The 72,089-nt window shown below is 32.3% G+C and overlaps 7 protein-coding genes and 1 non-coding gene across 11 annotated transcripts; 5 read left to right on the top strand and 3 right to left on the bottom strand.

The window, feature by feature from the left end:
* Nucleotides 1-626: 626 nt before the first annotated feature.
* On the bottom strand, nt 627-2,399 carry LOC124838110 (cytochrome P450 76A2-like). Its single transcript, XM_047313628.2, has 2 exons — nt 1,461-2,399; nt 627-1,371 (listed from the first exon to the last, which is right to left on the bottom strand). The coding sequence occupies exons 1-2, from the start codon at nt 2,367-2,369 to the stop codon at nt 733-735; spliced, it is 1,548 nt and encodes a 515-aa protein (XP_047169584.2). The 5' UTR covers nt 2,370-2,399; the 3' UTR covers nt 627-732.
* A 9,195-nt stretch (nt 2,400-11,594) lies between these two features.
* LOC148198060 (cytochrome P450 76A2-like) lies at nt 11,595-13,493 on the bottom strand. The gene is made up of 2 exons (XM_088115410.1): nt 12,530-13,493; nt 11,595-12,445 (listed from the first exon to the last, which is right to left on the bottom strand). Exons 1-2 carry the CDS (start codon nt 13,454-13,456, stop codon nt 11,807-11,809), a joined length of 1,566 nt encoding a protein of 521 aa, XP_087971536.1. The 5' UTR covers nt 13,457-13,493; the 3' UTR covers nt 11,595-11,806.
* Nucleotides 13,494-29,087: 15,594 nt separating this feature from the next.
* On the top strand, nt 29,088-30,649 carry LOC148198059 (putative homeobox-leucine zipper protein ATHB-51). The gene is made up of 3 exons (XM_088114923.1): nt 29,088-29,178; nt 29,705-30,027; nt 30,425-30,649. The coding sequence occupies exons 1-3, from the start codon at nt 29,091-29,093 to the stop codon at nt 30,647-30,649; spliced, it is 636 nt and encodes a 211-aa protein (XP_087971049.1). The 5' UTR covers nt 29,088-29,090.
* Nucleotides 30,650-37,386: 6,737 nt separating this feature from the next.
* Nucleotides 37,387-39,815, top strand: LOC124843902 (leucine-rich repeat receptor-like protein kinase PXC1). Its single transcript, XM_088115018.1, has 2 exons — nt 37,387-38,867; nt 38,943-39,815. Exons 1-2 carry the CDS (start codon nt 37,502-37,504, stop codon nt 39,623-39,625), a joined length of 2,049 nt encoding a protein of 682 aa, XP_087971144.1. The 5' UTR covers nt 37,387-37,501; the 3' UTR covers nt 39,626-39,815.
* A 2,682-nt stretch (nt 39,816-42,497) lies between these two features.
* LOC124843912 (pyruvate kinase 1, cytosolic-like) lies at nt 42,498-51,249 on the top strand. 3 transcript variants are annotated; one of them, XR_015786530.1, is made up of 18 exons: nt 42,498-42,718; nt 42,836-42,932; nt 43,054-43,151; nt 43,433-43,588; nt 44,167-44,244; nt 44,494-44,625; nt 44,745-44,825; nt 44,951-45,022; nt 45,135-45,224; nt 46,326-46,470; nt 47,444-47,532; nt 48,629-48,724; nt 49,067-49,134; nt 49,327-49,426; nt 49,999-50,043; nt 50,186-50,235; nt 50,389-50,448; nt 50,815-50,896. XR_015786530.1 is itself a non-coding variant. In XM_047320751.2 (17 exons), the coding sequence occupies exons 1-17, from the start codon at nt 42,650-42,652 to the stop codon at nt 50,965-50,967; spliced, it is 1,629 nt and encodes a 542-aa protein (XP_047176707.1). In that variant the 5' UTR covers nt 42,501-42,649; the 3' UTR covers nt 50,968-51,249. The 3 variants fall into 3 exon arrangements, 2 of the variants coding, with proteins under 2 accessions (XP_047176707.1, XP_047176716.1); XM_047320751.2 differs by lacking the exon at nt 50,186-50,235 and having other exon boundaries at nt 42,501-42,718; nt 50,815-51,249; XM_047320760.2 differs by lacking the exons at nt 49,999-50,043; nt 50,186-50,235 and having other exon boundaries at nt 42,502-42,718; nt 50,815-51,249.
* Nucleotides 51,250-52,020: 771 nt separating this feature from the next.
* On the top strand, nt 52,021-52,093 carry TRNAR-UCU (transfer RNA arginine (anticodon UCU)). The gene has a single exon. It is a non-coding gene; the product is annotated as a tRNA-Arg (tRNA).
* A 95-nt stretch (nt 52,094-52,188) lies between these two features.
* LOC124828297 (sequence-specific DNA binding transcription factor) lies at nt 52,189-54,205 on the bottom strand. Its single transcript, XM_047301555.2, has one exon. The coding sequence runs from the start codon at nt 53,793-53,795 to the stop codon at nt 52,449-52,451; it is 1,347 nt and encodes a 448-aa protein (XP_047157511.1). The 5' UTR covers nt 53,796-54,205; the 3' UTR covers nt 52,189-52,448.
* A 5,117-nt stretch (nt 54,206-59,322) lies between these two features.
* Nucleotides 59,323-65,737, top strand: LOC124828298 (F-box protein PP2-A15-like). Of its 2 annotated transcripts, XM_047301556.2 has the most exons (4): nt 59,323-59,478; nt 59,580-59,922; nt 60,003-60,121; nt 64,770-65,737. In XM_047301556.2, exons 2-4 carry the CDS (start codon nt 59,617-59,619, stop codon nt 65,230-65,232), a joined length of 888 nt encoding a protein of 295 aa, XP_047157512.2. In that variant the 5' UTR covers nt 59,323-59,478; nt 59,580-59,616; the 3' UTR covers nt 65,233-65,737. The 2 variants fall into 2 exon arrangements, with proteins under 2 accessions (XP_047157512.2, XP_047157513.2); XM_047301557.2 differs by lacking the exon at nt 59,323-59,478 and having other exon boundaries at nt 59,485-59,922.
* Nucleotides 65,738-72,089: the final 6,352 nt, after the last annotated feature.

Genomic DNA, 72,089 nt, shown 5'->3' with positions numbered 1-72,089 from the left:
GTAAACGGGATATAACGATCGCTTGATCTGGAGAGTGAACGATCGTTCAGGAACAGTTGTATGACAGCTCGTTATTTTATCCTTTAGTGATCGCTTTGATTACCTGTCGATCGATTCAGATATCTTAAAAATACAAATAGTTTTCTTTATTTAAATATGTAAAATATTTTTTATTTTTATCTAAATATTCTTGATTCTAGTATGAGATTTAATAATTATGTTTTTATTTTTTTAATTTTTTTCAAATTGGTAATTCGACCCACTCACTCTTTATTTAAGTATGAGTTCATCAATGAACTCAAGTAATAATAATGTCTTTAGTTTTTAATTTTCTCAAATTAATCGGTCAATCCACTCATTCTCTATTTGAGTATAAATATTCACTAACGAATTTAAAAAGATTAGGGAGAACAAACAATTTAATCGATAAATTGAAGATAGAAAGAAAACAAAAATAACAATAACATAATTAATCGATGGAAAAAAATTAAATGACAAATTATTTAAACAAAAATGAAAAAACATTTTAAACACATGAAATAAAGTTGTAATAAATTTTAATTTAAAATACACACATCTATAAGGATCATATTACTACAACCTCGTTTAACGAGTAAAGGAAAATCTTATGATAAGAATGACAAAATAAAAATTATGAATAGAATACGGTGCAAGTACAATTATTGTTACAGTGCGAAAAAGTAATTATATTTTGTATTTATTATGTATTAATTAATCATTAATGATGGAAGAGGAAGAGGAAATTAATTTAGGCACAGCAAGCAAAGGTTGAAGCTTTCGCATGGTGATACCGAGCCTTTCCCTGGTATCCAAGGTGGAGGGTGTGACATGACTCGGAAGTTTCCAGTCAAATTCGTGAAGCAACGATCCCAACACAAGATGAAGAATTCTGTGCGCTAGGGGCAAACCTGCACACATTCTTCGTCCACTTCCAAAAGGAATCAACCCAAAATTAGTTCCCTTGTAATCAAGGTTCTTGCAATCATCGACAAACCGTTGGGGTTTGAACTCAAGGGGTTGCTCCCAGACACTGGGGTCTCTCCCTATTGCCCAGGCATTCACCAAAACCTGGGTGTCTTTCGGAATGTCGTATCCCATGAACTTTGTGTTCTTCGTAGCCTTCCGAGGAACAAGCAACGGAATGGGAGGGTGCAATCGAAGTGTTTCCTTAATCACGGCTTGTAGGTAAGGAAGGTTGTCTATGTCACTCTCTTCAACTTTTCTTCCACGCCCGACCACCCGATCAAGCTCGCTTTTCACCTTCTCCAGCCACTCCGGGTGGCGCAGAAGCTCCATCATCGTCCATTCAATTGTGCTGCTTGTTGTTTCTGACCCAGCCAAGAATATTTCCTGTCCATCGTTTAATAACACTGGTTTGGTTACTACCACCATGTATACATATATAAAATGCTGAAATAAAATTTTTGTATATTTTGTACCAAAATGAAAATGTTGAGGTCTTTGTCTGAAATGTTGAGTGCTTCTTCACTGTTGCTGCTTTGAAAGTCAATCAACACATCCAAGAAGTCCCTTGTTTTTTCATCGGAGTTCTTCTCGTCCAAACGCTTTTTCACGAACTTCGACGCGATTTCCAGAGCTTTGCCCATGTCTCGATCCATCTTCCTCCTCAAACCTTGCGGGTCCAGCCGCCTCAACCACGGGAACATGTCGGCGACGTTAGCGTGTCCTGACCACTCCATCAAACCCATCATCGCAGTGAAAAACTCCGACCCGTCTTCCGAGTCAGGGTCGAACAGGTCCCGCGACAGCATCAGGTTCCCTAAGAGATTGAACGACATCAGGAACACGAACCGCGCCACGTGGACTCCGCCACCCTCTTCCAACTTCTCAGCCTCTTTGCTCAACCATGTTATCATGTTGTTTACGCACTTCCGCCGCACTGGAGCGGTTTCGTTTATGCGTTTCGCCACCAGCATGTCCACGGTGACGAGGCGCCGCATGAGGCGCCAGTAAGGGCCGTAAGGGGCTAAGGCTAGGGAGGATTTGTTGTAGTTGTGGACGCGCATGGTTTCGGTTATGTTGCGGTCTGCGAAGGCGTGGTCGTGATGCTTGAAGAACACGGTGGCGGCGTCGGCTGAGAGAATAGCCATGGTGTTCATGGCTCCGATTTGGAGCCACACGACGGGGCCGTGTTTGGCCCTTAGTTCGGTGAGGGTGCGGTGAGGCCTGTCTCCGAGCTGAAACATGTTTCCGAATATGGGCCATCCCGGTGGTCCCGGCGGAAGACGGCGGTTTCTGGCTGCGGTTTTGCGACGGAGGAGGAAGATAAACAGAACAGACAGGAGTAGGAGAAGAAAGAGTGAAAAATATTCTGAAGTCAACGCCATGCTTTCTGGGAACCAATTTGTCTAATGGAAGTTCTCTGTTTCCCGTCTCTACTTCTCATATATATATATATATATATATATATATATATATATATATATATATATATATATATATATATATATATATATTTTGTGGATCCCAATGTCATAAGGAAGAGAGTAACACCAGGAGCAATGTAATATGACATATATTTATTGATAAACATTATAAAGATAAAATGATTTTTCTATAAAAAGAAAAACAAAAAATAAAGTAGGTAGTATGAAATGAATATAGAAAATTTATGTGTGTTATCCTTTCTCTAACAATAAATCTGGAAGTTGCAATTTGAAAGGATAACGAGAGCTGTTTAAAATTGATAGGGTACGAAAGGAAAAAAGATTGCATTGAAATGGAAGAGCGGGAAGGGTAAATTTTCTGACTTGGGTATAATGGTAGAGCCTTTGTACCTAACAGTATCATAAAAAATAGAAAAAATAAATTAAAAAAAATGTTATTCTATATTAACATGTGTATGTTAGGATATGTTAGCAACCCAAACAATCACCAAGGATAATGAGCTATCATATGACTATTTCCGAACGATCGTCCACTCACTAGAAAGAGCGATCGTTATATCATATTCACCAAATCATCTTGTAGCGGTCGCCTATTGATTAAACTCAGTCAAAGGTAAAGGTCAACAAATGTTCGGTCAACCACTACAAAGAGTGGTTGATTAAACCCAGTCAAAGGTAGCGATCGTTATATCATAGATCGTCTTGTAGCGATGGTCTGTTGATTAAACCTCCCGGAACCAACTAACCCAATATCAAGTACGACCAAGCGGTTGTATTTTTCAAGCAGTTAAGTTCTCCAACCAACCGGATTTTCAGGTAAATGATTTTATCTTACTGCTAGGTTAAATATGAAAAACCAGAAAGAAGTTTTTCTGAAGATCAAAAGAGGAGAGAAATAGATATTTCTTCTATTATTAAACTGAAAGGGTTCTACGATTTTCCTTTTCTGACTTGAGCGTCGGAGTGCCTTTGCAGGTACCCACTCCATTCTCCCTGACGAGTCCCAAATAGAAAGAAGACGTGAAGATAATTGCATTATTGGAAGGAGAGGACGTGACTCATCGGATTCGCATCTCGGCTTCCACTACTATACCGAAACAACATGTTTACTTTTTCTTTTTCATAAGACATCAAAATCACATTATACTAGTTTAAAATAATTTATCTAATATTTTAAACTCAATATATAACTTTCCAATTGTGAAATTAGCAAACAAAGCCATTCACTCATTAAAAAATAAATTAATTTATAAAATTGAGTATTTTTATTTAAATTTAGTTGAATATGTTTACTTTATCTAAATATTTAAGTTATTTTTAATTTTTTAAGCACTCTGTTCCTTAATATTACTATCAACTAGACCGAGACGCATGCGTACGCATGTTTTTTTTGTTTTTTTCAATTTCCTTTTTTTTAAATAATAGGGTTATTTTTATTTTTATATAAATAAATTTAATATATTTGTATTTAATTATTATAATTATATTTTTATAATTATTATATTAATAACAATTATATATTTAATAATAGTAATTACTGCTGTTATTATTATAATAATTATTATTATTATAATTATAATGATATTAAGTAATAATAATGCTAATACTAATACTAAAATTACAAATACTAAAACTACTGTTACTGATACTAATATTAATTCAAATAATAATATTAATACTAATACTAATAACACTAATATTAATAATAATAATAACAACAATACCAATAATAATAATTATAATACTTATAATAATAATAATATCAATACTGATGATATTAATAATAATGGTATTAATAATCATAACAATAATTATAATACCATGCTAATGAATATCCTAACAATAATAATAATAATAATAACAATAATGCTGATATTACTAATTAATAATAAAAAAAATAATGAATATATTAATAATGTTAAGCTCAATGTTGATTCTAATATTAACCATAATAATAATAAAAGTAATAATAACAGTAAAAATAATAAAAATAATAATAATAATAATAATAATGTTAATAATGGCAATATTGTTGATAATAGTAATACTAATAATTTAAAAATAATTCTTCTACTACTAATAATAGTAATAATTCTAATTATGATAGTAATACTAATAATAATAATACTATAACTAATAATAATACTTATAATAATAACACTAATAATAATAATATTACTAAATAACAGCAATGATAACAAAGTTAACCAGAATAATTAAAAATTATATATTAATAATAATAAAACTAATAAAAATTATAAATTACATATTATGAAAAGAGTAGAAATCCATTTAGTAAAAAAGTTGGTACAATAACCTTTTTCTGGAAAAAACAATAATCACTACAAAAATAATATATTTTAGCAGGGGATAGTTTGCGGCCGTTTTGTTTCGAACTAGGCGGATTTTTGAAGCGTCCAGGTAAGTTATTGAAGCCCCATTTACAACATTGTTGATTGAAACCTCAAGTGCTCATTAATATTTTAGTTTGGGTTTCCAGTTAGTTCTTTGTGATTAAGCATTTTAGGAGGAGGAGAAGGATTTTTGGCAATGACGTGGTTATATATATATATATATATATATATATATATATATATATATATATATATATATATATATATATATATATATATTACCTCTACTAATTTATTTTCACCATAGTCACTAATGTTATAATTTATCAACCATGAATCACTATACTTTTTTTTGTTTGCTTCTCCTCCAAAACCTAGGTTAGTAATAAATTAAAATTCCAAATGTAGTGCAAAAAATTAGAAGTTGCCTGGTTTAAAACTTTCTTTTTATCTCAAAAGTGCAAAAAAAGACAATTAGTCTTGATTGAGAAGTTTAACTCACTATCTTTAATATTTTGTTCGTTTCTAATATTTTTTGCTCGGACTCAAATATGAAATCTAAATAAAAATATTAAAGCACAGTTCTTCATATAACATTACAATATTAATGACTAATTTGGAACTTTGATTTCTGAATAATATGTTCTTAGATAAAAGATTGTATGTGTGCTAAGGGACACCGGAACAAATAAGCTTTGACTTTATGAAACTATTTATAAGACCATTAAAATAACTTTTGTACAAAATTCAAATTTACAGCTTGGATTATTCAGTTCCAAAAATCTACTAGTAAAACAGTTAGTGAAATTTAATACTGGTATGTGAGAAAACTGCATCCTACAAGTCTTACAATATATACAACTAATATTGTCCACTCTAACCAACAACGTTGACCTCATAGGTGGAGAGACAATCTAATCTGGTTTTTGTAGACATAATTTGCAACCATTTTGTCATCACTTTATAAGCTAAAATCTTGTCATTCCAAAAAGGCTAGTATGCATAGTTGAGTCAGTGATTTACTGCAAAATATACAGGACATCAGAAACAACCTAAACTCAAATTATCTACAAGAAAAGTAGAGAGTAAAGTCCAACATGAAAAATTGAAACACAATAAATATTATGTTTTGTTCGAGTTGTCTTAATGCCCATTTGAGCGACTTTATAGCAAATTCAAAATCTATCACCAAAAGTATGAATCATTGAAATATAAAAGGATTGCTTACCCTGTGGTAGCCGTTCTCATTATACATGGCAATACCACAAGACCCCGAAGCAGATTTCCAAAATTGATGTCCATTTAAAATACCTTTCAACTTTGACTAGCTACAGTTTTATGACAGATTCTAGTTTCCAATGAACAACTATTTAGTTTTTAACTATACACTAATTTGGATATCAAATTTAGTCTTTTAGAGAAAATCATGTATAATTTATATATTTTAACATAAATGAGATTGTACACTGTTAGAGCTTATTACTGGGATATTCCAGAAAAGATTGATTTATAATTTTCTTGTTGAGATTATGGTAGAACTGATTACTTCTTACTTGCAAGAGCAGAGTTACAGTTACAGTTACAGTTTATTATGCTAGTTAACTACACATATGCATATAGACGGATAAATTTTATGGTTGATATTTGATTCACTTTCCAAAATGTTCAGCATTATTATTTGCTTCTGCATCACATGGCAGTTGTTTCAATTTTTTTGATGCTTCGCTAAAATTTGCAGCATGTGTTGGACCATAGCAAACCTTATGAACGTTCAGCTATAATCAAAGAATTAACTGGGCAAATAGTGCAAATGAGCCAGCAGAAGTTTGCCTCTAATGTTATAGAAAAGTCTCTAGAGGGAGAAAAATTGATGTGATTAATATGTATGAATTATAGTGCAGTTTGCCCACCCTGTCTGTAATGATCGAGTAGTGTAATCAAATAGGTTTTGTAGATTTATGTTGAGAATAAATGGAGAAGTTTGATTCTTAATACAAGGCTTATGCTTTATGATTAATACGTATGAACAATTATATAAATCAATAATATAATTTATTTTATATAATGATATTCAATTTTAGTTTATAATATTTGATTGTCTATTTTGTTATTAAAATCAATTTTATCACAATCAATAAAAGAAAATTAATTTATATAGGCAGTCTGAGTGGAATATTTGCTAATTCAACTGGCTTTGCAAAAATTCTGCCAATCCCAACGGTTTTGTTAAAACTCCTATTAATTCCGACGGTTTTGATCGTCGGTAATTATTTGCCGACGCAGTTTTTTCCAGGTTTTTGTAATCTCGAAAATTATATTTTTCGGAGGTTAAAACTCCGGTAACATAAAAAATAATCCCTACTAAAATTGTTTATTTTTGTAGTGATATAATGCTAATACTAATAATAATCCTGATAATAATAATAATAATTATAATATCTATAATAATACTACTGCAAATAAAATACTAACAATAACAATACAAATACTAAAACTACTAATACAACTATTATTAATACTAATATACTACTAATAACACTGATACTATATATTAATAATAATAGTACTAATAAAAATTATAAATTACATATTATGCAAAGAGTAGAAATCCATTTAGTAAAAAAGTTGGTACAATAACCCTTTTTTTTTCTGGAAAAAGAACATTAATGCTAATACTAATAATAATACTGATCCTGATAATAATAATAATTATAATACCTATAATAATACTACTGCAAATAAAACAATAACAATAATAATAATACAAATACTAAAACTACTAATACAACTATTATTAATACTAATACTTATATTAATACTAATAACACTAATACTAATAATATTTACAACACTACCACTAAATAAGAAAAACAATAACAATAATAATACCAATACTGACACAGATAATAATTATAATAACACCTATACCAATAATAATACTAATAATAACAATAATACTACAAATAATAATAATATTAATGCGAATAATAATAATACTAATATTAATAACATTAATGCTAATAATAATAATAATAATAATGATATTGGTAATTTTACTTAATAATAATTGTGATAATAATAATAATTCTATTAATAATAATAATGCTAAATAATAAAACCACAAATAATAATAATAACAATAATAATTAAAAACTATAAATTAGTAATAATATAATAATAATAATTAATATTTATACATTTTGAAAAGAGTAGGAATGCAAAATTAAAAAAGTACAATAAGTTTTCTTTTAATATGAAAAAACAACATTAATACCAATATTATTAATAATAATAATAATACAAATAGTAATACTAATAATACTAATAATAATAATGTTATTGTTATTATTAATATTATTATATTTATTATAATACAATTATTATTGCTATATGTTATTATTTTTTGGATTAAATATGTTTTTGTCATTAAATTATCATGATTTTTTTTGTTTTAGTTTTCAATTACCTTTTAAATACTTTTTTTGAAATTGAAAGTTAGCTTGTTTTAACTGAAACTTAAATTAGGATCCTTAAAAGTTATTTACTTTAATTGAAATTAAGAAAATTGTGATTAGAATTCGTTACTTCAATATTTGCATTCTTTATTTCAATTTTTACGGTTCTGTACCTAATTTATTAACAAAATTGTGATTAGGTTCTTTACTTTAATCTTTGCTATTACTTTAATCAAATTAACAAAATCATGACTAGGATTTTTGGTATGGTTGCGGTGTTTTGTGTACTTACTGTGAAAGACGTCATATAAAGTGTGCATATCAGAAGGGATCCTATGTGCTTTTGGTTCTATTTTCTTAAGTGATTGAACATGAAATGCCAGTTTTAGGTGCTGGAACGAATGGTTTGGAGTTACTAATATACGTAGGGCAGTGGCTTCAAAAGCCAATCTTGAATTATAACTGCCTTCATGGTTGCTCTGATGTTAGATGGTACGAAACTGGCGAGGAGATGGAAAACTTCTACTTTTGTATGAGTACATAATGCATTATCTTTCTTTACGTGTAATTGATTCTGAAATTTTTGAGATGTTTGACTCTCAATGTTAAGTTGTAATGATCAATGCATAGTTAAAATCCCTTGCAGCAAGTTTATCGTCAGAGAATATAGGTGGAAGCTGATTTCCTCTGTTTGTAAACTTTGCAGAGCCAAGCATGATATTAAAGTTTTTCTAATCAAAGTTATCAAATTATATTAAATTTCTTTTCCTTAACCGTCATTTTCTTTTCTCAACTACTTTTCCTAATAAAGTTTCTAATGAGGCAATACTTAATCAATAAGAATGTACTTTGTTTTTCCTTCGCTGGATTTTTATTCCAGGGGCTTTTAAAATTAAGGGAAGTGCTCAAAATATCATTATTTTGTAAATGTTTCATCTATTACATTTGAGTTCAAAGCAAATATAAACAATCTAGCACTTGAATAAATCACAAGTTTTATATGTACATAATCATTTCTTTTATTTACTTTTAGGAGAAAGTTGTTCGATACAAACAAAGTTTCACATCGGAAAAAATAAAAGATGAACATGAATTTATATACACATAAGATACCTCAATTAGTAAGAGATCTTTTTAAATGGTATCAAATTCCTTTTATGTGAATTAGTGTAAAACTTCAGTCATTCTTCTCCACTTAATTTAGATGTCTATTTTAACAATTTTTCTTTGAAAGAAATAGTTTATTGATGTAGTTTTTTCTCATATTCATATTTAGTAATTGCGATGATCTTGGTAGTTAGGGAATATATGGAAAATGTTGTCGTGAGAACCTTAAAGTGATTACATTAAAGAAAATTTGTGAACAAATTTGAAGGGGTTCATCAAGAAAAATTTGTGCAAAACGCAGCTATCTAATTATTTGGTTATTCCTTCCAACTTAATAAGAATTCTGTTTGGACAATTTTTGTTTGAGAAAATGAGTATGTTTAAGGACAGTATCGCTCGACTAAAATTTTGAATATTTCATTTTCCATATCAGCACAACAAAAATACAATAATACATCAATAAAAAGAATGACATCTGACTGTATCAAAATATTATTAAAAAAATTGTTTTAACATATCATTTATCTCTCTCACACACACATATAAAGTTGTTAAAACGGGTCATCCAATCGATTACGGGTTGGTCACTTAGTGAGTCAATCCGACCCAGCTTATTTATTAGTGAGTTAGAAAAATTCGAACCTAACCCGACCCATCACGGGTTGGTAGGTAAACAGCTAGTTCACTTAATTACAATTTTTTTTAAATAAAAAAATTACAAATTTTCTATAATTTAAATCTAAACAAATTTCACTCCTAAGGGTGTTTAATTAATTTTGAAAATAAGAAACTTAAATAATTTTTTCAAGCAAAAACAAAATAATAAATATTTTTTTATAAAATTAAAATTAAATTTTAATAAAATAAAATTAGGTAGGTAGGTTGGTGGGCCAACCCAGTTCACCACGGGTTCAACCCGCATGAACCGGGTTTAAATGAGCCGAGTTGAAATTTGACCCACATTAAAAAAAAATACAAGGGTGTTGCTCCCTCCCCTCAAGTGCTCTTGCACCTCCCCACTATTTTTCTTATTCCAAAAATACTCTACACCTCCCCACTATTTTCTTTTATTCCAAAAATACCTTACACCACCCCACTATATTCAACCATTTTTCTCTTTCTCTCTCCACATTAGTGGAGCATTCACATGGCTCAGATTTAAACTTTGTGATATATTGCAAAATTTTATTTACACTTTTCCTTAAATAAGTTTGATTCAATCTTATTTTCACTGTTCAATATTTTTTTTTCTTCAAATTACTTAATAAATGGTAAAATTTTGTTCTAAACTTTTAGAAAAATGTTTATATATATGTGTGTTTTTTTTTACATTTAATATCTATAATTTTTAACATTATATTATGTTTTAACTTACCGACATGACTCATAATTTGAATAAAGTATTTAATTTATTAGATAAATAATATAAAAGTATTATTAAATATTTAAAATATAAAAGAAAATTTATTTGTTAAAGATTTGGAATTTATTTAGTTCTTTCGTCACTATAAAGTTAGTATATAATAATAATAATAATAATATATTATTTACTATTAATATTATTATGTTTATTATTTTGTATTTGCATCTAACTTTTAAATTTATAAAATAGAAATGGTAGAAGCGCTAATATTAAAGTTTCTTCTGAATTTTATATGAGAGAGAAAGAGAAAGATTGTTGAGGATAGTGGAGAGATGTAGGATATTTTTGGAATAAAAGAAAATAGTGGGGAGGTGTAAAGTATTTTTGGAATAAAAGAAAATAGTGAGAAGGTGCAGAAGCCATTGGGATGGTGGAAAGAGCAACACCCTTTCTTCAAACCGGTTTGGCCCGCGAATTATGATCATTTTGACAGCTCTACACACCTACATAGAAAAAAAAGGGACTAAGTAACAATGATGATTTTATTTTTCAATTTTTTTCAAATTTTGTAGTCAACTCATTCGTTATCTTTCGTTTCAAGTTAATTAACGAACTTAAATACATTAAAGAAGGAATGAACAATTTAATGAATTAGTTAAAGAAGAAAAACGAAAAATAACAATCACATATTTAATTGATTATAAACATTAAACGGTAAAATATTTAAATAACAATAAAAACCATTTAAATCACTTAAATGGAATAAAATTTTAATTTGAAATACACAAACTTATGAGATGCTAACACTCTAATAAATTAAAAGTAAATCTTACTTAAATGAGTAAAAGAAAATCTTTCGATAACAATGACAAAATATAAAAAATTATCAATGGGGTAATAAAAAGGTAGAATTATATTCCCACTGCAAAAACACTAATTATATTTGTATTTATTCTTGGAATTGCAGTCACACATCTTCTAAACTTAAACATTTCAATTACACATCAACCATGGTGTTGGAAAAGAAATGTTTAGTACTACATGACCTGAGATATGTTTTATTTCGAAATAAAGAGAACAATAGATATTTCTTATGTATTAATCATTAACGATGGAAGGGGAAGGGGGAATTAATTTAGGCACAGCAAGCAAGGGTTGAAGCTTTCGCATGGTGACACCGAGCCTGTCCCTCATATCCACGGTGGAGGGCGTTACATGATTCTGAAGTTTCCAGTCGAATCGGTGAAGCAACGATCCCAACACAAGATGAAGAATTCTATGCGCTAGGGGCACACCCGCACACATTCTTCGTCCACCTCCAAAAGGAATCAACTCAAAATGATGTCCCTTGTAATCGATGTTCTTGCAATCTTCCACAAAGCGTTGGGGCTTGAAATCAAAGGGTTGCTCCCAAACATCAGGGTCTCTCCCTATGGCCCAAGCATTCACCAAAACTTGGGTGTCTTTGGGAATGTCGTATCCCATGAACTCTGTGTCCTTGATGGCCTTCCGAGGGACAAGCATCGGAATGGGAGGGTGCAATCTAAGTGTTTCCTTAATCACGGCTTGTAGGTAGGGTAGGTTGTCTATGTCACTCTCTTCAACTTCTCTTTCGCGTCCAACCACTTGATCAAGTTCGCTTTTCAACTTCTCAAGACACTCTGGGTTGCGCAGAAGCTGCGTCATCGCCCATTCAATTGTGCTGCTCGTTGTTTCTGACCCAGCCAAGAATAATTCCTGTACATCGTTTAATAACACTGGTTACTATCACCATGTACACATATATAAAATGTTGAAGTAAAAATTTTGTATATTTTGTACCAAAATGAAAATGTTGAGGTCTTTGTCTGATATGTTGAGTACTTCTTCATTGTTGCTGTTTTGAAATTCAATCCATACACCCAAGAAGTCCCTTGTCATTTTATCAGAGTGCTGCTCTTCCAGACGCTGTTTCACGAACTTCGACGCGATTTCCAGAGCTTTGCCCATCTCTCGATCCACCTTCCTCTTCAAACCTTGCGGGTCTAGCCACCTCAGCCAGGGGAACATGTCAGCCACGTTAGCTTGTCCTGTCCACTCCATCATACCGATCATAGCAGCGAAAAACTCCGACCCGTCTTCCGATTCAGGGTCGAATAAGTCCCGCGACAACATCAGGTTCCCTAAGAGGTTGAACGACATCAGGAACACGAACCGCGCCACGTGGACTCCGCCACCCTCTTCCAACTTCTCAGCCTCTTTGCTCAACCATGTTATCATGTCGTTTACGCACTTCCGCCGCACTGGAGCGGTTTCGTTTAAGCGTTTCGCCACCAGCATGTCCACGGTGACGAGGCGCCGCATGAGGCGCCAGTAGGGGCCGTATGGGGCTAAGGCCAAGGAGGATTTGTCGTAGTTGTGGACTCGCATGGTTTCGGTTATGGTGCGGTCTGCGAATGCGTGGTCGTGATTCTTGAAGAACACGGTGGCAGCATTGGCTGAGAGAATAGTCATGGTGTTAATGGCGCCGATTTGGAGCCACACGACGGGGCCGTGTTTGGCCCTTAGTTTGGCGAGGGTGCGGTGAGGCATGTCTCCAAGCTGAAACATGTTTCCGAATATGGGCCATCCCGGTGGTCCTGGCGGAAGACGGCGATTACTGGTTGCGGTTTTGCGGCGGAGGAGAAAGAGAAATAGAATAGACAGGAGTAAGAGGAGAAAGAGTGAAGGATATTCAGAAGTCAAAGCCATGATTTTTTGGGGAACCATTTTGTTTAATGGCTTGTTTGACGATATCTTTATTGTCTGTCCCTCTCATATATATAACTGAACACGATTTGTATAATGATTTGAGCTCTGTCTTTGACAGCTATCAGTGTAACCAAAACCAAAGACCTCATAGAAATGTGTGAAAACCTTATAGAAAAGTGTGAAAACCTTATAGAAAAGTATGAAAACCTTATAGAAAAGCGTGAAAAAAGTATTTTGATTGTAATTTTGAGCCGGAGTAATTCTCCTACACCTACCTACTGAATTTTTCCTCCACCTCCAAATTTATTACATTGTACTTCTGAGTAATACTGCACAATTTACAAAAAATAATTAAAGAATCTTTTAATAAGATTACTTTTCAAAAATTGAAAGTCGAACCCTACACCTCCAAAATTCATCCAATTTCCCCCACCTCACTTCCTCTCTTGCTCTCTCCCTCTCTTGCTCTCTGGCGGCGGCTCTGTTTCCCTCTTCTTCTCTCGTTGCTCCTTGTCTTCCTTCCTATGTTGCCGCACCTCTTTCTCTTGCTCTCTTGTTGTATCTTTCTGTATCTCAACCGCGCTCTATACTAAGGTTGATGGTTCATATGTGTTTTTCCATTGATAATAAAAGGACAATCTTATTCCAGTAAAATCATAACCAGGTTAAAGGTAGCCAGCGTTTGAATTTCGGTTAACAGTGTTTCAAAATGCGGTTAGAACGGTGTTTCACTGTTCTAACCTGAAATATACTCTTTAACCTTGCTTGCTGTGATGAAGAATTGATCCGACCACCACTCAACCACCGGACCACCAACTCAAGACCACAGCAACACACCAGGAGATCACAAAGTGAATGAACCTGAACCGGGGGTGGTGGGGTGCAAAGTATATTAAACTATATTTTATATTTAACGTGGGCGGTTGGACAGAATTAAAGGATATAATAGAAAATTTGGAGGTCCAGGAGAATTACTCTTTTTAACCGTCATCAAAAAAATAAAATAATATATATATATATATATATATATATATATATATTTATGCAATAACAATAGGATGACTACATACGGTTTCCATTCAAATTATAAAAAGTAAAAGAGAGTGGTATTGAATTTGTATGTTAAATAACTCTTTTTCATATACAACATGACTTTAATATCATAATTTTTTACTTCTATTTTAGTTTATCTTTATTCTCTTTTATTTTTTATCTTAAAATACAAAAATTTGTTAAGACAAATATTGTTTCAACATTAGGTGTAAAGAAAAAAATCGTTTAAATACTGTATGAAGACAAAAAAATTGTGTGTTAGAAATCATCTAAGCAAATTAACACATTGTCTAAACATTACCTTTTAAAGACAAAAATCATCTGAATACTATGTGTGAAGACAAAAAAAAACCGTTAAATGTTAGTGTTAAGGTCATCCGAGCAGACATAATTTTGAACTTTAATAAATTGTTTAAACATGTATAATACTAAAAGATTAGATTCTCCAACGCTTTATTACATGTACGTTAAAGTACTTTTTTTATTATTGTGTTTTGTTCTTTTTTTAGTGTGCATCGTATTAATACATTACCTAAATTCAGAACCAAAAGAATGTTTAAATTCAGAACCAAAAGAATGTTTAGATGCAAGAAGATATTCTAAAAATATTTTTTTTATTCTTTTTGTCAATATCTTTCGTATACAACAGTTGTTTTTGCAAAATGCAACATAGCTTCTAACCTAATACAAAACATTACATCTCTACTAAAACGTCAAAAGCTTTAAGTAACAAATCTTTTGAAAATAAACATATATAAAGAGAACTGCACGAAGAATAGAAATAAAAAAAATTATATATGCATACTCTCTTATTGCTATTTTTTTAAAGCTTACATCATATAAAGATAGTTTTTTTGTAAAAAAAAAATTCTTTACAAGTTTTTGGAATTTCTTTGTATTGATTTCGAATACTTCGTAAAGAGTTACATTTTTTGTTCTTGTAATCTATAAAATCATTGTTGTTTTTGTTCAAAAGTGAAGTAAATAGTTTGTACGATTAACTCAATGAAATTAGACTATCTAATCAATTAGACTAATTTATATCGGAACCCGGTTGCATAAAGGGATACACTCCCGCTGGTAGATGTTCGCCCTAGAACACCCAGGTGCATCGAACAAAGGGACACACTCCCGCCGGTAGATGTTCGCCCAAGAACACCCGGTTGCATAAAGGGATACACTCCCGCTGGTAGATGTTCGCCCTAGAACACCCAGGTGCATCGAACAAAGGGACACACTCCCGCTGGTAGATGTTCGCCCTAGAACACCCAGACCATCAAACCTAGGGGACCATCCCCATAGCCTAGCTTATGTTCACCCAAGAACATCGTTCGGCTTCAACGCTCGACATTCAATTGTCAACGAACGTCCACTCAGTCAGTCGTTCGGCTTCAACGCTCGACATTCAATTGTCAACGAGCGTCCACTCAGTCAGTCATTCGGCCTCAACGCTCGACATTCAATTGTCAACGAGCGTCCACTCAGTCAGTCATTCGGCCTCAACGCTCGACATTCAATTGTCAACGAGCGTCCACTCAGTCAGTCGTTCGGCCTCAACGCTCGACATTCAATTGTCAACGAACGTCCACTCAGTCAGTCGTTCGGCTTCAACGCTCGACATTCAATTGTCAACGAGCGTCCACTCAGTCAGTCATTCGGCCTCAACGCTCGACATTCAATTGTCAACGAGCGTCCACTCAGTCAGTCATTCGGCCTCAACGCTCGACATTCAATTGTCAACGAGCGTCCACTCAGTCAGTCATTCGGCCTCAACGCTCGACATTCAATTGTCAACGAGCGTCCACTCAGTCAGTCATTCGGCCTCAACGCTCGACATTCAATTGTCAACGAGCGTCCACTCAGTCAGTCATTCGGCCTCAACGCTCGACATTCAATTGTCAACGAGCGTCCACTCAGTCAGTCGTTCGGCTTCAACGCTCGACATTCAATTGTCAACGAGCGTCCACTCAGTCAGTCGTTCAGCTCCAACGCTCGACATTCAATTGTCAACGAGCGTCCACTCAGTCAGTGGTTCAGCCTCAACGCTCAACATTCAATTGTCAACGAGCGTCCTCATGATCGGCCTCGCATGCCACTCGGCCTCTACCGCTCGGTCATACGTATCCTCACGTTCGGCCTCACTTGCTCCAGCTTTTTGCCGTTTGACTTTGCCTCCTTTTGGTCCATCAAATTCAACCACTCGGTCACGTTCAATCCACACATGAGCAATAACCAGGAACACGCTCTCTAAATTACAGCAAAGACAGCCTCCCTCAAACTCATAAGTCCTATAGTTACCACGTCCATAAAACAGAACGGTTAACTCGGACTTGGGGGGCATGTTATGTAGTAAGGATATTTATGTAATAACATAAATATCTTAGATATTTGTCAAAGCCACTAACCACATTTTTAGGTAAGGTGGTTATTTTTATTTTGCTTATAAATACAGTGACAGGACCAAAGTCCAGGTACGTTCTCTTTATGCTCTAGAGATCCTGAATAATATTTCAGAGCAGTATCATAATCATTCTCCTGAGAGCTTCAGCTCCATAATTCATATCTGACTTGAGCGTCGGAGTATCTTTGCAGGTACCTCCCCTCCTTCGGCGAGTATGAAGAACAACAATTGAAGATCAGCAAGCAACCCAGACAGCCAAGAACAGTAAAGACACGCAGGAAAATGTACACCGAAACAGTTTCATAAAGAGATCTCTATTTTATTATGATAGATCAATGTTATTTTACCTGAACATCAATAGTATATTTATAGGGCTTATGGCAGTTAAACACATTGATTAATCATTACAACAATATATTTTTAAGCAATCAAACCCAGTAATCAATTATTAATATCATATATTTGTAAAGCGTAAGGCAATCTCACCCGTTATTACATGTTAATATACCTGCTAACTGCCCATAAATGACCGTTAACTCCGACCGGTATATTTCATATAGTACATAAGTCCCCTAAGTTCAAGCAAGCTCTTTATTGAAAGAGGTGTGCAAGGATTATTACCAGCTTAAGAGAGGTTGCTTACGTTGTATTTAGGGAGTCTATTTTATTTTTGATGGTTTTTAAGTCTTCATTCCTCTCTACACCGAGCGGCAGACTCTAGGAGTTCTCTTTGGAACTTTTTTCTAGGTTGAGTAATAGACGCTAGGAGTTCTTTTGAAACTTTTTCCTAGGTTGAGTAGTGGACGCTAGGAGTTCTCGTTGAAATTTTCCTAGGTTGAGCTGTGGATGCTAGGAGTTCTCTTTGAAACTTCTTCCTAGGTTGAACCGTGGATGCTAGGAGTTCTCTTTCGAACTTTTTTCTAGGTTGAGTAGTGGACGCTAGAAGTTCTCTTTGGAACTTTTTCCTAGATTGAGTCGTGGACGCTAGGAGTTCTCTTTGAAATTTTATCCAATGTTGAGTAGTAGACGTTAGGAGTTCTTCTTGAAACTTTTTCTTGTACAAGATATTTTCACTCACAAAAATGTGTTAAACAAAATAAAGTAAACGCTATTTTATAATTTATGTTTATAACGAAAAGTAATTGGAACTTGACAAGGCTGAACGAAGGCGATCCAACTAACCGAGCGGGAAAGGACTGAACCTTTGTGTGCAGGATGTTTTTATCCACCAAAATATGCGTTAAATAAAATATTCAATATTCTATTTTTATAATGAGAAGCCATTAAAACCTGATAAGGTTGTACATTAGTGGTCCAATTGACCAAGCCGTAAGAAAGTGAACCTTCTGTGCAAGAATTTTTACTCACAAAAATATGTGTTAAATAAAATATTCATTATTTTAATTTTATAATGAGAAACCATTAGAACCCGACAAAGTTGAACGTTAGTGCCCAATTGACCAAGCGATAAAGGACTGAATCTTCCTGTGAAGGATATTTTTACTCACAAAAATATGCATTAAATAAAATATTAAATATTTTATTTTTATAATGAGAAGCCATTAGAACTTGATAAGGTTGAATGTTGGTGGTTCAACCGATCAAGCGGTAAGGGATTGAACCTTCCTGTGCAGTATATTGTTACTCACAAAAATATGCGTTAATAAAATATTCAATATTTTATTTTTATATTGAGAAACTATTACAACCTCATAAGGTTGGTGGTCCAACTGACTAAGCGGGAAGGGATTGAACCTTCTTGTACTTTTACTCACAAACATATGTGTTAAATAAATATTCAATATTTTATTTTTATAATGAGAGGCCATTAGAACCTGACAAGGCTGAACATAGGTAGTCCAACTGACTGAGCGGGAAGGGACTGAACCTTCCTGGTATTGTTCCGAAGTATTGATGTCGAGATCGAGCGCACGTCTGGTTCCTCATGGTTTCATGGGGATGTCGCTCGGCCTCATGGTGGACGTCAAATGTGTCGATTGAATTAGTCCGAGGGTCGGTCGTCCTTCCTTGCTATGCTCTCTTTCGATCATCTAATCCTCTTCGAGAATGCAATCTGTTACCAATAAGGAGTATTGGTAAATCTTGAAGAAATTTGTTTTGATGATGCTACAAGAAGTTTTAGTTGAAGAAGATATTAGAATTAGTTAAAAGCAAGTTGTAGAAATTAAATGTAGTAGGAAATTCTTGTAAACCTTGTAAAACTTGCATTTTTAACCTGCAATAATCGATTATGATTAAGCAATAATCGATTATCACAAGTCATACTTGAATAATCGATTATCACTTCATATAATCGATTATCACATTTTTGAAAACCTGTAACGGACTTGAATAATCGATTATCACTTACAATAATCGATTATTCATGGCAGTTGGGAGCTGTCCTTTGGCATTCAGTGTACTTGGCTATATATTTTGATTTGGAGAAATCAGAAGGTAACGTTGTTGAACAGAAGCTCTTGCAGAATACTGTTTGTCAGAGGAAGTTCTCAGAAGCTATAGTTCAAGTTCCCTTGCTTGGTCTCGTGAACAGGAGAGGCTCGCGTGTCGTGTGTCGATAGTCGGAGCAAGCTCTTTTCGAGTTAGCAAGGTGCTCTGCCTGGTCTCGTGAATAGGAGAAGCTCGTGTTTCGTTTGTCGATAGTCGGAGCGGTTCTCTTCGAGTTGGCAGAGTGTTCTTCGAGTTGAACTAAGGTTATTATCTTAAAAATTATTATCTCTTGTGACGATTTTAATATAATTAAATTTAAATGAAAGTTGTTATCACTTGTAATTTGAATTAAAGTTATCACGACTTGTAACGACTTCAGTTAATCGATATTTTATTATGGAATCGAATTGGAGCCTTTTCCAGCGAGATTTATGTGAACATTCTGTTCCACCCGTTACCATACCATTATTGGAGCACCCATTTATTATATTCTCATGCTCGAGATATCTATACCCCGACGTGAAAGGGGTGCGTTGAAAGTCTCACGTCGACTAGAGATAAGACCAAATTATAATATATAAGTGTGGTGCAAACCTCACTATACAAACTGATTTTGTAGGGTTGAGTTAGTCTTAAAGTCTACTTCTTAACATGGTATAAAAGCTATGGTTAGAGTCTATCCTAGCGTGATCTATGTGGGCATTCTGTTTCACCCGTTGTTGGGCCACTATCAAACCACCAATTAATTCTACTCTCACTCTCGAGATGTTTATACCTTGGCGTGAAGGGAGTGTGTTGGAAGTCTCACGTCGACTAGAGATAAAACCAAATTATAATATATAAGTCGGGTGCAAACCTCATCATACAAAATCAAAGTTTTGTGGGGTTGAGTTAGACTTAAAGCCCACTTCTTAATAAATTTAAATTTAAAATTCACAAACCTATGAGATATTAAACTCTATAAATTAAAAGAAATTTTTACTTAAAAGAGTAAAAGTAACTAATTTTAGTAATTGATTTAATAATCTATAAATGTAACACATTAGGATGAAGAAATTGAAAATTTTAGCACATTTCACTCTCTTATTAACTCACATTAAAAGTTCAAACAATACATTATCTCACTTAACTAAAAAACAAACCAACTTTGTTATGTGCCAAATTACAATGTCGACCTAAGAACATCTATTTTTCTTAGACTTGGCATCACAACAATCTTTTTATACATTACTCAAGATATTGCATTATAGTAGATTGCACAAGATATTAATCGCGTACGATCTATTTTTTACACGTGGCACCACAACAATCTTTTCATACATTACTCAAGATATTGCATTATAATAGATTACACGATAAATTAATTGCTTATGTAACTATTTTCTAGATTATATACATTACTAATTTATATATTATTAATTATAAATTATTAATTATATTAATAGTAATAATAATTCCAACTAATAATTAATAATTTAAACATAAACTTAACTATTACTGAATTTTAATAACAATATGATAAATTAGAAATAATATAATAAATTGTAATAATAGTTTCAATTTAATTTTAATAAAATAAATATGAATTAAGATATAAAGATGTTTAGTGAAAAATTAATTTATTTTCGTAATAAATTTAATTTTATATATTTAGTCTAAATCTTTAAATGTAATAAATTAGAAAACCAAAATTGAAATTTTTGACACATGTTCCTTCCTCGTTAATTTACATTTCAAAAAATACATTGTTTCGATAGGAATTTGTGTAGGACCGAGAAACGTATCTTTATGAAGTAATATTCTTACTTTCCAATGCTTGAGTTGCGTGTACCGCTCAGGTGGACTCTTGATGTCGTTCGGTTGTACTCTTAATGAGGGGATGTATCTGCAAAAAGCACTCTAACGCTCAAGTTATGAACGGTTTAATGAACTGTTTATTACAATTGAATATTTGAGTTTCGTAGAGTGTGAGTTGAATGTAAGTGAAACATACCTGACTTTCGGCCTTGACCTTATATTTATAAGTGTCTCATTGATCATAAACCAACACAGATCCAATAAAATAAAAACAAACTTGTCTTTAGTTTATGATAAATTAGTTTATGATAAATAGCTTATCAATGTCTTTAATCAATTATCAATATTTTTAATTAAATATTTTTAATTATTTTATCGTCGACTGGACTATTGGTCAATAATAAGTTAAATATTGGCTCAATTATAAACCAACATTTGTTATAACTGTTGTAGCGAACAACTTTAAGAAGATGAACCGAACTGTAAGTATTATATACCAAACATACAATATCTTATTTAACTAAAAGAAAATCAACCTCTTTAGATGTCGGTCTACGCTTTCGATACGTCAGTCTACAATTTTCATGTGAACATTTAATTTTCTTACACATGCATGCACCACAACAACCCTTTTTTACATTACACAAAATATCACATTACAATAGATTACTTGAGATATTAATTGCTTACAGAAATATTTTATAGATTTTATACATTATTTACTTATATATTATTAATTATCAATTTATACTAATAATAATTCCAACTAATATTAAAAATTTAAGCAGAAACTTAATTATTATTGAATTTCAATTAATAATACAGTGAAATAATATAATAAATTATAATATTAATTTTAATAAAAATAAAAATGATATGAGATATTAAGATGTTTAATAACGTAAGTAATTTTAGTAATTGATACAAATTGTAAATTTTTTACACATGACACTCTTTCATATAAAATTTTCAAAAAAAGAAAAACATCTTCTCACTTAATATAATCAACTTCTTTTATATATATTATGAAATTTATTTTTGTTATTAGATATTAAATTTTATTATAAAACAAAAGGTAACAAAATTAAAAAACATGCATTGAACTGGTTTCCATAAACGACATCCACGTATTTGTGATCTGTTCCTTCTGTCTGAACATAATACTGTACCGTAATAAAATATTACAAAATAATTAAAAACTCTCCAAGAGTCATGTGATATGATAGTGGTGGATGGATGCAATTAATTTTCAAATTAAAAGTAATTGAAATCTTAATGGAACTAAAAGACATAGGATGAAAGTGATCCAGGTCAGAGATATATTTTAATTACAAGAAAAAATAAAATAAAAAGTTTCCAAAAATATGAAAAATGTAGAGTATTGGATCCACTTTTCAATAAAACTATATATACCGATTAACAATAAACATAAACTTACAAAAAGAGAGTAGGCGAATAAAAGAAATAATCTAAGACGTAATTTTTCGTCAGATTGTGTTGACAGTAATTTTTTAGGCCGTGTTCTTTTGGGTAGATTTAGGAGAGATGATTTGGGAGAGATGACTTGAATGGATTTGAGTGGATTTGAGGGTAATTTTTTAGTTGTTTTTTGAGTGGATTTATGGGTAATTGAGAGTGGATTTGGAAGTAAAGTTTGTGAGAATTAGTGTAAGATTTGATTGATGTGATAGATTTTAAAAATTAGTTTAATTGGTAGAAATTAAAGATTACCAAAATGCCCCTAGTTATAAAAGAAATATAAAATGTTATATTTAATTGTAAAAATGTTTATAAAGAAAAAAAATTATGAATAATTTATAAAATTAATGTTTAAAAATTATAAAAATTAAATAATCAACTTATTTTTAATAAATTAGAAAATATAATATACCTAATTTTATTAAGATGTACATCTTTTTAAATTATAACATTAAAATAATTATAAAAAAACTGAAAAATATATATTGCGTAACCGGTTACGCGTTCGCCAGCCATCCCTGTGCCAAAGTTAATAACGTGCACTCGCATGACCTTTGATCGTGCATCTCCCTGGATATTATGGAAATGGCTTAGGGCAAATGTGTAAATATGGTAACAATTTGCTCAAATCATCTCAGTAATGCGAAGATCGATCAAACCGTGTCATCCCGCAAATCCATTCTTTTCCGTCTTCGACAATCGCTACAAACGAACACGTTCGCTTTTTCCATCGTTGCTCGCAAATCACTGTAAACAGTGAATTCCCTTCAACCGAAAACACCCTTAGAGAATTTCATTAGTTGGAAGAAAAAGAAATTTGAGAACTTTTGACACGTGGGTTGCTTGTTAATCAATTATCAACCAAATTGTCTGGGAGAATATTAATTCATTTAAAACTTATATTAATAATTTATTTCGCCAAGCTCTCGATCCATTTTTTACAAAAATATTATTTCTCGAAAATTTAAATCAGCACAAACATGTTTTGTTTGGAAAACCCCTCTGACCTGTATAATTAAAACAATATCATAACTTACTTTTATAAGAATAAAATGATTATAAAAATATAAAACTTTTATAAAAAAGATAAGAAAAAAGATAACGTGGAATGAGTGTAAAAAATTTATATATCAAAAGAATATTTTTCATATAATTAGGAGAACCTTTTCTTCATGCAATCCAAGTTTTTTCTTGGGTTCCATAAATTTTTTAAATATTTTTAATGAGATAAATAGGTAAATGATAAGTTACCTCCTCCTCCTTTTTCTCTCTCCTTATTTATTCTTTCACCAAGCCTCACCCCTCTTTCTTTCGACTCCACAACACTCCTCACACTATCTTCTCCACCCCTTTTTCCTTTATTTCGAGCTGGACATTTGATCCTGTACTTCTAAGTTTTCATCATGTACTATAAGTTACCAAAAATATCTTACTGCCTTCCCTTTTATATACTCTGTATCTTTAAAGTGACGTGGGTTATAAGTTCGAGAGGTACTAGTGTTGTTTACTTATGGAGAGCTTCTCCAGAAGAAAGGTGGGGTTGGTGGGGATTTTTATAAAGTTGACCGCACGAGTAGGGGCATGAAAACATTATTGTAAGGTTCGCACTTTAAATCAGATTTCAGTAAAAACCTAATTGAATTTCGAAATCTGATGAAAAGTTTAAAAAAATTTAAAATTCGGATAAAAAAAATATTTAATAGATTTTAAAATTCGTTGAAAATTTAGTTAGATTTCAAATTTGGTTGAGTACTTTTATTACCAGGTATAATAACTACTTTTTCAAAATTTGGAAGTGCATAGTAAAATCCTTGGAGGTTCAGGGTGAAACGCCCTTTTGAGTTTCCTCACCCCATACTCCTTATGCATCTGGTCCACTTCCTTCATTCGAGCAACATTCTTCATTCTCTTCCTAAGTAATTTTCAATTTTCTTTTACTTTTGTTTAAATTCATAATCTTTGAATAATTAGGAATAAAGGAATTTTAAATCCAAGTGTAGATGATGATTAATTTTGTTTAATGCTAAAACGAAATTCGTAATAGGTCAGCTCACAATAGCTTTGAATTTTCATGTTTTCATTTGGTCGGTACAACTGAGAGTATGTGCAAATAGAAAACAATGTTTTAGGTTTTTCATTTTTTTATGTTTTCATTTTGCAAAGTATGAAAAAACAAACAGAATAAATTTACAAAAAACAGAAAAAAACCTTTTCTACTCTAAATACATATATAATAATAGGAAAACGGTTAACCTGAGTGAAAGTTAGGGCTATTTTAAGATTTGCACATTCAAAAAGAATTTCAACTTCAAGTTATGGGTTTTGATACTTGTTTGCAGGTATGTTTCTGGGCATAGTTTATGGATATGAAATGTTATCAGAAACATCAATTTTTACTTAAATAAAAAACATATTTTAGACAACGGTTGTACTAAAAATTGAGGCAAAAAATGATTTATTACCTTGATTATAGATCCAATTGAGACCACAGTAATTCAAATTTCATTATCTGTTGGTAATTCCTTACGTTTATATTATAATCGATTACCACATATATGCGTCCCTACACAATTTTAACACTTTATAATTGATTATAAATGAATGTAATTGATTATCGGGATAGAAAATATATGAAGGTGTACACTACTTCACTTGTGCACAACTGCTTGATATCGTGTGTGTACTGTACGACTTATCCATATAATTAAAAAGAAAATTGCATAACAATATCCAGAGTATTTTTGCCCACAAACTTAAAAAGAAACCCACATTCTTTAATCTTTATTATGCGAACAAAAGTTTATACACAATGTAGGTGGAGAATAGTGCAGGTTTTTAATGACTTGAAATTTTAACCCTATTCTAAGCCATTCATTTTCATGCAAACCACTCATCTTACGACACATCATTCATCCATGCAACCAAATCCTTTTCTCTAGGTTACGTGCAAATAACACAAGAGAAGGCCAACAGAAAATGCAAAATTATAAGAAGAAAAAAGGCTACATAAAATATTATGCACTTTTTGGTGTGGAGATGAGAATGAGAGATACAAAGAAGTGAAAGTGTGACAAACAAAATGATAGAAGGGACAAGACATATAAACCAAATGAAATGAAAATAAAAATATTATGGAAAATAAAAATGATGAAGAAGATGTTGCAGCACCTGTTGATAGAGTAATAAAAAGCATTCGAAGCGTGGAGATATACGAATACGCCAGTGTTTCATTATTTAGGACGTACCGTATCAGTACGTCAGAACAGAACTGATATGAAAAGTATGTAGAGTTGTTATCATGGTGCATGAATCAATAAATTAACTTAGTTCATTAGTTGGAGCATTAATCTATTCTACTACCACCTTTGTCACACACTATGGTATCTATGACCATGGGTCACTTTCACCATCTTTTGGGCACAAAGGAAAACCAGAGGCCTTCCCTCGTTTTGGAACCCTTCATCAGTTTTGTGTCCATTTATGTGCTCCCAAAATCCAAACATTTTTACATAACTCAAAATAACGACACATATAAAATAAAGTCATTGAAGTTCAAAATTCGGTTTTGAAGAGTCGAATAAATTTGGTATTATGCCCTCTTTAGATTTGGAGTGAAAATGATTATGTATGGTTTTTTTTTTAATGGGTTTATTTTGAGAGAGAGAGAAAAAAAGCTGTGCTGTGTTGAACAGTGCAGGAAACATAATTAAGGAAAGAGGGAAATGAGGTTGAATGAATAGAATGAGCCCAGGTTGTTTTATTTATCGTCCTTCACTTGCCCTTTTAATGGCGCAGTAGAGGTTATGGCATCTTCTTTGTCATCGTCGGTGTGGCAATTTCAGAACTCAATAATTTCTTTCTGCATTATTCACTGCATCAATTCATTCGTAATATCGTATTCATGCCTCATTTTGTTTATTTTAACAAGAATTTATTAAGACAAAGTATTGTTGGTTTGTCGGAATACGTGTTTTATGTCAAACTCCGCCCTTAATTTTTTCATCTCTCTAGCTAATATATTAAATTATAATCACCTAGTTCCTAATTAAGGTGTCGCAGAATTACTAAAAACCTTATTATGAATTCGTTATAAAACTACATTTTAAATATAACTAACTTTAATGTTAGCTTTCCTTATCTATGCAGTCTATTATACTGAGATCAGTGTTTTGACCAACTAATTGTATATAAAATATTTTCACCAATACTTAATACTGGGACACTCTACATTAACAGAGGGAGTTGACATATCTGATTCATAATGTAAGTATTATAAGGTTATTATGAAAGTGAGTTTGACAAAGAGACTCAATAATTTAAGAAATATTTAAATAATGAGTACATTGAAGAGGAAAAATGACTCAATGAAATAATGTATTTGATTACAGACACCGTCTATATGCATTAAATGCTTTTTAGTTTAATCTTCATTTTTTTCTATCTATTATATATATATATATATATATATATATATATATATATATATATATATATATATATATAATATTATATCTTGTGAATAATCTTGTTTGATAAAAATGATATTTTTTCATTGTTCTTGTATATTCTTGATATCATAACAATTGGCACCCTAAGCAAGAGTGTTATACAAGAAACATGTGGATAGAAAACTTATATTTTGAAAGAGAGTTCCTAATGTTTAATAGAGTTATAGATTGTGACAAATTAATTGAAAGTTACCTAAAGATAAATAATATATAAATAGAAAGATTCACAAATACATTATATTAGAAGTGACATTATATCTCATATAAGTTAACTGATCTTCTTATAGACTAAAATAACTCAACATTGGTAGTGTGTTGAGATTTAAAAGTTTTCATTTTTTGGTATAACTAAATTAAAGAATAAATAAATTCTACAATATGGGTCTGACAAGGGTAATAGAAATCGATCTGGTCTTGATATCACTTTTTGAAATCAAACCCAATCTAACATAATACTTGTTTAGATCACAACTTAGAAAGTTCATTGTCCTTTAATGATAAGTCATTTTGAAAGTCGACTAGTCAATAAAATTTTTGATCAGTGAGATAGTTGGCATAGTTAAAATCATCAAAGTAATTAACACAAATATGTCTAGTAATTAATTATAATTAATGTGTAAGTAGATCATAATTAGATCGATGATAAATAAAAACTCATTACCACTTGTTTAAATAAGAAACCAAATAAGATAGTTAGTTATATTAATTGTTGTATTTAATACTTGAGTGTGAGATCAATTCTAACTTAAATATCAAAATACATTTTGTAGGTGTAATATACCTATCCGAGTTAATGGTCATTTATGGACAGTTAGCAGATATATTAGCATGTATTAATGAGTTAGATTGCCTAAAATATAATGTGTTAATGGTTAATTAATGTGTTTGGTTGTCACGAGCCTTATAAATGTACGATGAGGTAAAATAATCTGAATCTATTATAATAAAGTAAAGATCTTTTTATGAAAGATCTTTTGCATATCAACAATCTATCCGAGTGAATTGCGTTTTCAGAGAAGATTGAACAATCAAAAGAGAATATAATAAGAAAGAACGACAAACTCTCAAATAAATTATAGATAATATTCGAACCATATTATATGGGAGAAATTTATTATCCTACATATCATATATAACCTCAAACTAAGTGTGGACAAGAAAACGAAGAATTAAATTATCTTGAAACCGTTGATACTCAACCAGTCATTACAAACAAAAACAAAACTTAATATTAAGATTTTAAGTAATCACGTGCTTTTATAAATAATTTTAGTATTATATTTGGACTTATATATTACATCACATGATGTATGTTATCACGTTCAAACTTAGAAGAGTTATTGTAAAAGAAATGGTATAAAAGTGATATTTTTTTGAAACGGTATCATGAAGGCTACTCAGTGGCCAACTCAACACACGGTTCCCCCTTTTCACACCTTTTCCTGACAAGCGTAGTCCCTTCCTTCATTTTCCACCTTAACACAAGACACTGTGCTCTCAAAAGGAAGGAAGAACAACCTCACACTTACAATTAACAAATATCACTCTAATTAACCTTCCTTGGGTGCGCGTACCACTCTCTATAGCCCCGGATAGCTACAACTCTATATTAAAGTTAATTAACTTTGATTTAGAAGGAGTAAGTGATGAAATAAATGCTCCGGATGTTATTTTCATAATGACATTTATTAGCTAGAAGCATTGAAAAATTAAAGATTAATTAGTTGGCACCCAAAAAGAGAAAGGAATAAACAGCCTTTTGCCTCTCATAATAACAAAAGTCAGAACGATCGCTCCACACCTCACTGCCTTAGCTAAACTTGCTACACACCTTTTTCTATCGGCCTACGTGGTCCAAGTCAATCCTCATATACAGTGAACCCATCAACCCATATATAAGAGATCGTTTGGCAGATGGAATTGAATGGAAAGAGAGATCTAGCCCTAAAGCTGTAAAAAAGATATGGATTGGCATTACACCACAAAACCATTTCTTCCTCACCCAGACACCTTAAGCTTCTTCTACAACTACAACAACAACCCTTATCCAGGTTAAACATCAACAAAATCTCAACTTGCATTTCTTTCTACTTCCTTTGCTTTACGATTTTCAAATGCAGTTAGCTTCTATATATGTCTGTCACTCAAGGGAATAGCTTCCAAGAATCAGCCCATATTTTGCAACCACCCCATTTCAATATTTCTGAGTTTTGTATTAGTAACTTGAATCCCAAGTAATTGTCCCATTTTCTTGCTTTTCTGAAGACACTTAGCATAGGAAACATTGGCAAAAGCATATATTTGAAAGCTGCACTAGTTAAGTTGGTATATTCAGCCAGGACAACCTCTAAAAGATCAATCCGACAGCCTAAATGTTTATGTTATACTTATATTTTCAAAGATACAATATTTATGTTATTTTTATCGTAAAACATGTTATAACCCTAGCTAAAATGCTTTCGTTCATGTATTAGAGACAGGACTTTGTAATACTAAGAAGTGTAAATGGTTATTACCACCAGATCTTCAAACACCTTGCTGCTTTTCCAACGTAACCCTTTTGTTGCACATGTTCAGGAGTGGAAGTGCAACAAGCGACATTGTTGGAGACAGGAGAAGGTTCTATTCCGTCAATGCACAACGGAAGCAAAGAGAAGAAGAAGCGGTTAACAAGCAACCAGTTAGAAATATTGGAGAGGAGCTTCCAGGAGGAAACAAAGTTAGACCCTGAAAAGAAGATGAAACTTTCGAGGGAGCTAGGTCTTCAGCCTCGCCAAATCGCTGTTTGGTTCCAAAATAGACGTACGAGGTGGAAAACCAAGCAGCTTGAGCACTTATACGATGCTCTCAAGCACCAATATGATGTCATCTCCAACGAAAAGCAGAAGCTTCAAGAAGAGGTACCTTCCAACTTCGCTTTCACACACTCCCACACGCATTATAAAATGTTTAGTTGCTTTTACACGTATCCCTGTGTGTCTTCATGTAACTGCAAACCATATATCATACATTCAAACATCTCTCTTCATTTCAAGTTTGAATATAGTGGCTATCTATCTCCTGCCTTGGTTTTCATCTCTAAGATTAGGGTTTGTGCCATGAAAGACACCCGGAGTGATAGAAATATGAAACTGTATATGTTATATGTTAACTGCATTACTATTTTACGTCATGCAATGTTTTTCAGACAAAAGAAGTGTATCTTGTTCAGCAAAAGTATCAAAAAATGCGTGCAAATAACATGACATAATGGTCTGCTTTTGCCTGTGAACATGAATATGCATTTGGTTGGTTCAGGTTATGAAGTTAAAGGCACTGCTAAGTAAAGAGCAAGGTTTTGGGAAGCAAAGATTGGGTGGTTATCCAGAAATATCTGGAGTAGAAACGGTAGAAAGCACTTCAGAGGGTCTGAGGGGTTCCAACAAGGGAAAGAGTAACATTGAGGGCTTTTGCTCTTTCAGCGTGGAGGATTATAACACTGTTTCAGTGCCTTTCTGCCAGTGGTCTGCTGTACCTTATTAGCTATTAATTTATCCATAATTCATGTTCCAAAAGTACGAACATTAGTATTAGTGTTGTTACGTAGAAGATGATAACCTTTGTCTGAATGACACATTAGGATCTGTGCAGACATGTCTGGTTGGAGTTATGACTCCTGGAAAACCTAATCAGGGCATGCGTAATTTAACTTGTGGTGTAGTTTCAAGAAATTAATTGACTTGCATAAAGTCTTATTATCACCTACTATACCTACTTACTTCTATGGGTACCACTTTATCTATCATACTTACCTCACCACGTAGTTTAGAGTGACGAAGTTGCTGGTCACAAATCATTATTTTTTATCTTATTTTAATATGAAAAATTAGCTGCAAATAAATAGGATTGCTTGGATATAATAAAAGTGATTAAAAGCTTATTAATCATAAATGTTAATGCGATATATCTTTTTATTGGTGTAAAAAGATTATGGACATGAACCTGAATATAATTCAATCATATACTGCAGAGCATGTATATATGTAAGTTACAATTAATGTCACTTGCATAATTGTCACTTGCAGGTTAGCAACTTAAAAGATATTTTTACTAATTTTTAAAACAATACTTTAAGAAAGAAAGAAATAAAAATATAGGTGAAACTCTTTTTTATACATAAACTAATTAAAAACGCTTTCGTATTAATTTTTTTCAGAAGAAAAATTCTTTAACTCGTTCATAAATTAGTTTTAACTAATAAGAAAATATTTCATTTCCCTTTTAGTTTCATGAAAATGTTTACGAAGATCCCATAAATTATTAATTTTTTTCAAAAGGAAAATGGTAGGAATTGAATTTTCTCCTGTAAAATGTGGTTATTATTCAAAAGTGATATTGTCTCATATATTGAAATGACCTTTGAAAGTTAACTAAAATTAAAAAAAAAATCAATTAATTGAATCTATTCTTAGAGTTATATTAACTTCTAGTAAATAATCCTCCTTAAATACTATTTTTTCAGTGATATAACTTAGTTTTTACATATTTATTATGAATGAGATATAAGTTGTTTTTAGAAAAAAATATGATACTACCTTTAATGTAAAAATTTAAAATATAATATTTGTAATTTTTTCTTAAATATCATTTAATTTTTTCATTTATACTAAATGTAAAACCCATACAAAATATTTATATGAAATAAATAATAAATGATAGTCTTATTATTATTGTTATTTTTAGTAGTAATATTTTATGGATGAAACGGGAAGAATAAAGTTAAATATTATAAAGTTGGTAATATAAGCAATGAGAGGTGGTAGTTCAAATGATAATAACTTTGGTAACAGAAGGGTCTTGAGTTCCAAATTTTTGACCGTATTTATGATGATGGAATAATTGACACTGAAGTAAAAAAAAAGTTAGAATTACAATAATCCATTATTATTTTATTCTTTAACAAACATATATCTCTTCAAGAAAAAATTGATTACTCTATATGTTAGGATAATGTAAACATTATGGATAGAATACTTGTTGGATGATAAAGGTTTACATTATAATAATTATATATATATATATATATATATATATATATATATATATATATATATATATATATATATATATTTATTTATTTATTTATTTATTTATTGTATTTTGGTTTTTTTGTATAATTAATCTTGCACAAACAAAAAATAATTTTAATATGGACAATTTTACTTCAAACTCATTTTATTGGACATTGAATTAAAAAGGTGTTATGGGACAATGCTCATATGCCAACTCATTATTATATTTAAGGAGTACTTTGAAGTTCTTCTTAATTATGAGTCTTATGTACCGGTTAAAAGATCTTCTACAATTGGTACTGAAGTTATCTATTCATTTGATTTTGTTAAAAATGCAAATAATGGACAATGTGTTCTGAAACGAAATGATCATCGACCAATTTATAATAATTGCATCTCCACCTCGACAAGATACTTCTTCTGTTATGCTAACAGGAATAATGAATGAGATATGTGATTTTCAAACATTTGTTAGGGACAAATTTGACAATATTGATGCTAAAGTTGTACATATTGAAGAATACATGGTTTATTTATGTCATCACTTTGGGCCACAAAGGCCTTCTTAAATTTAATTGTATTGTGTCTTAATTTTATGATTAGGTATTTGTGCTAACTTTTATGAGTTATTAAAGCACCTTTTATTTTAGTTGATGAATTTCTTCACTTCCATTGGTTTTATTTTGTTCTCTTTGTTTATTTAAAACTTAAATCATAATCAATTATAACTTAATTATACACTTATATACCTTATAATGTATCAGGGTACAAACCACACATCATAAATCACATTAACAACAACTACATAAACTCTCATATAGTCTTTTACCATTGGTAATCAATTACTGTATTGTTCTAATCGATTACAATGGTCTGTAATTCGAAGGATAATGATACTTTGACAACATTTTTTGACAACATTTTAACATCATCTATGTGTCATTTTGTGATTGGTCTATGTTGGTGTTTATGATTACTATTATTGATTGTGGAGTAATTTTGGACTAATCACAGAATGACACGTAGATGATGTTAAAATGTTATCAAAGTATCATTATCCGTAATTCGAATTACATGCATTGGTAATTACAATAAATATGTAATCGATTACACAATGAAGTTGTCCACCTTCCTAATGATTACAACATTACGTAATGGATTACAAATACTTAAAAACGTGTGAAGGTGCACAATTTCACCTTTTAAAATTGATAGTTGTGTGCTACATACATGACTTTTTTATTTGAAATCGTGTGGAAGTTACACAACTTACCTATAAACATAATTAATGTTTTTTTGCCTACTTTGATAATAAGACAATCATATTTATCTAAATCCATAAAAAGAAACTTACAATATTAGTATAGCTTATATATATATATATACATTTTGTTGAAAGACTAACATTAATTAAAAATAATATGAGCGAAGCTTCCTGCACCTCCAAATTTCCCACACTATCCTTCTTACCATGCATACCTATACACAGAAAAAGAGAAAGAATTTTTTAATGTTTTAAAAGCAAACCCTACACCCCTAACCCACACTCTCTGCACCTTTCCTCCAAGAAAATGTTCTCCTCCTCCTTCAATTCCAGTAAGGTGCAGAAGCTCTCTTAATTCCATCTCTTGCTCCATAGTTTATGTACTCCATTTCTCGCTCTCTCCTTCCTCCCTTTCTCGTTGCATCTCTCTGTATCTCTCTCACCATCTGAGTGATCTCTTCTCTCGCGGGCAAGGGCAGCTGTGTTCGGTGAGACTCGAGGCCTTAATCGCACTCTGAAGCACGATTAAGACCCTGCGCAATTTGAACGCCGGTAGAGATCATGAGCATTTCGAATTACGGTTGAGACATGATTCATAATACGTATCATAAGCAAGCGTAATATCACAATAAACAAACAAAAAATGAGATAAAATTAATGTACTAATAAACATGAAATGATAAGCGTGTGTAGCCAACTAAAAAAATAGTCCCGCATAGTGAAGCCACACTTAGAAGTGCAGCATCCCTAAATCGCAGTTCGAAGTGTGGTTGGGGTAAGCCGAAAATCGACTTTCGGCCTCTTGTAACCGGCGTTCCAACTGCGTCATGAATAATCGCATCTCCAACAGCGGTTTACGTGTTTACTTCAAACAATACACTAACTTGAGAAGTTTCGTTGTCTTCTTCCTCAGCACCACCAACTTTCTTCCTTCTCTACTACTGTCTACAGCACCACCGGGAACAACCACTACAACTCTGAATCTAGAAAACAATATAACAGTGAAGAAGTGAAAATTGAGAGTGAAAAGAATAACATCGAAGAGGGATGCATGAAGGGCAAGACATGATATTTAGGGTTTAAAGCATTTAGGGTTGTTGGGGGTTAGGAGGGTTGCTAGTGGTTAAAAAATCATTAAGTAATCATCAAATGTATATAAAATGGGAGGTGCAAGGAGAAACAAGGTGAGGTACAGGAAGAATCACTCAAATAATATTGTTTCACAATATATATAAATAAATGCAAATCTAACTTTATAAATTGGGTTAATAAAATTGAGTTAGTCTTAAATTTATTTTTTAAAACTATCATAAATATTTAAACTCTTATGATAAGGGATAGATAATACTTTTGCAAGAGCTAATTATGAATATAAATGAACAGTTATGAATTAGATACTTAAACAAAGGATAGGGATTAACAAAAAGAAGATTAATTTACGCAATAAAAAGGTTGATCTACGCTCCACATCCTGATTTAACTTACTATTCCATCAATTAAAAGAAAAAATAGACTTCTTTAGCAAGGTTCAATCAAACACTTCATTAGACAATTAGATATTCAGCCGAGAGAAGAGCGAAAACAAATATTCAAAAACAACTCTTCAAAAACCATGCATGGAATACACCTACTTCTATTTAATTATACTGTTTACGTATAAATTTGAAATGTCCTCTGAATATTCTGAAACTGTAACTCCCATACTAAACGGCATGCAACTTACCTTCGCAATGAACAGAGTCAAAGACAATAAAATTGCGCAACCTTTGTCTGTATAAGTTGTTGGACGCCTGTCACAAATACTATGATATTGTCGCCATGTCTTCCATCTTTGTTTACTCGCTCCTTTCAATCCATGGCCAATACCTGTATCACTAACACTTTCTTTAGAACAGGGGAAAAGACGTAGGTAGAAGATGAGAAAAAAAATAGAAGCCCAAATATTTAAGAATTAAGATAAAAATAAAATTATTTCATCAAATAAAAATAGAAAAAATTATGTTCTAAACATCCTTCAAATTTTATATGTAAATCGATAATCCTTACAATATATCTGACACAGTTTTTGGGGTCTCTATTCCCACAGTAGATGTATTCCCTGTCATATATATATATATATATATATATATGCATATGTATATGTATATGCCTGTGTAAACTACAAAATACTGTGGCCAAAATGCTAAAAGAGACCTTGCAGACTAAAATTTAAGCTTTGCCTTTTTTATCTAGAGTTAAAGTTGTTAAATTTCAGATTCTGTTATTTGCCCCATTTTCCAATGATAAACTAATAGAAAAAGTGTGTTAATTAAGAAAATGTTAAGAGTACCTTTAGTTTTGGAGCGCCAATCTCGGCTTCAAACTCTTCTTTTTGAAGGCTTTTGCTTTAGAGGGTAATGAAGAGTGAAAGAGAGAAAAGCTGAAATAATTCCCTCACTTTTTGGGACAACTTACATTAGCAGAATGGTGGAAACTCTTCCGAAGGTTTCCAATGGAGATGGGAAGCAATCACAGTGTACCATCCATTGCCCCCACCCATGTGCCATTTACCCATCACACCATCATCTTATATCATCAATCATCAAATTATAAAATAAATATAAAAGTAAGGTTAAATATGCTTTTTGTCATTCCTCAAATAAGAAGAATAAAGCTGTGAAATGAAAAGTAATCAGATTATAAAAAAATGGAAACGGAAAGAAAAAGAAGTAATTGGTTGGGCTGGGTTTGTACTGTTGTGGGAACCGACAATTTCACATATCAAAGTGATTGGAACGATGGTGTACTATATTTGGTGTGTTTTGACTAGCTTGGTCAACTTTTGTCGTGAAACTAAAGCTTTAATTCCAGTCATGTCCCTGGCATTTTCATCTTTATCATTCAATTCTATGCCTCACTTGAGGGTGATGTGAGAAAAACTTTGCTTGTTTATGACTTAAAGCAGAGGACCCTTCTTTTCTTCCTCAACATGGAAAAAGTAGCAGCTGTGACCAAACCAAATAATGAGCACTTTCTTCTGGTCACAAACACATATGTTTGTACATGCATATATAAAATTAATTATGTTAATTATTATTATGAGTAACACTTTTTACTCATTCAAGGAAATCAAAGAACATCTCTCGTATTAAACTCTGTTTATCCGATAAAAAACATCTTTAAGAAATTATCATGAGAGGGATGAACCCTTCTAAAGTTGCACATGTTAATTGCATCCATTGTCAACACACAATGGTCCACACCTCAACAAACCTTGTGTAAAAACTGAGGAAGTCAATTCTTGAGAAGGGTTAGTGGTATTATTATCCTGTTGATGATATATACGTAGGAAGAGGAGAATAAAACAGAATAAAAGTAGCAGAGGAATCAAACACAATTATTTAGGATGAGTTGTTCTAGACTGGGTGATTGGCAACACTGAACCCATTTTACCCTTCCATAGTAACTCAACAAATTGACCTTTATGAAACCTTATTAGTAGCATCATTTCCATTATTTATTGAAAAATGACACTTGAACAACCATTTTTGACAACATTTAGACACGCGCACACGTGTCAAAATCTGAGTAGTCCAATTGGAAAAATTAAATGAAAATAGACCACTCAGATTTTGACACGTGTGCGCGTGTCTAAATGTTGTCAAATGGTTGTTCAAGTATCATTTTCCTTATTTATTATCACTATTACTATTCAACCTTGTCTGTATCACTATTAACATTGTACATTTGTCTGCAAAGGAACCATGTTTTCTTCTTCTCTTTAGCGTAATAAGCCAAGCAAAAGAAAAAAGCATTAATTAGGAACACCCTCCATATCTTGTGAGTAAGCGACAACAGCAATCATAAACGGTACCACCCTTTCCAAATCCCACAAACTTTAATCATCACATTAGTCCTAATTACCTCTCAAGGACTTATGATAACTGCAACACTTTTCTTCGATCACTCGCTCTCTCCAATCATGCCACGTTTTCCTTCTCACTCCATCTGAAATCCCAACCTTCTTTTCAAATTAAAAACACCAGCATAGCCATTCTTGCCCCCTTCCCACACCATAACATGAAACACCCTTCTTCCATAAACCTGTCACTGCCATTGTTGCCATTGGCATTGGCCTTCACCATCTTCTGTGTTGCAGAGAGTGCATGGCAAAATGATACACTCGCCCTTACCCAATTCCGCCTCCAAACCGACACCCACGGCAACCTTCTCTCCAACTGGACCGGAGCCGACGCCTGCTCCGCCGCGTGGCTCGGCGTCGATTGCTCCCCAAACGGCAGAGTGGTGGGCCTCTCCCTCCCTTCCCTCAACCTCCGTGGTCCAATTGATTCTCTCTCCTCACTGGTGTACCTCCGCTTCCTCGACCTCCACGAAAACCGCTTAAACGGTACCTTTTACCCCCTCTTAAACTGCACCGCCCTCGAACTCCTCTATCTCTCCCACAATGACTTCTCCGGCGAGATTCCGCGGCAGATATCTTCCCTCCGCCTCCTTCTCCGTCTTGACATCTCCGACAACAACATCCGCGGTCCAATCCCCAACCAAGTCGCCAAACTAACCCACCTTCTCACTCTTCGGTTGCAGAACAACGCCCTGTCCGGCCACGTCCCCGACATCTCCGCTTCCCTCCTCAACCTCACCCAACTCAACGTAACCAACAATGAACTTCGTGGCCACGTTCCCGATTCTATGCTTTCAAAATTCGGCAACACCAGCTTCTCCGGAAACCATGGTCTATGTGGGTCCACCCCGTTGCCCAAATGTTCCGAAATCGAACCAGACACGGAGACCACAATAACCGTTCCTTCAAAACCGAGTTCGTTCCCTCAAACAAGCAGTGTGACTCTCTCTGACACTCCGAAGAAGAAAGGTCTGAGGGCGGGTGTCATTGTGGCCATTGTAGTGGCGGTTTGCGTGGCGGTGCTAGTGGCGATTTCATTTGTGGTGGCGCACTGCTGCGCGAGGGGAGGGGGAGGCTATGGATCGGCAGCGGGGAGCGAGAGTGGGAAACGGAAGAGTGGGAGTAGTTCTGGGAGCGAGAAGAAGGTTTATGGAAATGGTGGGAATTTCGATAGAGATAGCGATGGGACGAACACTGAGACGGAACGAAGCAAGCTGGTGTTTTTCGATAGGAGGAACCAGTTTGAGTTGGAGGATCTGCTTCGAGCATCGGCGGAGATGCTGGGAAAAGGGTGCTTGGGAACGGTTTACAGAGCGGTGCTCGACGATGGCTGCACCGTCGCAGTGAAGAGACTGAAAGACGCAAACCCCTGCGAGAGAAACGAGTTTGAACAGTACATGGACGTTGTAGGGAAGCTCAAACACCCCAACATTGTCAGACTCCGAGCCTATTACTATGCAAAGGAAGAAAAGCTTCTTGTGTATGATTATCTCCCCAATGGAAGCTTGCATGCTCTTCTTCATGGTTAGTTTATTCCTCTATTATACTGTACTTTATTAGGGTTAGTTGAAATTTAACGATTCGATGTTAATGAAATAGGTAACCGTGGACCTGGAAGGATTCCATTGGATTGGACAACGAGAATAACCTTGGTGTTAGGTGCGGCCAGAGGGTTGGCTAGGATTCATGCAGAGTACAACGCGTCCAAGATACCCCACGGGAACGTCAAATCCTCCAACGTGCTTCTCGACAAAAACGGCGTCGCTTTGATCTCCGACTTCGGGTTATCGCTGCTGTTGAACCCGGTTCACGCGATCGCGCGGTTGGGAGGGTATAGAGCGCCGGAACAGGTTGAAGTGAAGAGGCTGTCGCAGGAGGCTGACGTGTACGCTTTCGGGGTGTTGGTATTGGAGGTGTTGACTGGAAGGGCGCCGTCCACTGAGTACCCTAGTTCCGCGGCGCGTCCACGCGTGGAGGATGAGGGTGAGGTGGATCTTCCGAAGTGGGTTCGGTCGGTGGTGAAGGAGGAATGGACTGCTGAGGTGTTCGACGAGGAGTTGTTGCGGTACAAGAACATCGAGGAGGAGTTGGTGGCGATGTTGCACGTGGGAGTGGCGTGCGTGGCGGCGCAACCGGAGAAGAGGCCGAGTATGATGGAGGTTGTGAAGATGGTTGAGGATCTGAGGGTGGAACAGTCTCCTCTGGGAGAGGATTATGATGAGGCACGGTCACGCAATTCGCTTTCGCCGTCGCTTCCAACCACCGAAGATGGCCTTGCTTAATCGTAACAGCGTTCTTTGTTATGATTGCTGCACTAACTTATTACTGTGTCATGCATGCTCCTCCTCATTTTTAGTTTATCGTCTCTCTATTGTGTTTCTTAATTCTTGCTTTCTTTGTGAAATGCTGTTAATTGCTGTTGTTAATTCTCTTAAATTAATTAATCAATGGCCACGAACGCGTTTGTGTGTACACTGTCGTTTCGGGTTCTCCTAAACTATGCCTCCTCCTAAAAGAGCTGCCAGTGACATGCCCAATGGGCCTATTGAAGTAAAAATAATAATCATTTTACACCACTTTTTATCTATATTCACCACTATTATTAATAAAATATTATATTAAATAATAATAATAATAAATATCAATAAAATGTTCTAATAAAATAATACTTTATAGAATTATAATTTAAAGATGTAATAAAAATTAAAAGTGTCAAACTATCATCACTTAATAAAAGAAATTCTTAACAAAATTCTTTTTACAAATATAACAATTATTTTTTTGCAAAATTCCTCTCAAATTCAAAAACATTCAAACTACCGAATATTAACACACCGATGTCCCGCTTCAATTGCAAATAGATTACTGGGATTCTTTGCATACCTTCCAGGTATGAAAAGACTAAGGAAATTGGTGTACTTCTTGCTAATTGAGATATACAACTTAGGTATAATGGAGACCAACATAAGAAACTTGGTCTAGATAGCTTGTTACGAAGATGAAAATCTTAAGATGCTTCAAAGAAAGGTTATGCCAGAAGCCAAATATCAGTTGTGTACCGATATCATTTATTTTCTATTGAGGGTATTCCACTGTTATAGGACTTAGTTAAAAGTGAGTCTCTCTTCATAGATAAGTTAGCGATTGACCTCGGGGCTAATGGAGTCACTTGAATTGGCTCAAGGTCAATGATGTAAAATTATAAATAATGCATTAATAATGATTTATTATTTACTTTTTGCATTAATTGAAATTTGACCACAGAGCTCTTACCAAGTATTGAGAAGACATATACAAAAGTGTGGAGAAGTTGTGAAGAAAAAACATATTTGCATGTTACATTCAATCTTTTAATAACATATATAAACACACACATACTCGAATAAACAAATGATCAACAAGATAAAAAGTCTAAACAGTGTATTAATGATGATTTATTATTCACCTTTTACATTAATTAAGGTTTGATCAAATAAATCTAACCAAAGATTTTAGCATTGAATGATCTTTTTAAAGACATCTCTTCACAGTAATAAAAGTAAAAAACTCTTAGAACATATAAATAACTTAACATAAAAATCATGGCTATATATATTACACATATTTTAACATAAAAAAATGGCTACATCCCTTTACTCCACCAATATATTACACACACGTAACTTAACATAAAAACTGTAGTTATATTCCTTCACTCCATCAATATATTACACACATAACTCAATATAAAAATTGTGGCTATGTATATTACACACATACATAACTTAACACAAAAACCTTGTTATATCCCTTCACTCAACCAATATATACACACACATAACATAAAAACCGTGGCTATCCCTTCACTCTCCCAATATATTCACAAATCATAATACAAAATTTATTCAATATTTAGACAATTTTGATCCTTTATGGTTTAAAAATATAAGCAAATAATATTAGATTGTGTATTGTGAAGTAAACATACATTGTCGAAAAATAAATAAAACTACCGAACAAATTATGAAAAATTAGTATGCAAACAATTTAAATATTTTTTTACATAATAATTTCGGCTGTTAGGTTTTTCATGTGGACTGTCTGGTAATTTCCTTTTTAACCTCCCTCCTTCATTATTATTAAATTACAATCCCGTTCTCTTTGGACCAATATTAATTATATAACCTAATATGTAAATGATGATTTGAAGGTTTTCTCTAGGAAGGTTTGAACCCAGACTTCCACTGTAACGGTCCTGCATAAAGCATGCCACGGTAATTGTTAAGGCCAACTAATACACTATTAATTATTTCTATGACCTTAACCACTCACACTTTAAGTTTTCCTATATTGCCAAGTATTCTACAAGTTTCTGCCAAACCATTTTTGGTACAAAAGGCTTTAGATATGTTACTCGTCAAAATATCAAAAGTCTAAAATAAAATCATGCCTACATTACAAAAGTTAAAGTGATGACGAAAAGCACTTAAGAAACTAAATTAACTAGGTATGAAATATGTAATATTGAGATACTTGGAAAATGTTTTCAAAATACATGTTTTTAGAAAATATTGTCATAAGCTTTTGTTATGTTGTTATGAGATTTTTTTATTTCATTTTCTAAAAAGGGTCGAACGAAAGGTGAAATTTTTATAAGATTAATTTGCTTTACAAAATCGTTAGAATTAAATGAAGTCGTGAGTGGTAAGCACCACCCACAGAATTTGACATTTAATTAAGAATCAGATGGGCCACGCAATTCCGGGTGCCACTGTAAAATGCTGGGCCTTCAAACTTTTATCTAATCAAAGCAACTTAAATAAACTAAAATGTCCATTTTATAAGATTTGCATCGTATATTTCTAAGTTAAAAAAATCAAAATCTAATCACACTGCATTTGTTGGAAAAATTAACACTTTGTTTGAATTTAATTTTATATTATCTTATTATTTAGAATGTAAAGAACTTGGTAAAATTGATTTAATTTCGAAATTGCAGCTTTAGCGCACTCCTAAATAACTTGAATACCGTGTGCCGCACCTTTTCGGTTTTTCCCATGCTTCATAATAAAGATGGGAAAATAATAAGTTTAAATTAATTTATTTTTCTATCGAAAATAATTAAAATTTATATAGAGGTTTTACAAAAGGTCATCGTCTATTCTCAGTTTTTTCTTCCTTGGACTAAGGACAACAATTTATTTACCAGAAAGAGCTACAAACAAAAAAGCGGTTTAAAAAGGCATTATAAGAGTGCAGCTTGTGCTCATACAACTTCATCTTCTTCGCTCTCTGTCTGACTCTGTGTGCGTGGAAAAGAAGCGAAGATGCATTCCAGTCACTTACTTCTCGAGGAACCCATTCGTATGGTTTCCATTCTCGAACCATCTAAGGCCGTCAGTAACTTCTTCTTCTTCTTCTTCTTCTTCTTCTTCTTCTTGTTATTATTTCTCAACGTTTTTTTTTTCATTTGTGTTATTAGTTTGTTTTATGAATTTATTTTGCATTTTCAGAGTTTCTTTCCCGCAATGACGAAGATTGTTGGTACGCTCGGTCCCAAATCTCGATCGGTCGAGGTTATTTCTGCTTGTCTTAAAGCTGGAATGTCAGGTATGTTTTTTTCTTCCTTTTGCTTCGTTGTTGTTCTAATATTTCTCTCCTTTTTCTGACTCTCCACCGTTTGCTGCGCGCTTATTTGTTCTTGGATGATTTTTCTATTTTTCTGCTGTAGTGGCTCGTTTCGACTTCTCTTGGGGCGATCCTGAATATCACCAAGAGACTTTGGAGAATTTGAAAACCGCTATCAAATCTACTAAGAAACTCTGTGCTGTGAGTTTTTCTTTTTCATTTTTTTTGCTTGATACATTTTTTGGTTCAGACTTTCTCAAAATGTTTGATTGCTTAGGTTAGAAGTTACCACTTGTGTTTCGCATCTTTGTTGTCCGTTTCGTTGGGATTAAGATTTTGCTGAGTGCGTGGGGGATTTCTATTTTTGTCCCGCCAATTTATTCATGCATGCATTTCTATTGTTTAGGTTTCTTGCTGAGTTTGTTAATGTAATGGAAAGGGTGCCGAGTGTTGGTTGGTTACTCTATTGTTGTCTTTAACAGGTAATGTTGGACACGGTGGGAGCAGAGATGCAGGTTGTTAACAAAAGTGAGAAATCTATCTCGCTACAGGCTGATGCTCAGGTTGTTCTGACTCCTGACCTGGGACAAGAAGCATCTTCACAGATACTGCCTATCAATTATGATGGGCTGGCAAAGGTTCATTAGACTTTTCAGTCTTGTCGTGATATTCTGTGATCGACTTAATATTGGAAAGTGTCTTGGTTCTGATCAACCCTAGCCCCCTTAATTTTGGCCTCTTTTGGTATTTCCAAATGGCTGTCTCAAGGCTGTTGGTGGTTTAGTTCTACATGGCTAGTCATAAGACCAAAATAATTTAAGTGGAAAACAACTTTCATCTTACAACTTGATTGTGAGACCGAGTTAGGATTTTAAGACTTGCTTTTCTTGTACATATTTTCTCGGAATATTAACCTCAGTGGTTTAGTTTAGTCATTTTTACTCTTCATTGCATGTGATAGTATTTGGTTTGGAGTCTATTATACCTTCTTGCCAGTGTTAGCAATTTTGCTCTTGCTTATGGCGTTAGAACTTATAAGTAGTAAATTGCATTTGCATGATTTTTCTTTGGAGAGGGCCCTTGATCGAATTGTAATCTGTTACTCTATTCGCTACATGATTATTGCAACTCATATATTGTGTGGACTCATTTCCATTTTTCCTAATGCAACGCTTGAATTGGTTTAATAAACCCTAATCTTGTTTGGATTGTTCAGTCAATGAAGAAGGGTGACACAATTTTTGTTGGTCAATACTTGTTCACGGGAAGTGAAACTACTTCTGTATGGCTAGAGGTATGAGTTGGTTACAAAAGAAAAAAATTATTCTAATAAGACCCTTTTTGTTTTTGTTATTGTGCGGGTTCTTATATTTTTTTAATCTTTGTTAACCATTTGTGTTATTTATATTGTGATCTTGTTCATATAATTGAAGTTAAAACTTCGTTGATATTTTCAAAATCTATGGCAATGGCATAGGCTGACTTAAGTAGGAAGAGTTGAAGTCCTACATGCACATTGAGTAGTTATGCTGAAATTATGCAGGTATCCGAAGTTACAGGTCAGGACGTTGTTTGTACTATAAAGAATTCAGCAACATTAGCAGGGTCATTGTTCACTTTGCATGCCTCTCAGGTTCATATTGATTTGCCTACCCTTACTGATAAAGACAAGGAGGTAATTTCTACCTTTTTACTTGCATGTTTGAACGAGTCACTTATCATCAATTATCTATAGTTTGCATGTGCCTAAATATAGGATTTTTTGAAGTTTTGGGCTATTTTTTTTCCTTGCAGGTTATAAGCACCTGGGGAGTAAAAAACAAAATTGATTTTCTGTCATTGTCATATACTAGGCATGCTGAAGATGTTCGCCAGGTAATTTGCCTTCCACATTCTTTGCTTTGTTTAGTTTTTTGGAGTTCATAATTGGTCATTTAATTAATTTTCCTAAAGCTGTTTCAGGTTTTCTATTAAAAAACTCTTGTGTGCTTGAAATGCAGGCCCGTGAATTCCTTTCTAAGTTAGGAGATCTAAGGCAGACTCATATATTTGCAAAGATTGAAAATGTTGAGGTGAACTTCAATTTTTCATAATTTACTGCAAAGTTTAGTTTTTTTTTAAAATAAATTAAATTCCTGTCAGAGTTCTGATTGAAAAGCATATCACACCTATATTGTTTTCTAGGGATTGACCCATTTTGATGAAATTCTACAAGAAGCAGATGGTATTATTCTTTCCCGTGGGAATTTGGGCATTGATCTTCCCCCAGAGAAGGTTAGATTATTTGTTAAACTGAATTTTAATAATGGACTATAGAGCTCTGCTTGTGTTAGAGAATGGAGGGTCTATGAGAGAAGAAAGGGAAAACAGAGGACTTAACTGCTAGTCAGTTAAGTGGGTTTGGGAAAGAGGCCTATATAAGGACCTCTTTGTTGTATCAGTTAGGTGGTTAGACATTTGTTGATTTGTTGACCGGTCATAGCACCTGGTGAAGGAGGTTAAGCTCCTGGACTATTCTGTATTCTTGTTTCTTTCTTGTGAATACACACCCATTATTCATCCCATACTGTGTGGTGTTTGTTTCTGTGAGCGTAAGAGTGTGAGTGAGTTGGATTTCTTACCTGAATCTCTAACAGCTTGTGTATGTGTTGTTCTGACTTTGAACATGTTGAGAATGTATTTAATACTTCAAATATTATAGATTTGTATTAATAATGAATTGAAATAAGTATATGCTTCAAAATGTTTGAGTAAGAGCTGATAATGGACAAAATAGTTCCAATTCTACTTTTTGTTCTTGGTCACTTTTGAAATGATGTTTTTTATTTAAATGCTTGAATCGATTTTTTGTTGCCTAGATTATCTGGCCCACTTTTCTTTTAATGGATGGGGTTGGTACTTGGTTGGTTCGAACAAGTTTTAGGTAGTAGATATATATCCCGACTATGGAGTCTTATATTATATTTGATTATGAAATTAAGAATTTTCCTGAGTACCTTTTTTCAAATAACTCAACTAGATTTTGTTTTCAAAGCAACATAGTTTAACAAGTTTTTGTAAATGTTCCAAATATCTCTTTTTGAACCATAAACGTATATAACGCTGATATTGTGAGTCTTCATCTGTTTATAAGTGTAATTAAATGTATCGATAGTTAATGAGTGATTGGGGTTTGCTATTAAAACCTCAAACTTTCAGCAAAGAAATAAATGAGACTTATGCTGAGCAAGGGAATATATCTTTTGGAGTGGAATGGGATATTTGACCTGAGTCAGTGTATTGAACTGATAATTAATTTCAATGCTTGTAATGTCAATCATAATTCATAGACAGACCATTACAGAGGTGTTAATCAACTACTATTTGCTTCTGTAGGTATTTTTCTTTCAAAAATCAGCCCTTTACAAGTGTAATATGGCCGGGAAACCTGCTGTGCTTACACGTGTTGTGGATAGCATGACTGACAACTTAAGACCAACTCGTGCAGAAGCCACTGATGTTGCCAATGCTGTTTTAGATGGTAAGTCCCCTGTCACATGATCCTGCTAGTTAGGGCGGTGGTGACTACTAGGATGTCCGGGAAATTTATATCTTAAGTTTATAGTTATATAGATCTTAAGTTTATATTTATATATAGCCCCAAAGTTCTGATTTTAAGTAGCCATTGGAGGTGCAATGGTCTAGAATATTGTAGATTTAAGAGATTGATAGTTAAGATGATTTACACTGAAATTTTTTGGATATTGTAAAATAGTGAAATTCAACCAGCAACAGGACTGTTGTGCTTGTGTAAGAAGTGGAGAAATGGCCATATCTTCTGTGATCAACACAAAGCAAAGTGTGACGGGGGCTCAATGTTGTTAAATAACCATCGTAGTGCTGCCATTACGCCATAACATGGTGTTTTTGGTTTGTGAATGGAGGTTCATTATGGCAGTGCTTTAGGCCACAATTGCATGTTTATATGGTGAAATTTGGTCTTCCACCATTGATAACAGTGAGAGGGTTCCAAGAGAGGAGAGTGTTTATATGGAAACAGGAAGTTATGGCACTATTTTATTATTATACACAAAATGATACTGGAGTCTTTTTAACCACTTTTCACTGATGTCATTTATCTCCTGTTAGTGCTTATTTGTGTGCTTGAGCCTTGAAGTTGTCTCTAGGGAGTAATCGACCTTGATTTGCATGGTAACTTCAAAACTTCTGCAGATGACTATCAAAGACTTGAATTACTGCTATCTTCATTTTCAGATTTAGACCTGCTTCAATAATTTAGTCATTCTTTCATTGGTGACGGGGACTATATATAACTGTGCATCTTGCTGTGCTTTTGATATTGGTTGTGTTATGCGACTTCAATAAATTTTTGTCTCTTGATTATATTTTCTGATTTTGATTGTTCACATTGAATTTTTTTTAGTGTTTGTTCTGCATGTTTTTGCCAGAATCATTTATTGGGTATTTGTTAAACTGTTATAATAAATATACAGGAAGTGATGCAATACTACTAGGTGCTGAGACTTTACGGGGGTTATACCCTGTTGAGACTATTTCTACAGTTGGCAGAATTTGTGCAGAAGTAAGTGCACTTTGTTGCCCTTTAATTTCGTTTGATGTTTAAAATTTGTTCTAGTAAGTTAATTTTGTATGTTATGGAACATTTCTGATGAAATTCTTCTGTTCTGTGTATTGTGAAATCTGTTGCCTAAATAATTTGGAATTGGTATATTATGGTGTTGTGGTTTGAAAACTTCAGTAATTCAATTACTTCTGATTTTGCAATTGCATGGTTGGGGGAACTCCTAGGCTGCATCTAAATTTTGTTCAAGACACTCATTGAGATCTCTGGAACTGCTGTACTTATTATCATTGCTATTACCAAATATCTCTTAATTGTTTAACTACAAATTGTTTTTGGTCTTTTTGGTTGTATAGTAGTTAGTCTACTCTCTTAATTGTTTAACTACAAATTGCTATTACCAAATATCCCTCTTGCTCGATCTAGTTTTTAATGCTTCCATTACCATTTTTTACATGTGTGTGTGCTTTATGGCTGAAGATACTATTACATAAAAATAAAAATTTAATTTTCTGGCATGTAACCAGATGAAGATACCATAGTGTGCTTGACCTGAGATTAGCCAGATATCTAATTTCTTTTTATCTTTCCATGTTCATCCATTTGTCATGAAAAACTAGCTGAGTGAAACTTTGAAATCTTTGAAAGTAGTTTGATAAGACCATTGGCTGCATGTAGTATTTTAATTTTTTTCATTTCATTTACTAATGTGAACTGTATGATTTATTTTTAATAAAGTTTTCTACAAGAGTATGAAAATCTGACAACTACGTTATTCTCACCACTTTTCTTTACCTTAATATCAAGATCTCTGTAATTTTCTGTACTATTGACTTCATTTAGATAAAGTTTTCTACCAAATGATGGAAAGTATGTTGTTGTCACGAATTTTATTTTTCCGAATTCCAATTTCTCCTAGCATTTTTTCTTTCTGTCTTATGGTGGTTTTAAAAGAATATTTTAAAGAATATCTGCGTGGCATTAGTTATGTGAATGTGAATCCTTTGTTGGGAGAGTTGATTTGACTCATCAAATGATCTCGTGTTTGAAATGTCACTCAAAATGCTGACACTGAGATCTCCACCTTCTATTTCAGGCTGAGAAAGTTTTTAATCAAGACCTTTATTTTAAGAAAACTGTCAAATATGTTGGAGAACCCATGTCCCACTTGGAATCTATTGCCTCCTCTGCGGTAATTTCATCTCAATCTTTCCTCTTATTTATTTTATGTGGTTCCCAGTGCATGGAATAGGGAGACATCGTACAACAATAAGATTACTGTCCCATGACATGGTGGTCATGGATTTTTGTTGCAATATCAGCTTCTGCTCGCGGAGTAAGGCTGCATGCATCTGACCATCCCTGACCCCTCAATAGAGGTAGCCTTGTGCTGTGGGCCAGTTTTTAGTTTCTTCTTGCTAGTGATTGCCTCTCTACGTTGAAAACGTATAGTTTGTCTACGGATCTTGTTTTCTTGTCTTGATGGGTAGTTTTATTTCATCTTTGAAACCTATATGCAAATCATACTTTTTAGGTACGGGCAGCTATTAAGGTGAAAGCTTCTGTTATTATTTGCTTCACTTCATCTGGAAGGGCCGCAAGGTACTGTCTTGATGAATAATTTGTTGTGAATGTTGATATAATATTGGAGAGATAAACTACCCAACTTCTAAATTGGATTCAATCCTTGGAAAATTAATGTTATTAATGGAATAATATCAAAATCAATTTTTCTGCCCTGCATTTCTACTTGTGTCTTTGAGACTTTTCTAATAGGGTTTATGCACTTTTTAGATTGATAGCAAAATATAGGCCAACCATGCCAGTTCTCTCTGTTGTGATCCCCCGACTAAAGACAAATCAGCTGAAATGGAGCTTTACCGGAGCTTTTGAGGTTAGATATTTTGTGTCTGCATCCTCTTGTCCGGTTTACACATTGTCTGGATTATATTATTGATATGATTTTCGATATAGCTTTGCTAAACTACATTGCCTATTTTTAAGGATGTGATTTGCTAATGTAATTGAGTTAGGACATTCTTTTTTTAGTAAAACTCGGCATCACACTAATGATTAATGAATAACGTGTTTTGTTAAATATCTTGTTCATATAATCCAAATTCATTTTTTGCTCTATTGAAATGTATTAAAATTTAATGTTTTTCGTTTTCAAGCAAACGAAAACCATGAATTAGATCGAAAAATGATTTTTGTTTAACTTTTCTGAATTCATATGTGCAAGCACTGCATAAAATTAGTTATTTTATAATTAATGTGTTGATCCAATAATTTTCTGTAAGAAATTATTGAGTAGCGGGGATTGGCTCTCGAATCAAGAGATCACGGGGAATTAGTTGACCCCCTAGATGCATATATGACTACTTCTAATTAAATTGTAGCAATTAAATAAATCATTTCTCTTATGCTTTGCTTTGCTAAGAACATTTTATTCCTGGCCGTTTCCAGGACCAACTGCCAACTCATTTGTGGGAAAGCCTATTTACAGTTAATGTAATTAATTTACTTCTCCCTACTATATATATTTATTATTTTTTGCAATCTTGTTTTAATGTAAATATTCTCGATTTTTTATGTCTTAGACATTTTTTACACATCATTTATAAACCATCTAATGTTGCTCCAATTTTCTCAGCTGTAATTAATTCTACTGCATCCTTTGTAGTGGAAATACAGCCATGAACAGTACGTATTGACTTACTTTTGAAGATGATGCTGTATTGACCTGGGTCTGGACACATTTGTTCCGTAGAATGATTGGAAGCTTATATTTACCAGGATTTATAGTGTCATATTCAAAATCTTGTTTACTAACTTATAATTCAATTTGTTGGCCAGGCTAGGCAATCACTTATTGTAAGATGTCTCTTTCCCATACTTGCCGATCCTCGACATCCTGTAAGTCAATTGTTTCACGACTCTATTTGCATTATTATTATTATTATGCATTGTTCTTTTGGGGGAAGGAAATGGAAATGACTGCTGAATTTTGATCAAGCTTAAAAAGTATCTGTAGTATCGGGGTTGGGTATTTCTGTTTACCTTCAATTCAATTTATCGTGACTCCCGAGCTCCTTGAGTCCTGGTATTTCCATTAGGTAGATCTAGAAATGAGTTTTATATTTTTATGTAGTAGTCAACTTCATGGCTACGGTGTGAAACGTAAGCTACAATCTGCTTGACTAATATACATGCTGAATTACTATGACCCCATCACTTAAGGATCGGAGACTTACCAGACTTGATCTAATACTCTGCCTGCAGGCCGAATCAACTAGTGCCTCAAACGAATCTATTCTAAAGGTTGCCCTTGATCATGGAAAAACTGCTGGGGTTATAAAGTCGCACGATCGTGTAGTTGTTTGCCAGAAAGTTGGTGATTCATCTGTGGTTAAGATTATCGAGCTTGAAGATTAAGTGTTGCATTGATCTAACTACAGTACAAGCATTTTGTTTTTTGGTCTACTAAGATTTTGGCAGTGGCAGATCATTCAGCTTCCACTTTTTGAGTTGTCTCCACCGGGTTTGGTGACTAGTTTATATTTTTGTGATTGAAGCTGAATGTTAGAATAGTTATATGATAGTCTGTCATAGTTAAAAATAAGAGGAAATATGCCCTGATGCCAAATATTTTTTATCAAAGTTTTACTCAAGGACAATTTGAAAGGAAGAGTAGTCGTCTTACTGTTGTCAGCTGTATGAATGAGTCTAATCATGAACTATTTTACCCCCGAAGTATGTTCTTAAACTCTTTTGTTTTTAAAATCGTCAGTGAACTATTTTGTTTTAAAAAAACAGAAGGAAAACCACAAATATGTAATTTATAACTAATTCTTTTTTCAACATTATACCTGCTCATTTTCTTATAGGAAAGTTAATTTATTGCATCAAACGAAATTGATCATCTTAAAATAGTGTTCAATAAACTTATCCAAACAAACAAAATCTATTCATAATTAATTATCGAAATAATTTAATCTCGTAATTATTCCAGACTTACCTTTGTTATGTACTTTTTAATCTTAGAAGACATTTGGTATTAATTTAAATTTTCATTTACCTTGAATTTACGTTGGTTTTCATCTTAATAATTTAATACATTGTGCAATATTCTCAAATGTGCAAAATCATCGCTTTTGACGAGGGACAATATGTTTTAAGGTATGAACTACTATCTTTAAACGTTTAATAATTCAATTTAAAAAACATTGGCCCGAGGAATATCTGAATCGTTAAATTGTTGATATTAGAACTGTTAGGTTCCTAGATTGGGAACCTAATTCCAGTACTCTATTCCTCTCCAAGAAACACAAAAAAGATTGGGAATCTGTATATTATTTACAATATCGTATCTATATAATTGTTCTCTATTTATACAACCTCTCCCGCCCATTCTTAATTGTCCTAAGCGAAAATTAGTTTTTAAATTTATTTTATTAAAACAAAAGAATTGAATCTTTATAATAACAAGCGCTCGTGGCCTAATGGATAAGGCGCTTGACTTCTAATCAAGCGATTGTGGGTTCGAGTCCCACCGGGCGTGTGTTATTATTTTTTTATTTCTAAAACTATTTTTCAAGCACATGTTGAGCCATAACTGGCAAAATGCTCAATAACACTTTGCTTTCTCCTTCTCTTCCCATTCCTTTTTTTTTCCAATGAACAACTTCAGTTTACAGAAGTTTAATTTTCTCCCTCAAAACTCATATGTGAGTGGAAACTTTATTCAAAACAGAAAAGCAAGAACGCAAAAATTGTCTACAAACAAGCAAGCATACTACATGTTTCGAAATTACTTGGAATGATTACCACAGAAAATGAAGAATCTCCAAGTCTACATATGCTCTTATACTAATTTCAACTACCATACATAAAACTAGACAGTAATTTCTTCAATTCTAGGTAGAAGAATGCTGCTGTTGATGCTGCTGCTGTTGATGAACATTAACCAATTCAAGCTCCTTCTGGCGAATTAGCAAGACCATTCTCTCTATTTCCAGCCTCCTCCGTTGATTCTGAAGCTTATCTCTCTCCATTTCCCTCTCCTTCTTGCTGCTAAACCTGGCCCACTTCAACCGTTGCTTTTCCAATTCAAACGCCTGCATTTGATAACTCACCTGCTGCTCCTCCAACTGCACCACCCTCTTCTTCATCCAATGTTTTTTCTCCCATGCACTCTTCCCCACATCTTGCAACACACCGCTCACTTCGCCATTCAATTGCTGCATCATCGCCTGAGATGATATCGATGATGATGATGACAACCCACCAAACCCTCCTTTCCTCGCTCTCTTCCTCATCACATCATTCTCATCCTCCTCCATACCCCTTGATGCTCCTTCTCCCGATTCCTCTTCCTCCTCATCAGAAAAATCCTCCGAATCCTCTTCCTCATTATCCTCCTCCTCATCCTCTTTCAACATTCTCAGACCCCCCACCCCGTTCTCCGATGAATGCAAACACCGCTGCTGTTGATGTTGATGTTGATGTTGTGGTTGAGCCTCACTTGATTGTTGCACGTTCGAAGTGCCACAGTTGTTGTTGTGGCCACAACTGTTGTGATAGGTACACATTTCCCTGAAGAACAAGTGCTTGGAGTTGAGCAGTTTTCGAACTTCCTCCTTCATTTTTGGGGACAGATCCATGGTGTCCAACAATGTTTGGTTCTCCACCACCCGACAAGCTGTGCCCTTGCCCAGAATGTCGTTGACCCTCTTGTACCTCTTATTCAAGTCATTGAATTTGTCTTCGCATTGTTGGGGAGATACATAGTACCCCTTTTCCATCATGCCCCTTGACACCGATTTCCATTTCCCTTTCTTCTGCAGCAATCCCGTGACTTTCTTCTTGGTGGGATCAGCGCCTTCTGAACCAGCCTCGTCTCCAATGTAATAAACAGCCATTATTAAGAGTCTTACCATGGTGTCAGTCCACTTCATTCTATGCCATGGAGACATTTTTCTCTTGGGATCACCGGAGTCTTCTGCTGTGAACCCAGGCTCATCTTCATCACTGAGTGTGATTTGTAACTTGTTGGTTTTACCCACGGAATAGTTGTAGCCATGTTTGATTGATTGTGGTGGGTGTTGCTGATGTGTGTCAGTGTCATGGTGCGAAGCATAGGAAACCATTTGGGGGTGGTGCAAAGAGTGTGGAGGGTTTTGCTGGTTTTGAAGGTTTTCTACTCCTAACAAACCGCTACTTATGTTAGGAAATATTCCACCCCCTAATGCATTGGGTTCCATCAACTCCTCAATATATACACCAGTTTGCGGATATTTATGAAAATCACCAATCCCACTCAATATTTGTGGAAATTTACAATGAAATTGGAGTTAGAACAATTCAAAATTCAAAAGGGGTGAAAAGAAATTTGACTAAAGCACTCAGGTTTTGAGAAATAGTTAGATCGACGTAGTGTAATCAACATCATAACGCACGTTCACCTTACCAATAAATCGCTTGGCGTGTAGAAAATGAAATGAAATGTGCTTCCACAAAGACCTGGTGCATGTTATTTTTCCTCAGCATTTTAAAGACTATGCAGAAGTCAATGGTGAAGAGGAAAAGAAAAAAGGGCCGAGATGGTATTGTACGAAAGATGATTATGCAGAAGCATGGGTGGGTAGAAGGAAGAAAGAGAATGATGGATATATAGATTATAACATGTAGCATATGGTAATAAGATAATAGAGATAAAATACAAAGGGTGAAGCAGCTGGTTATGCTACAGCAGTGAGAGAAAACTGCCCATGGTTTTGTTGGCGCTTTGAAAAACATAACCCACAGGTTTTGTGCTAAATGGGCTGGTCCACGTCCACTTAAACTCTTGTTTCAAACCAGACACTAGATTCTGCATAAGTGTTTATGCTTATTATTAGTCTATTCAGAGATCTAAAACAAAACAAATATCACTTTTCTATAACTCTCAAACATAATTTTTTCTCAACTTTAGTTTATAAATACTTTTTCTTCTGTCATCACAATTAATAACATCTTCAATGATTTATTTTAGTTTAAATATTTTTCCTTTTAGCTTTTTTCTCATTAAGTTTATAATGTATTATATATTTGCTAACAAAAATATATATATTATGTATTATATTTACATACTTTTTTCCCACTTGTGTATAATTTAAAGCAACTAATATATTATTAATATATATATATATATATATATATATATATATATATATATATATATATATATACATACTAATCTTTTTCATGTCATTGAAAATGTGTTTTAAAACTACAAAAGAAATTAATATGCACTGTCAATGCACATTTTTTTAGTTTCGTTTATAACATGTTATAAACAATAAATGAGTCTACTCGTACTAATTATTCAATTATGGTCTATTTTTTCTAATTGTGAAAGGAAAATTCCAAAAGTTTAGTAATAGAGGAGGTTTTTATTAACAAACTTGTTAACATGAAACTATTTCTTTGATAGTATTATTAACTTTATAATTTATACCTATTGATATAATTTAATTATATTTTTTTGTTTTTTTACGTTATAGATATAAACGATAAAAAAAATATAATTAAACTTTATCAAAACATCAATCCTGGTATTATTTAGTAAGGTGACAATAAAATTTATTCAATATTTAATAAAAAAAATTCTAAAGAATCTAAACTGAACAATCTTGTGATAGGTGAAAGATTAAAAATGGTTTAATTAAAGTCTAAAAGACCAAAATTATTCCATTATAATAGTTAAAAATCTAAATGTGTTATTAAGTCTACAACCTTTTCCGAAATTAGAAGTTAACATAAAATTTCAAATTCTCATGACTTGGTTCTACAATTTTTAAAATTAGTTCATGAGTCTAATATATACGTGTTGTTAGTATAAAAAAACACATTTCCAATGGAAATTATGATAGGAATATATTTTGTAATATCATTTCATAAAAATATTAAAGTAATTAATATTTTTTATAAAGTTAACTGAAGGTCCTGAGTATTTAAAGACTACAAATTGTTACTGATGCAACTTTAAAAAGTAGTTTGTAACTTTACTAGTGGGGAAAAAGCTTAAAAAATATATATATTATTTCCTCTGGCATTAAAAAATGTATATCTCTCTTTTCAACTTGTTTTTTAAGATTAGTGGTCGAATAACAGCACCGGTTGCGCACCACGACGAGGTGCCGCTGGTTTTGTAGTTCTTAGTTTATCCAAATGCTATCTTTTCTTCTTTATTAATTCCAATTGGCAAGTTTTTTATAATATGCCAATTCACGGATTTTCTTTACTAGGATAAAAATAAATCATCTTTTGATGTGCGAGCATTCAGGGGTAAAAAGTTAAAACAAGAGAGAAATAACAGTAATATTACAACTACATTTTCATCAAGTAAAAGAGAGATTTATTTTAATTTTGATTTATAAAATTATTTTGGTCTTTTTTGTTTTAATCAGTTTGGTCATTCTAAAATATAAATTATTTTCATCTTTAAGCATAACTTTGTTACCTTTTTATAAATTTAAGATGAGAAACTTGTATTATATTTATCTTGATAAAAAAAAAATATAAACTACTGCACCAGGTTCCATTTGAGTTTATACAAGATTTAAAATGTTGTTTCCCTTGTATTTTCACACATTTTTTCCGGCAATTCCACATTTCAAAAATAATTTTAAGATTACATTTTCCAATCAACATATTTCAAAATTTATTTCAAAATTTATTGAATAACTTTTCAAAGAAACTTCATCCTATGACCTCTGTTGCATTTATAGAGGGAAAGATATCAAAAAGAGGGTGTCTAATTAAGTAAAAAAAAGTGTTACTACAAAAATTTGATAATAGGTAGTGGATAAATTTATATAAGATATGAAATATTAAATCTTAAACTAGTAGGTTTAAAGATTTTTATACTTACATGATATTTATCTTATAACTTTTAATCAAATGGAGAATTTCAACTTATATTGAATTTTTAACCTTGAATACACTTATTTACAATAATAGCACTACATCATTATTTTTATGCGTTATGTCATGATGAAAAATGAGTTTGATATTTTAAAAAATCTAATATGGTAGTTTATTTGTTTTACATTTGTGACACAAAAATTTCATGTAATATTTTTATATTTAGAAATATTTTAAACATAGTAGTTTTATATTGATAAATTTATGACGAAAAGTTTTAAGATATGGAAATAAACTTTATATATTTAAGTATTGTCTTAATCAATCGCATTTTTTTGGAATCTTCGAGTATTATAGGTGTATATATATATATATATATATATAAAAGTACATATTCAATTTTTTAAAATTAAATATGAGAAGGACTATAAATATGTATATATTCGTTTATCTTGATTCATATATTTTTTCATCTTCGTATTTACTTTCATTTTAAATTACTAAAATAGTCTAAATTTTTCACTTTAGCCTTTGTTTTAGTTTTAATGTTTTTGTTATATTATTATTCATTCTCTCTCCTAATATCTGGAATTCATTCACTTATATTCTCTATATATTTTTCTTCTTAGCATAACTTCGATTATATCTCATTTTCCCTGGATAATTCATTCAAATGTGTATTACATCTAAAAGAAGACAAATATTAGATTCATCAAATATAATAAACTTTAATATACATTGCATTATTTTTACTCGTTTTAATATTTGTATATATTATATAATTTTCATATGAAAAGGTCTACAAAATTTATCTTTCTTATTCTTAACTCTTAGTTTTATTTCATTTTCTCGACTATTCAACTTATTTAGTATTCGTTAAAAATTTAATTAAATTTCATTTAACTTTTTTCTTTCATCATAACCTTAATTATTTTTTTATTCAATTATATTGTATTTTGAAGAATGCAATAATCAATTTCATTAAATAAAATAATTTTCAAGACACATGCTTGATTATTTTTATATTTTTTATTTATTATTTATTTTAGGTTTAAATATTAATTTTTTTTCTCTATTTTATTGAGTTGGTTCAATTTAGTCCCAACTTTTTGTTTTCTTATTTAGTTCTAATTTTTATCAATTTTGTTCAATTTAATCATTTTTCTAATATCGTTTAAATAATTAACTAATTGTGAACAATATAGGTCATGAATCATGGTTTTTTTAAAATTTTATTTTATTATTATTTATTTTAAAAATATCCACGTGTCAATCCTACTGCATTGTCGAGTGTCAGTATCAACATCACATATTGATGTGGTGTCACATGTTAGTTTTATATTCAATTTGATCCTAGTTATTTTTATTCACTTTTTTTAATAGATCAATTTTATACCTAAACTGAAATTAAGTTTAATTTTTTTATAAATATTATACTTATTAAATTCAAATTTTTATTAAATAATTTTTATTTAAGGTTACAGTTGGTTTAAAATTAAACAAAAATTTAAGAGTGTGAACTAACAACATTGACATTAGTTTAAAATGTTAATAGGTTAAAAATCACGTAAAATATTAAATAAAAATAAAAATTAATTATTGTAATTACTATTGTGATAAAAACACACAAAAAAATATAAAAATATTTATTTTTACAAAAAATATAAAAAATATTTAAATTTGACATGTTGTATGACATTTTTATTTAATAGTTAATTTAATTTATAATATTTTATGTGAAATTGAACCTAATTTTAAATTAACTCTAATCCTAAATTAAAAATATTTAATAAAAACATGGTTATAAAATATCAATATAACATTTATATAAATATTAAATTTCGTTTTTAGAAAAGATAAAATTACTTCATTTAAAAAATAGATTAAGATTGAATTCAATCGCATATAAAAGTCAAATTAGATAGAAATCAAATTACATATAAGATATTGATATATAATACTGATACATCACATTGTTATTGTCACATAACACATATTAATACAAATTTTAAAAAAATAAAAAAAATAAAAAAATAAAACTTAAAAAGTCACTGCATGTAACCTATATTAATTATTTAAAAAACATTAAAAAGGATTAAATTTAACAAAATTGATAAAAATTGAAAATAAATTAAAAAGAAAAATATTAAAACTAAATTCAACGAAAATAAAAACTAAATTAATATTTAAGGGTTTATTTTATTACGTTTAAAATTATTATTCTCAAAATTATGACATGTTCGTAGAACCTGCTTTACAAATATTTAAAATTTAATAAAGTGGATTCATTAATTATAGTATTAATAACTTTAATTTAAAATTAATACAGAATAGTAATATTGAATAGTAAGGAAAAAACCAGTCAACAATATAATATATCGCTTAACGTAATATTGGTTCATCAACATTATGCCTCTGCTTAGGTCATCACTAAATAACATATTTATTGATAAAAATAAAATAAATAATAGAAAATTTTGAATTTAAATATTTAGTAAAAAGAAATAAAGTTTAAAGTGATTAACTTACTCACCACGATAAGACTCGCCAACAAGTAAAGTTAAACTAGAGTTTAATAAGTGCTTCCTTTTTAAAATACTTATATACAGTATACAAATAACTTTATAATATTGAGGAAAAACACTTTCTTTAATTATTATTTTATTGTTGATTGATAAACTGAGTGATCAATTGACGGTTAAAGCATGAATTGATATATAAAATACTTGGGTGAAGAAAAGCTGTAATTAAGTAATACGATTAATTTTGTAGGTTTATATTGATTTTAAATATATAGTTTATACATTTATAAATAAGAATTAAATGTTTTGATTTGTTTATTGTGTACTAAAATTGGTATGGGAATGAAGAAATATGGAGAATTAGAGAGGAAAGGAAAGGAATGGAAAAAATAAAGTGAAGGTGATGGGTGGATGGGAAATAGAGATTGTATTGTATCGAATCTGAACCCGTGTTAACTTTGAGGGAAAATTCCCCTCGGAAGCCAAACATAGAAATCCCATAATTCCTATTTCCAAGGTAATTCTCCAACTCACCTTTCACTTCAATTCAATTCTATAATTCCGCACTCACTCTGCCATTGTCTCTTCCGTTCTTCCTTCCTTTCCTTCTTCGGCCAGGTTTGAATGAAAGGAAAGAACGGGTGATCGGGAGGGAATGGGGGCCTCGCTGTCGAACCTAGGAAGCAACGGTTCGGCCGCCGCTCCGGGCCTCGGTGACATTCCGGAGAATTGCGTCGCCCGCGTTTTCCTCCACCTCACTCCGCCGGAGATATGCAACCTAGCGCGCCTCAACCGCTCTTTTCGCGGCGCTGCCTCCGCCGATTCCGTCTGGCAAACCAAGCTGCCTACCAACTACCAAGATCTGCTCGATTTGATGCCTGCCGAGAGGTACCGGAATCTCTCCAAGAAGGACATTTTCGCGCTGCTCTCTCGTCCAGTGCCGTTCGACGACGGCAACAAGGTGCGGCGCGCTTTTCTTTTTGTGTCACTGAGTTGCCTGATTGGTTGTTGGAGATTAGTTGACGGATTATGGTTTTGCAGGAAGTGTGGCTGGACAGGGTCACGGGAAGGGTTTGCATGTCAATTTCGGCGAAGGCGATGTCTATTACTGGAATTGATGACCGTAGATACTGGACTTGGGTTCCTACTGAGGAATCTAGGTTAGATTCTCAGAACCTGCATTTTTTCTTAAATTATGTTTTGTTGAGAGTTGTGGTGATGTACGGTTAGGTTAGTTGTGCGTGACTTTGATTTATGACTTTCTATTTTGGTCTTAAAATGATGTGAGAACTTGGGGCAACTTTAGAGAAATCATGTTTCTGCTGCTATTTGAGGTTGGAGTTTTAAAAACCCATGCTATACATGCTTCTACTGAGCATGCAGCAAGATGGAATGCTTCTCTGGATTATTGAATGTTGTTTGTACGCTTCTGTGAGGCTTTAATGGGACATGTACTTGAAGAAAACATGTTTTAGTTTGTGCATGGTTGTTGGACTGGGTTTGGACAAAAACAAGAGGATTGAAAAGTGATAGAAACTGGATCAGACTGTAGACCAAAATGTTTTTGATTGATGGAAAACAATGTTCACTCTAGGTATTCGAGAAACCTGGATCTCTCCCAAAGACTTCCCCAACCCAAAGATAACTCTTTTCTATCTCGATTCTTCTTATTTATAAGCAACTCCTATCTGACTATAATTAATTAACTAACTAACCTGTTGTTGAAAGGATTAGTGACAAACAGGTACCCGACGATGTTACCACGAAGAGAGAAACCCAGAAGGAATAAAATGAATTTTGTGTATTGAATGACACACATGAATATTCTTATTTATAAATAAGAAGAGGTACAATAATAAGGAACAAAATCAGTATCTAATAATGAGAAATATTTGGTCAGATATTTTCCTATCAATTAATATCATGTCTCCTTATTTAATACAATCAAATCATATCTCTAACACTCCCCTCAGGTTAGAGCATATGTGTCATACAAGACAAGCTTGCTACAAATGTCGTCAACACGTTCCTCCTTCAGAGACTTAGTAAACATGTCAGTTAGTTGGTCGCCGAAGCTAAAAAGGTAAATTATAACATAGCTAATAGGTATTTCACGGGCATGACTTTCTCCTTATTTAAGTGACTATCAATCTTCAACATGTTCTGTCAACACATTATCATACGAGTTAAGCTTGTTAAAAATGGTTAGGTGGCACGATGAATGCCAGAGAGTAAAAGTGCATAGAGGACACAACGACTGTAGCAGAGAAAAAGAAAATGCTTAGAGGATGTAAAGGTGATGCTAATGGTTGTGGTTGCAGGCTGGAAAATAGGTCATGATGGATGGTATGGCACTGGTGCTATTTTGAGAAGGGAGAATCCTGGAAGGAATCTTCTATATGTTCTGTACCCTCATAAGTATTCTAATTCATAACAAAGATGAAATAATGGGAAATTCCCTATCAAATCATATCATATTTTCATATTTAATGTAATAAAATATCTCTATCCTCTGCAATAACCAATTTCTACCCACATAATGTAATGGTGGTGGGGAGTTTTGGCAAGGGGATGGGTTGAGGGAATCAAAGGTGCCAAGTGCTGCACATCTCTGCAGAATGCTTTTTGATTCATTATTTTAACTTCCAGTGATGCAAATTCATTTATCTGATAGAAAAAAAAATATCGTGTTTGCTTTGTTGTTGTATGTTATAGGTGGCCTTGTTCAGAATGCTGAACGGAAGTTTTAAGTCAAAAATGTGTTTTGTTATCATAATAAGCAACGATATGATTATTGTTTTGCTTTTCCAACATTATTCGGTGAATGGGGGTAATTTGGTGGTAGGTGTTAGACATTTTTACCTTTTTATGCGCGACCCTTAGATCAACTATGTATGCTATTTCATTTTTTGGGTAAAGGTGAATGGGAAGGAATAGTAACTTACCTGTACTCTAAGTAAAAGAATGGGAAGTCAGTGATTTTGTATCACTTGTACGGAAGTCATCAACAGCATACATACATATAGATCATGTTATTTTCCTTATTAAGTTGTATTATTTGGTTTTCAAAGTTAAGCTTTTGCATTTGCTAGCACTTGACTGCCTAAGTGTGCATTGGGAAATACCCCTCTGATTAATTTGAAGTGTTGAATATAGTGAAAAACTATAAATGGGATTAAACTCCCTTGTGTTGAATATACACATAGGGTCCTTTATTTACAATAGAAGAAATATGGGTTAAGCCCAAAATACAAATAAGAAATAATAACAAACTAAAGATAAAAGATAAATATAAAATAAAGATAATATATCTAACACTCTCCCTCAAGCTTATTACTAATATATTCATAAGTGTTAGTGAAAATATATGCTTCTACACTCGAGTGACACCAAATTGCTAATGATTTGCAAGACAACATAGAAGATGAAATACCAACCCAAAAGACTCCCCTTGAGCAACAAATATGAGAGGTTGCTCCATGTAAATCTCTTTTTACAAATCGCCGTTGAAAAATGCCACCAGTGGATAAAGAGGTAATTGTTGGAGAGCCACCACGGCTATAAATAAACTAACAAAAACCATCTTTTCCATGGGAAAAAAACATATATGGACGGGTCAAACGCGATGGTGACAAAAGAGAGGTCAGAAGAGACAACAGTAGATGGCGGCGGCGGCGGCAATAGATGGCGCCACCGGCGGCAGTGGCGGATGTAGTTGCAGAGACACCAGAAACTTTTTCTTCAAAAGAACCTTAGGCTCTAGATACCGTGTTGAATATAGTGAAAAACTATAAATGAGATTAAACTCCCTTGTGTTGAATATACACATAAGGTCCTCTATTTTTAATAGAAGAAATATGGGCCAAGCCCAAAATACAAATAAGAAATAATAACAAATTAACTAAAGATAAAAGATAAATATAAAATAAAGATAATATATCTAACAAAGAATATGTGCTTTCCAATGTCCTAAAATAACCATTGTGACTGGATATTTCTGGGCATTTCTAGATATGGCTTTTCTTCCAATCAAGTTAATATCTTAACATCTTATCTTAGTGTATTGACCAGTAATGTAGATGATCATCAATGAGGCTAGAATATCACAATGTTATTTGGTGTCTAGAATATCTTAAAATCTTATCTTAGTGTATTGTCATGTGCATTAGTTTCAAATATATGCTTGTTTATTTTTGTATTGCTTTTGGTTTAACATTCCATAAGCTATGTGGCCTTTCTGTCCAGTACATCTTCTAGAAGTTGCAAACCTTATCAGTAACGTGAGTGTTTAATTTTTAGGTGCTACTTGTTCAATTTTTGAATTTAAATATGTACGAATTTTCAAGTATTTTATGAAAATACTAATTGGATCAAATGATCAATCTAGAGTAGTCCCCTGCGGCCCAAGGCAGGAGCAGGAGGGAATACCTGCCACCCACATCAAATGACCCCGTGATGTTAAATGATTTAATTGGTCTGTATTTCTTGTATGACCCAAATATTAACTATGGTATAGAGTAAGCAAAGGTATCCTCAGCTAAATTTCCTCCTCTGAAGAGAAAAATATCTTGGTCCGACATATATATATATATATATTATATATATATATCTGTTTTGTGTGTGTTTTGTGAGGAGAGAGCGCTTTGTGTGAAAGCATTTTTCATATTTGCACATTAGACTTGTCTACTTACTTGTGCATGTATTGAAGGGAATGAAGAGCATGAATTTGCTATTATAATTGGTTGAACTATGCTTCTTGAGAGATGAAGAGCATTATTCTCACCTCTAAATTAAAAATTACACTCCTGTCACCTACACAACAATAATTTTTGTGATTTAATTATTGGAAAGCAGCTTAATTGTGATCATCCCTAGCCTGCCTTGATTGCAGTTACTTCTAAGCTGTCTTAATTGTGGCCTATTAGAAATGTTTAGTGAAACATCAAAGTATACAACCAATGGGATGTTGGCTCTAAGCGGGTTGAAATTCTATATCAACTGCAGTTATAACTGATGTTGTGCTTGTAAAGTTGACTTAGTCCCTACCTTACAATTGATTTTGAGGGTTAAGTACTTAGCTCAAATTCTAAGATTAGTCTATTTTAACAAGAACAGACCTTTAGTGATGATGAACAACTATGAACAATCCTCCTATGAAAAATTTTCATTACTGACAATTAATTTCAACCCCATTATCAATTTTACATGCTAGATAATGAAACGAAGTATTGAATGCTCTAACTATTTTTTTGTTACGATTTTACCCAAAAAACACATAAGGTGCCAAAGTTAATAGTAAAACATTCAAAACTGCCTGGCAATTATGCCAAGAATCATACACGGGAAAAATTGTTCTTTAAATGCCCGTTCACATTAAAATAGAAAACATAACTCATTAATTTTTTAAGCAGAGGAGTCCGATTCTACCTTAGTTATCTGTGTCTAGGAATAATGTTTTAACTTTCAATCATGTTTTGCAATTTGGTTCAGCTTAGATTGGTTGATCTTATGTGTAGCCTTGAGCGTTCTGAACCATAAAATAGTCAACCTAATTCAACCAAACTGACCCGACCTAGGAATAAAACATGAATAGGTGGTTTTGGTTGGTCTGCAGAACCTGTTACTAGACATGAATAGTTGGACGTGTAATTCTTAATGTACTTCTGGTTACATTATGTCAACTTTCTGCTTATTTGTGCTTTCTGCAAATTGTAGCACTCTTAATCCTGATACTGAAGCTGCTTTGTTTAATCTGTCAGCTCCTTTTTCTGAGGATTGCATTACAGTTCTGCTGTTTGTTTATTTCAGGTTCAACACTGTAGCATATTTGCAGCAAATATGGTGGTTTGAAGTGGACGGGGAGGTCAGCTTCCCATTTCCTGCTGATATTTATACTCTATCCTTTAGGCTTCACCTTGGACGATTTTCAAAGAGGCTTGGGAGACGCGTGCGCAACTATGAACACACCCATGGTTGGGACATAAAACCAGTGAAATTTGAGTTGTCAACCATGGATGGTCAGCGAGCTTCATTCGAGTGCTGCCTGGATGAAGCTGAACCTGATGATGCACACGGCAATCAAAAGTGCGGACATTGGGTAGATTACAAGGTGGGTGAGTTTATTGTCAGGGGATCAGAACCTACAACCAAAGTAAGATTCTCCATGAAACAGATTGACTGTACACACTCTAAAGGTGGGCTTTGTGTAGATTCTGTATTTATTATACCTAGTCATTTGAGAGAGCGCACCAGAAGCGGAATTCTGAAATAACCACACAGTAGGAATTTATTTTTAAAATTTTTTGGTAGTTGGTATGCACGGTATGAAGGGGTCAAATATATATTCAGTCTGTCTAAAATTTTTGAAGTTTAATTTTAGTTCTTCTTAATTCTTTTGTTAGTTTCTCTGGTTTTAGAATGCACGTTGTTACTTCTCCAAATGATTAAATAACGCTTTATGGACGACAAAAAGTTAGCTTAGATAGCATTTGGAGGAAAGAATGGTGTATTTCAAAATTAGAGGGAGAAAAAACTGACAAAAAATTTTGAGAAACTAAAACTGAATTTTAGAAATTCTACCGGGATAAAAACACATTTTACCCATTCTATAGTTTTTATGTAATCACCGTTTCTGTGTCTGTCCACTCTATGTTTTCTGCCTTTGTCAGATGAGATGAATACAGAAACAGGAAAACAAACTTCGCTAACACTTGCTTTGGCTGGTCTGTTCTGTCTGGAACTTAATTGTGATGCTGTTGTAGATTTTCCTCTCCTCATATTATTGTGCCTTCCATCAGGTATTGACACAAATTTTTATACACTTGGAAAATTTAGGTGTATCTTATTAAGTGCAATGTTAAGAAGCAGAACTGATGTTTCACTATTTAAATTGCCACTTACCTTTACCACAATTCACAAGTAAATATAATATACCCATTCTCTTAGCGCATAATTTGTTGTTTTTTTTTTAATTCTTGAGTTGCATAGTAGTGATTTGCTTTACGTTACTACAAATACTTGAGTTCTGATAAAATAATAAACGAAAATGTCTTACTCTGGTGTGTTTCTAAATCGATCTTTCGATGCAATGGTTTTGCTATGTGTTAAATTATTTTTGGTCCTTCATATTTTCCCTAATCTTGTCTTGTTCCTTTTATACTAGTCCTTGACTTAATATTGTCCTTGTGATTTCTTAGCACGATTTTGATTAATTTTTTACTGATTTAAGATGAAAAACTTGCTAAATTAGATTTACTTATATAAAAACTATAATTTATAATAAATGTTTGGACATGTGAATTTATAGCTTGAAAAATGTGTTTTACGAAATTTGAGACGTTAGTTGATAGTTTTTGATCGATCAAAAAGTTGACTTTTACCAACAACATTGAAAAAATAATTTCGATAGTTTTGGGTTGAAATAATTGCAATCGAGATCAGCTACAAATAATTTTGGGTGAAAATATTATTAATATTTTGAATGATTAAATTAAATTTTTAAATACTGTTTAATATTTAAAATTACTTATTTAAATAAAAAATGTACTAAATATACATTGTTTTGTTTAAATAAAATATTTAAAATAAAAATTATTCAGGTTTAATGTATCTAAAGTTTTTGAAATTTTATGTCCATATAAGAGTTAAACAGGTGGGGTTTTATACAATAAAGTTCAAAACGTCTAAACGAATCCCACCCTTCTTCTTTTTATTATTTTAGTTTTATTTAAGTGCATGTTTTAAAAGGCTTAAATTTTAGATAAAAGTGATTGTGTTAAACAAGCTTCACCTTAAATAAACTTCATGCATTTCATAGATTTAAGGATTAATAATTGCTAAATTTAAGGATTAACCAAACACAATAGGTTTTATAAATGCCCTACAACTTTTCAAAAAAATTGATATGACTGAAAAGTTTACTCTAGGTGTTTTAAAGTAGCAAATTTAATTGTACTTGTAATATTAGTTATATATATCATTTTTTTTTTAAATTATTGGTACATGATATTTACTGACTTGACTTGTGTCTGAGTTCTATATAACATAAACTTATTATTTATCTTTCATAAGATAACTTTAAAAAGATAATTTGAGAAAAACGATATTTTAATGCATAGTGTTTTTGAAAAATAACTTTTTTTTTTAATTTTGATTTTAAATTTCGAAATAAAATTAATTATTCTTTTATCACTTATATTATTAATTTCCCTTTAATCTTTATTTAATTTACATACAATGAAAAAGGTAAACTAAAAAATAATATTTTGTTAGATTAAAAAACCTATGAATACTTTATTATTTTTTAAATCTTAAACAACTTTTAAGAAGAGAATGCTACAGGAAATAAAAAATAAGCGATGTCCGTTCTTCCCATTAAGCATATGTTAGTTTAAAACATTACATTTAATATTAAAGAAAATGTTGAATATGATTTTAGTTTTTCATATGAAATTTTTTATATAATTTGTTTTTCAAATTTTAAAAAATAAATAAATAAAATATTTTTAATTAAATTGCGTGTTAAATTTTTTTATTGATTAAGTGATATTTTAGATTAATATACCGTTTGATATATTTTAATTTATGAAGATAAACTTTAACACACTTAAACTAAGAGGATTACAGTCACCCATTTTTAAAGCGTGTTGACCAAAATACATTTTTTTAAATATAAAAACAAATTTCAATTTTACATTAATAGTGATAATATATTTAACTTTAAAAATAATAATAATAATAAGCTAATCATAATACTTACTTATAATATGTTTGAATCTATATGTTTATTAAAGAAATACTTAACTTTTTTAACAATAAATGAAAAGGTATAATAAGACAAATTTGTTTAAAAGTACTTTTTAAGAGAGAAAAAACTAACAAGCTAAAAATTAGTTTATGTTTCATTTGAATTTATAAAAGTGTTATTTTTATAATTTCTTTAAATTTTCATTTTTAATTTATGAATAAGTTAGTTTTAGCTTATAAAATCATTTTACTGTATTTATTTATTCGTTTATTTTTAAAGTATTTAAGAAATTTATTGCTTAGGGGAGTAGTATCATATTTGAAAAAGATATATAGACCAAGCAGAAATGTTGAAGTAAGAAAAGAGTTGCATACTTTGGGTAGCTGGAAGCAACAGGAAAATAAATTGAAGCTCAAACTGATAAGATAACAAACAAATATACATCGTGTGATGATGGAGAAGAATTTTTTATACTATAATTATTAGGGTTCTCTTTTCTCACGTCATACTCTGTATCTGCAAAAGGCAAAATAGTAAGAACATGTTAAACATCAAGGTTCTTTGAGAGCTCTGTGTGGCTTCTTTTTCTACCTATTTTTGTCATTGTTTCATAACATTAGTCTTTCATTATTAGATCTCTGTGTAGAATCATCTATGCATATATACTATATATCAGAGTAACCTCTTGTATAGCTATAGAATCTCTATATATGCACTGTGTTATGAGGTGAAGCTAAGAAATAAGTACCCACTCACACAATGGTCCATGCCCATATGTTCGGCGCCGTTTGCGTAGAGTCACACATAGTAGTTACCTTTTGCTTCTGTTTTAATCTTTCAGAACTATTTCTTAGGGAGGTATAGTGAGTTATTTATATCAGTCATGTGGTAGCTAGGGTTACATATAGTGACAAATTTCTCCCTCAGTGAAGGATTTTACTGCTGAACAATGTTCACATGCATTTACAACATCATCAAAGCTTGTTCAGGACCACGCAAACATCATCAAAGCCAAACTATGTCGTAAGCCAACACTTTAATTAATGGTTTCAAATCTGTTCTGCATAAGTAGCTATAGCTTCAAATGTGTTCATCAGGCATGCACACAGAGGACCACTCTCAACATCTCCACCAATCTCTCTATGCCTAGCTTTTTATGGTTTTGCAGTTTCTTTACCTTCAGCTTTAAATTTTAAACTTATCCTCCCTTGCTACAAACAAATATCATTTGTTCTAAGAACTTTTCAAAAAAATAAGCAAGAACGATTATATTTTTACTGTTATAAAAAGCTGAGATTTTTTTTTAACTCATTAGTTTATTAAATTAGAAGAATTTAGTAAAAATAATACAAATAACATAATTATAAATTTTTTATGAATTTTATGTTTTTATTGTTAAAAAATATATGTTGAGAGTTTTCAATTCTACCCTTAATTTGTAACAACATTTCTAGATAACTTATTTTAATTATAATTAGTTTAATTTCATTAGTTTTCTTATATATACAGCAGCATAAAGATATTTAAAATACGTATAGCAGCATAAAGATATCTAAAAAAAATGCAATATGTCAAAATAGTCAAATAAATATTATATATAATTAGTCAAACATGTTGCCTCCGCATATTAAAATAATGTGATTTTAGGAAAATATAAAAAAAGATAACTAATTTTGTATGATAGGAGTTAGAGAATATATATTATTGTTCTTTTAGTTAAGGGTGTGGTTCATTTGTATATAAGAATGTGTTTTATTAAATAATAAAATTATTTTAATTTAATAGAAGATAATAATTATAAAAAATATATCTCTTTAGGTGTGTGTATAATAGTTTAATAAATTATATAATAATGTATAGGTATTGAAATAATAATAGTAATAATAATAATAAATATATTTTTATCACGTCATTTTGTTTATAAAATATTAAAATAAAAAATAAAATTAATAAAACCATGCAAGATAAAACGTACTTCAAACAGCATTTTGTTTAGAAAAATGTTACAAATTACTAAAATAAACTTATTAGCTAAACACAACAGGGTTATACAAGTTTTTCAAATAAGAAAAACCAGAAGTCAATGAGATGTTGAACATAGCTTACAAATACATTTTTGTTAAAAATAATCATTACATTAAAAATACAAAGAGCATTTATTATATTAACTTTTAATGTTATTATTTTTGATATAGTTAGAAAAATGGTTTGTCCAACATGTTTTGACATGGAAAAAGGAAGAATATAAAGGAGGAAAGGGCTTTAATAAGCTGAAGAAGTTGGGTGATGGAGTTAAGTTGGCATCAGATATTTTACCTACATTTGTCTCCCTTTGAAGAGTAATTAGTATTTTGGCTTTTGGGTTTCATTCATTGTCCTCATCAAGCCCACAAAAACAATACTCGTCGCCACAAAATTTAACTCTCCAACTATCTTCTTATATAAAGCAACGCTTGATCAACGTACACAGGTACTGTACGTCCAAAACATTTAAACAACACAAATATAACATAAAATGATGAACAAAGAAAAAAAACCGTTGAAAAAAAGGTTCTCCAAAAATGTTCTGACTTCTCAATCAATTCCTTGCATGACAGGTTTACTTTTTTGCCTTCAAAACAGCAGTAAACCCTGGATTTTGTTGTAGAAAATTTTAAATTTGCTTACCCATAGCCCTGGTTTTTTCACAGCTATAATCTGTTTTTTGGGTCCCAGAGTTATTACCTACCATCTTATTTTATAATTACTTTTCCTATAAAAAAATTGTCTAGTAGACAAATTAGTAGAATATAATAACCCTAACCCCTGTTCAATTAGCTAATAGCTCCAAGAACTTAACTTCAACAACTACTGTTTGCTTCTTTTATATCTTGTAATGCTCAACTTCTATATGCATGCAACAAAAATAAGGCTATTTATCACTATCTTATCTCACATTCTTTAATCTTTACAATGCAAACTAAAGTTTATACACAATGTAGGTGGAGAATAGTGCGGGTTTTTAATTACTTGTAACAAAGTTGACATTTTAACCCTATTCTAAGTCATTCATTCTCATGCAAGCCACTCATCTTACGCCACATCATTCATCCATGTAACAAAATCCTTTTCTCTAGGTTTCGAGCAGATAGCACAAGAGAAGGCCAACAGAAACTGCAAAATTATAAGAAAAAATGCCACATTAAATATTATGCACTTTTTGGTGTGGAGATGAGAATGAGAGATACAAAGAAGTGAAAGTGTAACAAGCAAAATGATAGAAGGAGACAAGACATATAAACCAAATGAAATGAAAAAAAAAATATTATGGAAAATAAAAATGATGAAGAAGATGTTGCAGCACCTGTTGATGGAGTAATAAAAAGCATTCGAAGTGTGGAGATATACGAATACGCCAGTGTTTCATTATTTTGGACGTACCGTATCAGTACGTCAGAACAGAACTGATATTGAAAAGTATGTAGAGTTGTTATCATGGTGCATGAATCAATAAATTAACTTAGTTCATTAGTTGGAGCATTAATCTATTCTACTACCACCTTTGTCACACACTATGGTATCTATGACCATGCTCACTTTCACCATCTTTTGCGCACAAAGGAAAACCAAAGGCCTTCCCTCGTTTTGGAACCCTTCATCAGTTTTGTGACTAGTTAGTGCTCCCAAAATCCAAACAGTTCTACATAACTCAAAATAACGACACATAAAATAAAGTCATTGAAGTTCAAAATTCGGTTTTGAAGAGTCGAATAAATTTGGTATTATGCCCTCTTTAGATTTGGAGTGAAAATGATTATGTATGGTTTTTTTTTAATGGGTTTATTTTGAGAGAGAGAGAAAAAGCTGTGCTGTGTTGAACAGTGCAGGAAACATAATTAAGGAAAAAGGGAAATGAAGTTGAATGAGCAGAATGAGCCCAGGTTGTTTTATTTATCGTCCTTCACTTGCCCTTTTTATGGTGCAGTAGAGGTTATGGCAGCTTCGTTGTCATCGTGGGTGTGTCAATTTCGGAAGTCAATTCAGTTGTTTCCCTCTGTTAAATCTCTTTCTGCATTATTCACTGCATCAATTCATTCGTCATATCGTATTCATCCCTCATTTTGTTTATTTTAATAAGAATTTATTAAGACAAAGTATTGTTGGTTTGTCGGAATGCGTGTTGTATGTCAAACTCAGTACCTAATTTTTTCATCTCTAGCTAAAATATTAAATTAATCACCTAGTTCCTAATTAAGGTGTCGCAGAATTACTAAAAACCTTATTTTGAATTCGTTATAAAACTACATTTTAAATATTACTAACTTTAATGGTAGCTTTCCTTATCTATGCAGTCTATTACTGAGATCAGTGTTTAATTGACCAATTAATTGTATATAAAATAT

This window comes from Vigna umbellata, chromosome 5 (assembly GCF_029865625.1).
Source record: "Vigna umbellata cultivar VRB3 chromosome 5, Vumbellata_1.0, whole genome shotgun sequence".
Lineage (NCBI taxonomy): Eukaryota > Viridiplantae > Streptophyta > Magnoliopsida > Fabales > Fabaceae > Vigna > Vigna umbellata.
Note: the sequence above shows the minus strand (reverse complement) of the source record. Positions and strands in the feature narration are given on the sequence as shown.

Coding starts and splice junctions, on each gene's coding strand:
- LOC124838110 (XM_047313628.2), bottom strand. CDS start 2,369: ATGGCGTTGACTTCAGAATATTTTTCACTCTTTCTTCTCCTACTCCTG. Junction 1,372..1,460: donor ACCTCAACATTTTCATTTTG/GTACAAAATATA, acceptor AACGATGGACAG/GAAATATTCTTGGCTGGGTC.
- LOC148198060 (XM_088115410.1), bottom strand. CDS start 13,456: ATGGTTCCCCAAAAAATCATGGCTTTGACTTCTGAATATCCTTCACTC. Junction 12,446..12,529: donor ACCTCAACATTTTCATTTTG/GTACAAAATATA, acceptor AACGATGTACAG/GAATTATTCTTGGCTGGGTC.
- LOC148198059 (XM_088114923.1), top strand. CDS start 29,091: ATGGATTGGCATTACACCACAAAACCATTTCTTCCTCACCCAGACACC. Junction 29,179..29,704: donor CAACAACAACCCTTATCCAG/GTTAAACATCAA, acceptor GCACATGTTCAG/GAGTGGAAGTGCAACAAGCG. Junction 30,028..30,424: donor AGCAGAAGCTTCAAGAAGAG/GTACCTTCCAAC, acceptor TGGTTGGTTCAG/GTTATGAAGTTAAAGGCACT.
- LOC124843902 (XM_088115018.1), top strand. CDS start 37,502: ATGAAACACCCTTCTTCCATAAACCTGTCACTGCCATTGTTGCCATTG. Junction 38,868..38,942: donor CTTGCATGCTCTTCTTCATG/GTTAGTTTATTC, acceptor TTAATGAAATAG/GTAACCGTGGACCTGGAAGG.
- LOC124843912 (XM_047320751.2), top strand. CDS start 42,650: ATGCATTCCAGTCACTTACTTCTCGAGGAACCCATTCGTATGGTTTCC. Junction 42,933..43,053: donor TCTTAAAGCTGGAATGTCAG/GTATGTTTTTTT, acceptor TTTCTGCTGTAG/TGGCTCGTTTCGACTTCTCT. Junction 44,245..44,493: donor CTACTTCTGTATGGCTAGAG/GTATGAGTTGGT, acceptor GAAATTATGCAG/GTATCCGAAGTTACAGGTCA.
- LOC124828297 (XM_047301555.2), bottom strand. CDS start 53,795: ATGGAACCCAATGCATTAGGGGGTGGAATATTTCCTAACATAAGTAGC.
- LOC124828298 (XM_047301556.2), top strand. CDS start 59,617: ATGGGGGCCTCGCTGTCGAACCTAGGAAGCAACGGTTCGGCCGCCGCT. Junction 59,923..60,002: donor CGTTCGACGACGGCAACAAG/GTGCGGCGCGCT, acceptor ATGGTTTTGCAG/GAAGTGTGGCTGGACAGGGT. Junction 60,122..64,769: donor GTTCCTACTGAGGAATCTAG/GTTAGATTCTCA, acceptor TGTTTATTTCAG/GTTCAACACTGTAGCATATT.